General features: G+C 49.5%; 2 protein-coding genes across 3 annotated transcripts; one reads left to right on the top strand and one right to left on the bottom strand.

Moving 5' to 3' along the window:
• Positions 1-18,391: 18,391 nt before the first annotated feature.
• On the bottom strand, positions 18,392-25,441 carry CHCHD7 (coiled-coil-helix-coiled-coil-helix domain containing 7). Of its 2 annotated transcripts, none has more exons than XR_008795374.1 (4): positions 25,343-25,395; positions 22,152-22,233; positions 19,938-20,078; positions 18,392-18,523 (listed from the first exon to the last, which is right to left on the bottom strand). XR_008795374.1 is itself a non-coding variant. In XM_056136451.1 (4 exons), the coding sequence occupies exons 2-4, from the start codon at positions 22,203-22,205 to the stop codon at positions 18,419-18,421; spliced, it is 258 nt and encodes an 85-aa protein (XP_055992426.1). In that variant the 5' UTR covers positions 22,206-22,233; positions 25,343-25,441; the 3' UTR covers positions 18,392-18,418. The 2 variants fall into 2 exon arrangements, 1 of the variants encoding a protein (XP_055992426.1); XM_056136451.1 differs by having other exon boundaries at positions 19,938-20,036; positions 25,343-25,441.
• Positions 25,442-25,889: 448 nt separating this feature from the next.
• Positions 25,890-65,594, top strand: PLAG1 (PLAG1 zinc finger). Its single transcript, XM_056136332.1, has 5 exons — positions 25,890-26,085; positions 50,826-50,931; positions 59,734-59,832; positions 63,359-63,717; positions 64,267-65,594. The coding sequence occupies exons 4-5, from the start codon at positions 63,476-63,478 to the stop codon at positions 65,591-65,593; spliced, it is 1,569 nt and encodes a 522-aa protein (XP_055992307.1). The 5' UTR covers positions 25,890-26,085; positions 50,826-50,931; positions 59,734-59,832; positions 63,359-63,475; the 3' UTR covers position 65,594.
• The last annotated feature ends 4,860 nt before the right edge of the window (positions 65,595-70,454 follow it).

Genomic DNA, 70,454 nt, shown 5'->3' with positions numbered 1-70,454 from the left:
GAAATATGGTCTCTAAACAGATGCAAACTCTGAAAACAAATCAGTCTTGCTTAGGGTCAAAATTCACTGAAACCTGAAAAAGTTCCCCTAATGAGTATTTGTGTTGTGCTACACCCAACCTACCACAGCAGTTACACGTTCGTTAGGTATTCGTTAGGTATTCTAAAATTCAGGATGGGTTAAATGTAAACCCACAGTTGTTTTAAAAAATATTTCCCCAAACAGTCCAAGAGTTCACACATTAGTCTGAAAACAACATTCACTATTTGGATATGTAGTCTTGTCAGCAAATTAATGCTACCAATTATTCACTTTATCAGCAATATTAGCAAGCCACATCCTCCTGATTTTAGGCAGTGAGCAGACCAAAATGACTCTCAGGGACTCCTTCCACCATAGACCCGAAACCCCACCCCTGAATCCATTCGTCAGGAAATCCTACATAGTCAATATTAAGGAACATTCAACATTCTGCAAGTAAATGGCTGTACACTTCAGAAATCAAAGAGAAACAAACAGGAGCTGGAGCACAGCGGGTAGGGCGTTTGCCTTCCACGAGGCCAACCCGGGTTCAATCCCCAGCATCCCATACGGTTCCCCGAGTACCACCAGGAGTGATTTCTGAGTGCAGAGCCAAGAGCAACCTCTGTGCATCGCCAGGTGTGACCCAAAAAGAAAAAGAGAGAGAGAGAGAGACAAAAAATATTAAAAGATAAAAGACAGAAACTGTATACAGTGAGCCATCTAGGGATGAAATTGCTACACACAATATAACTAGGACAATTGGTGACATTTGCATGAGGAATGTAAAGTGGATAATAACAATGGGTCAAGATCATGTCCTGATTTTAATACTTGTGTGTGGCCATATCAGCAGATAGTTTTGTCTTGGGAAATATAATTCAAGTATCTAGGTAAGGAACCGTGCTCTAGAGTGATTTGGAAAGAGCATAGCATCTTTTTTTTTTTCAGTAATTATTGAATTTATTATTAGAAGCACTCACCACTAGTATCAATGATATTATGTGTCTACACATTTTGTTGTTTTTGTTACAAATTCCCTTCATGCCAGAAACTATATTTGTGTCTGGTAATATTAGGTAAGTCATTCCTACTCTATTTTTTTTAGAGGTGAAACTGTTTATTTATTTATTTATTTTAAAATTTTTATTAGTGAAATACCATGAGGTACAGTTGTAAACTTACAAATTTTTGTGCTTGGGTTTAAGTTATACAATGATCGAGTACCCATCCCTCCACCAGTGCCCATTTTCCACCACCACGGGTCCCAGTATCCCTCCCACCCCCATCCCCCCATCCCACCCTGCCTCTGTGGCAAGGCATTCCCCCTTGTTCTCTCTCTCCTTTTGGGTGTTGTCATGTTAAGCGAAATGAGTCAGAAAGAGAGGGATAGAGATAGAAAGATTGCATTCATCTGGGCAACATAAAGTAACAAAATAGGAGACTAACACCCAAGAGTGGCTGAGATTAGTACCAGGAGTTTTGCTCCATGGCTTGGAGACCAGCCACACATGCTAGGGGAAAAGGGAGCTCAGACAGAGAAGGGACCACCAAATAAAGGGTGTTGGGAGGGTCCTCCCAGGACGGGAGAAGCATGCTGAAAGTAGACTAGAGACTGAACATGATTGCCACTCAATGCCTCTTTTTTTTTTTTAAGAAAAGAAAATAATTCACTGCCCACCTCCCTAGCCCCCTGGGACTCTGAATTTCAGGCATCTTCTGTTCCTTCTGTGCAACTAAAGTCAGTCTCGATCCCAAGATACCTTTCGATTACAAACTGGGGCTCTCCATCCGTATCTGTCTTTCTTCACCTTCATATTTTTTCCTCACCAGAGTTTTGTGTCTGGTATAATCAATCAAGTTTTATGTATACGTGTGCATGCAGACACAGACACACACACACACACACACACACACACACACCCCAGACATATACAAGACCACATGTACCTCACATACACATACCTTACACATATACAACACACACACACACACACACACACACACACACACACACACTGTACTCCCTCACTGCAGGAGAGATTTCACTGCAGGAGAGATTTGGGAAAAATACACAATGAAGTGTCCGTTAAATACTTTTGCGTTTGAAGACTTTCCAAGCTATTTAATCCAAACACAGTTCCATCTACTGATGCCCATCCATACAGTTCACCTTCTGCTAAACTCAAAAGGAAGTAGGTGCCCCCGACCTCTTTATCTCTCCCACCTGGACTCCTGCCTTGGGTCCTGCCCAAGTCCTGACTCTCTGCCTTGGTGGCCAAGTCCAAATCTCTCTAACCCTATCCCCTAGGTCTCCGAGTCGGAATCTCCTGATTGCACAGCATTGATGCATGCCTGCAGGGTGATGCCTGGGACACTTGCACCCTCGGGTACAGGCCTTCAGGAAACTGAGAACAGTCTTGCCCACTCTCAATTTTCTTTAAAGTAAAAAAGAAGCTGGATAAGTTCATTTCTAAAATAGCCTTGAGTTTCAAAAGGTTTTATGAGTGAGTCTCTGTCCAGGAAACAGAAATGATCAGACAGAAAATCAGTAGTAGAAAAATTTTGAAATGAAACAGAACGTAAGATGATCACAAACATCACAGGTTAATTTTAGGACTTAGATGAAGAGGGTGGAAAATTTAGCCTCTCTTCACCCCACATGATAAAATGAAGTGAGGTAGAGTCTGGTCAATGTAAGGTGAGTTGATAACTTGATTTTTTTTAAAAAAAGAAAAAAGTTGTCACGACTCTTCAATTGCCCTGATGCGCTAAGGTTTCCTTTCTGTTTACATACTTTGAATAGTTTGGGAAGGAAAGTGCAGAAATTGCTTCTAAGGTTACTGGATCAATGATTGATTCTCCAAGCATGGTCTACAAGTCCAGACTAGAGACAAGAGGGAGAAGAGAAGTATTGATGAGCAATGACTCCAACTTTTTCTTAGGACAGGAGAAAAGACCAGGTGGGCTGACTGACTTCTCAGAGGTCGCACAGAACCCTGACTCATCCTTACTATCTGACCATGAGTCCTCAGCCTTGAGTACTCTGACCTGCCAGCTTGGCTCCTGTCTCTGATCTCTCTTGGAAGTCAGGTTCTGCTTCACCTCTGCGCTGGCACATGCACTCACTTCCGGTACACTCGCCTGGATGCTGTCAACTCAGACTGCTCATGTGCAAAACAGACCACACATGCTAGGGGAAAAGGGAGCTCAGATAGAGAAGGGAGCACCAAATAAAGGGTGTTGGGAGGATCCTCCCAGGATGGGAGAAGCAGGCTGAAAGTAGACTATAGACCAAACATGATTGCCACTCAATGCCTCTCTTGCAAAACACAGTACCCAAAAGAAGAGAGAGAGAGAACAAGGGGGAATGCCCTGCCACAGAGGCAGGGTGGGATGGGGGGGGGGAATGGGGGTTGGGAGGGATACTGGGATCCGTGGTGGTGGGAAATGGGCACTGGTGGAGGGATGGGTACTCGATCATTGTATAATTGAAACCCAAGCACAAAAATTTGTAAGTCTACAACTGTACCTCATGATGTCTCACTAATAAAAATAAAAATTAAAAATTAAAAATTAAAAAAAGACATTTTGCTCACTCCCTTCCCCTTCGTCCCCTTCCCTCCTCTTTCCTTCCTTACTTCCCCTCTCTCCCTTCCTTATCCTTCCCCCCTTCCCTTCCTCCCTTTCCCCTCCTCTCCATTCCCCTTCCCTCCTCCTTCCTTTCCCCTCCTCGTTTTGTTGTTACCGTTGAGATGACCAGGGTTCACCTTTTTGCACCCACATCTTAGCCGAGGTGCTCACACACATTTTGGGTGCAGTGCTCACCTGGGGTCATGCACTTTCAAGCTTCTCAATCAAAGCGACTTTGATGGTTTGGGAGTCATCAGGTCCATTCACGGGGTTCAGATGCAAACCACCTGCCTCCCCAAGATGACTCCATCTCTCTGGATCCAGTGAATATGGCCAGAGGCAGCTCTTCAGACACATTCAGACGCTTTCTCTGATGCAGCGGGAGTAGGAGTCCCTGGCTACTAATTCCCCCAGGATCTCATCTCCATCAACCTGTCCTCCAGAGGTCCCGGAAGTTAGAAAGCCATTGCATGATAGCACTCTGGACACACCCTGAATTCAAACTGACACACCAAAGTAAAAGCCAAACCCATACAGGAATAATAGCATGATAGGGATAATAGGATCAATGGAATAAGAGGAATAATGTCTCCTCTCTGGATTTGCCCGGGAGGAGGTGATGGAGTAAAGGAGAACTATGTGAAAGAAGATGATTCCCTTCCCTGTAGTTTTGGACAACAATAAAGATAACCTCTGTCACCCACCACCCACCATGGAAGTGGTGGTTTCCACTCTTTCTCTGAGCTATGACAAAAAGCATCATGCCTTGTGTTGGCTCTCTGTGAACTATCTCCAGGAACCCCTGGGTTAGTCCCATGGTTTGATGAGAGTTAGACGCTGTAGCTGACTCTGTGTGCAAAAAAACCTTGGGATCCAAAGATACATAAAAACATTCTCACACACACCCTTGCCCTATTTTTCATTAATCAGATAAAACTCCTTGTTTCATTCATCATGTAGGAAGCATGTTCAAGACAAACAAAAATATAATGCCTTGAAACTCAAGTTCTTCAACTTCCACACTATCAATGAAAACCTTCCTGATTGTGTACCACTGTAGCACTGTCCTCCCGTTGTTCATCCATTTGCTCGAGTGGGCACCAGTAACGTCTCTATTGTGAGACTTGTTGTTACTGTTTTTGGCATATTGAATATGCCATGGGGAGCTTGCCAGGCTCTGCCATGCGGGCGGGATACTCTTGATAGCTTGCTGGGCTCTCCGAGAGGGATGGAGGAATTGAACCCAGGTCGGTCATGTGCAAGGCAAACGCCCTATCCTGATCATGTAGGGAAAAAATTAACCTGCAAAATTAGGGCTGGGCTCAGCATTAGGGCATATGCCTAGTATATTTTCATCCCCAACAATGGAGGAGGATGCAGAAAGCAACACCATTCCAGGTGACTCGTGTCTTTTCAAAAATCGTATTGATTTGCACTTACGTCTCTGCTATCTGTACTATTTCAGATAAATAAAAGAAATTCCTCAGAAGTCTGAGATTTCCTAATCTGGATTTTTGAAATTTTGTTTGTTCTTTTATGCCAGCCCCAGGGACGCTCAGAACTTACTCCTAACTCTGCTCAGGGGCCACTCCTGGTGGTGCAGGGAACCGTCTGTGGTACCCAGGATGAAGGCCAGGTTGGCTATGCATGAGGCAAGTGCCTTTCCAGCGTCCTCGCTCTCTAGCCCCTGGAAATTTGGATTTAGGAGGACATAGGCCCAAAGCCCATCTTCTAGAAGACCAAGAACTAGGAATTAATTTGTGGGATCATTTCTAGGAAGGGAGAGTGGTAGAACCTTGAGATCCAATTTCCTGTTTTGGAAACTATACTGTCTGAGATCATCTCTTTTCTTTAACTTACTAGTTCTGGGAACTTAAATGAATCACATCACTTCCTCAAGCCTCCTTTCTATCATCTGAAAAGCAAGTTTAATAATGAACCATATGTTTCAGCTATTATGATTATTATTATTTTCTGCACTTCTGAGAAGCCAATATCACATAACATTTAAGCTTGTGGCTTCTGAAATTATGTCGTTTAAAATTATGGCTCTGTCCCATGCAAATCATATGACTATGGGCAAAGTATTTAACCTCAAACTACAGGGGTTTTTTTTTTCTCCCCTTCTGTAATTTGAGGATGAAAGTTGTCATGAGGAATAAAGAAAAAAAAAAGTATCCCCAGAATTGCCAAGCACAATACCTGGCACACAATAAGCTTTTTAAAAGCATGAGTCATTGTTATTAAGAATGGAAGTGGAGAGGCAGAAGCAGCTACAGGAATGACGCTCTATTTCGGAGACAAAGCATTATTAAATGCTGGAATATATTTGGAATATCTCTGAAAGAAGTTATGGGAGAAATTAATATTTCCATCTTTGGCCGGAGCTCATGGCAATCTGGAGCTCATTACAAATACCCATCTCTCTGGACAGCCTAAGGACCTCTGATGGAATGTTCTGGATTGCATGGAAAGTGCACACATCCAGTGACATTCTAGATGAGGAACATTTTTCCCTCCTGAGCTGTTCTGTTTGACCTGCTGAAAATTCTCCTGTGCCACACTTTTATAGTTGGCATCCAGAGAAAACAAACAATTCCCATCAATATATCTACCCTGAAAAATTCCCAATAACTTACTGATCTGATGTCAATGTCTTCTTGAGGCACTATTACATAATAGAAGTGGACTAGATTTGAAGTTGAACCACCACTATGCAGAGCACATATTAAATGTTCTCTATTTGAAGGGAGCACCAAATAAAGGGTGTTGGGAGGATCCTCCCAGCATGGGAGATGCATGCTGAAAGTAGACTATAGACCGAACATGATTACCACTCAATGCCTCTCTTGTAAACCACAGCACCCAAAAGGAGAGAGAGAACAAAAGGGAATGCCCTGCCACAGAGGCAGGGTGCGATGCGGGGATGGGGGGTGGGAGGGATACTGGGATCCGTGGCGGTGGAAAATGGGCACTGGTGGAGGGATGGGTATTTGATCATTGTATAATCAAAAGCCAAGCACAAAAATTTGTAAGCCTACAACTGTACCTCATGGTGTTTCACTAATAAAAATTTAAAAATAAAAAATAAAAACAATGAAAACTAAAATAAATAAACAAATGTTCTCTGTTTTGGTGTTGCTGTTGTTTTATTTCTGTTTTTTTTTTTTTTTTGCTTTTTTGGGTCACACCCAGCAATGCACAGGGGTTACTCCTGGCTTGGTACTCAGGAATTACTCCTGGCGGTACTCAGGGGACCATATGGGATGTTGGGAATCGAACCCGGGTCGACTGCATGCAAGGCAAACGCCCTAACCGCTGTGCTATCGCTCCAGCCTTCGTTTAGGTTTTTATATTGTGAAGTGCTTTCCTGGGTCCGCTCACTGTATGGGTGGGATATGTGGGGTCCTTCCTTCTCGCAGGCACAGCAAGAAAGAAACTGTCCTTAGGACCCGTGGTGAGGAGGCTCCCACGCCCGACAGACGCCCAAAGTGAACGTGATTCGGGCCCCAAAGTCCCCAGTGCAGGGAGTAGAGAGGCAGGACAGGAGTGAGCGGTCTGCCTTGCGCGCACTCAGCCTCCGCTCCATCCCGGTCCATACAAGACTCCCCCATCCCTCCCCCCCACCATCACCACCACCAGGAGTGACCCCCCCCCCCCAGCACCGAGCCCAGAACAACCCCTCAGAACTCCAAAGCCAAAAAGATGCAACCACAGATCTTAGTTCCATGCTGAGCTTTGCGTGGGGGGACAAGCTGCGGGGTGGGGTGGGGGGATGCTAGGGGACAGTGTCCACACGAGCCCCCCCGCCGGGAGCATTGTGGCCAACTGGGAGCCTCAAGTGACAGGATCAAATGTCAAAGGATCAGGGGTCCAGGCTTGGCTGTGCCTGCAGGGCCACCTTGATACTTGCTGGGGGGGATTCAGAGCCGGGACCCTTCCCCGGGGCTCTGTGTCTCCTGTTGAGTTCTAGCACGCGAGTGGGCACCCACTTCCCAGAGAGCGTTTGCTTCCCTTCACCAATGTGAAGCACAGGCTGGAGACGTGACTCCTGCCCTCTCGGGTGCCCTTCGGGCCCTCCAGGGCCCACCCCCCACCCACACGCCACGTCCAAGAGGCCACATCAGGGAAGCAAGAGGAGAGGGGACACGAGGCACAAAGGCCTGCAGGGAGGGCTCCTGGCGAAACTCAGCCCCACTGGACCTGCCCACCTCTCCTTGCTCCTTCCCCAGCTCGTTGGTTGTGCTTCTCGCGGATTCTTTCTTTCCCCGTGAGGACAGAGGTCACTGTCCATTCCGTCCGGGATTGCCCTGCATTGCCCAGAGACGGTGGAGCTGGAAACAGCAAGTGTCCTCTGTGCAACTGCAAGTGAGTGAATGCGAAAAGGTCGCAAAGCGAAGGCTTCCAACCAACTGCAACATCTTTTCCTTGCTGATGCCCCTTGTCTCTAGGCGCAAAGACGTCACAGTAGCAGAACCTTTTCCCCCACCTTCGTATTGCTCCAAGTTCTGCATCTCGCTTAATCACAGCCCTTGTTTCCATCCGTCTGCCCCAGCTACTTCCAAGCGCCCTGTGTGCTGCTACAATGTTGCTACTTCGGAGGAAATGCACGCGGATGGGGATCGCTTGCTTTCCAGAAGTGTTTGGCACCTCGGAATGGTAACTACTACTACAGGGCACGGGTCTTCATACAAATGAGTGTAACCTAGTAGTCTGAATTTCGGGGGAGGTGGGGGGGTTGGGGGCTTCCCTGCCCAGGTTCAGGGGCGCAGGTAACCCCGGCAATACCTGGACTGGCAGAGCAGGAGCTGGGCTTGAGCACTGCTTGGGCCGGCGCTGCTGGGGTCACGAGCGTCACACCCAGCAGGGTTGGCTGGAGGGACACGCGCGGGACAGGAATCAACTCTGGGACCTCATACAGGCACGTCTTACCCCCCCCCCCATCCCAAGGCCCCATCCAGCCATGAGTTTCTAGAGGCGACTGTGTTGTCAACGGAGCTGCCCAAACTTATTGCCCTACAAACCTGATACTCTCAGCATCACCTAGATAGTAAGATGATGATAATTAGTATTTTAATCACTCGGCACTGAAGAAGAATCCTTACTGAGGACCAGGACGCGGTTCTGAGAGTCTGGGTTCAAGCACATGGAACTAATTAGTATTAGATCTATTATTCCAGCGTAGAAAAAAAAAACACAGCAGCGAATCTCTAATTTTCCAGAATTAAACCTCATTACTTGTATTTTTCTCTCTCATTTTTCCTTGTCCAAAAGGAGGGACAGAGAATAAAAATAGGCAATATTTGTGCTTCCTACAAGCTCGATGACTGTGCTGAAGTGTTTTTACAAACTTACCACCTACCACCCCTCTGAGGTGTGCGACTTTCAGGAACCGATTTTGAGACCTTCACATCTAATTCCCGAAGTCCACAATGAGCAGGAGATAAGTTTGGTCACGAAGTTATCAGAGGTTAAAGCCCACGCCTCAGCCTCTAGCCTCTCATACCATGCGGTCCCCCTGTGTCCTCCGCCTGGAAAAGTTCCCTCCTACCAAACACATTGCAATTTATAGGTCAGGAGTTTATGACTTGGAAGCCAGCCTCCCATGCTGGGGGAAAAGGCAGCTGGGACAGAGAAGGGACCCTGAGTCAATGACGGTTGGAGGGATCACTCGGAATAGGAGATACGTGCTGAAAGTAGACCATAGACCAAACACGAGGGCCACTTAGGACCGGAACTGCAAACCATAACCCCCAAAAGGAGAGAGAATAAAAGGGAATGTGCCTGCCATAGAGGCAGGGGGGATGGGGTGAGGGTGGTGGAAGAGATACTGGGAACATGGGCACTGGTGGATGGATGGGTACTCGAACATTGTATGACTGAAACGTAATCATGAAAGTTTGTTAGTCTGTAACTGCATCTCATGGTGATTCATTTAAAAAAAAGTTTGTAAGTCTGTAACTGTATCTCATGGTGATTCATTATAAAATTTTTATAACACATGTTATATACATAAAAAAATAAGTCAGAACCTTTTCTTTTTCCTTTTTCTTTTTTTTTGGGGGGGGGAGTGCTCCGGGGTTACCCCTGGCTCTGCACTCAGGAACATGCTCCTGGCAGTGCTTGGAGGACCAGATGGGATGCGAGGGACGATGGCCACATGCACGGCCAGTGCCCCACCTGTTGTACTCTCAGCCCAGCCCCAGGTCGGGGGCTTTTCGAAGGAGCTGTAGGCACCATCTGCCATCGCTCTTCTAAGCACTCTTGGGCTGGAAATGAGGGTCGTGGGCAAGGTGGAGGACCACGCTCACCTGGCGATGACCAGGACTGCAGAAGGCGGCACCTGTCCAGGTTTCGCTACCGCTGCTGCTGCTGCTGTTGCCATCATCGAGGTCGGCTGTTCTCGTTCCAAGGGGCAGAGCCACTATACAACCAGCTTGGTGCAAGAAGTTCTTCGAAAATGGGACCGACGTAGCGAAGCTGTCAAAGGTTTGGAATGCTGTCCGACAAGATGACAGCAAAGGAACAGGCCGATTCGGCTGCCAAGCCTAGGGACTAGAAATAGGAAACGCCCCGGTTTTGCCCACGGCTCCCCAAGTCTTGAAAGGGCCCAGTCTGTGTGTCGGAAAACTTCAATACAATAAAGTGGGAAGCCCCAAGCTGTGCTGTGACCGGGGACACTGGCGTCCCGAGCAGGCAACCTCCTGCCCTTTTCCTGCTCACTCTTACGACAGCAGGCAGGCTTGGCAGTCGCTGCCACAGCTCACAACTGCTTTTATTTTTTCTTTATGGGTTACACCCAGCAATGCACAGGGGTTACTCCTGGCTCTGCACTCAGGAGTTACTCCTGGTGGTGCTCAGGGGACCATACGGGATGCTGGGAATCAAACCCGGGGTCGGCCATGTGCAAGACAAATGCCCTACCCGCTGTGCTATGGCTCCAGCTCCTCACAGCTGCTTCAGACACCAACAGGACGGGGCTGCACAGGGTAAGGTGCTTGTCTTCCACGCACCTGACCTGGGTTCAATCTCCGCTGTGTCATACGGTCCCTGAGCAATGCCAAGCCGGGAAGAATTCTTGAGTTCAGAGCCAGGAGAAATCCCTGAGCATCACCAGGTGTCACCCAAAAACTATAATGGGGGGGGGGGAGATCAATAGGACACAGAATCAAGTCACTTGAAAGATGTTTCTTTTTTTTTGTGTTTCCAGTTTGGGGCCATACCTAGTGATGCACAGGGGTTCCTCCTGGCTCTGCACTCGGGAATTACTCCTGGCAGTGGTCCTGGGACCACATGGGATACTGGGAATGGAACCCGGGTCAGCTGCGTGCCAGGCAAGAGTCCTCCGTGCTGAACTATCACACAGCCCCGAGATGTGTTTCTTTTTTTAAGTGTTCTGGTTTGAGGCCACATTGGGTGGTGCTCAGGGGCTACCCCAGGTTCTTTGCTCAGAATTTGCTCCCTGCAGTGCTCAGGGACCATGCAGTGCCAAGGATCAAATCCGGGCTTCCTGCATGCAAAGCTCGTGCCCAGCCGTGGAGCTATCTCTCTGGTCCTGACAGACTTCTTTGAGACAACGCAAAAGTTTGTGGTGAATTAGTTCTACAAAGGGTTTGGTTGATTTGAACATTTTCCCCCACCCCTAGAGTATGAATCTCCTCACTCTCACATCCCTACAGAAGCCTTTTGTGTATAAATTCCATAAATACTAACTGATGAGATGAAGGGTGATTTGAAACGCAGCCAGAGTCAGGGGCCGCACAGGAACTGGAGGAGCAATGGGAAGGGCCCGCGTGGTGGCTTGCAGGGGCTTATCCCAGAGCCAGGCGGGTCAGCAAGACCTTCTCCAGAGCAGCGGGGGGAGTTTTGAACACCATATTGTTTCTGAAAACCCCGTGTGAACTGTAAATTGCTGCAAATCAGTGCAGGGCACAGCGATAAAGCCCGTTGCTATGGGAGAGGGTCAAAATGATAAGCACCAGCGATTCCCGGGCAAAGTCAGTGACCGTCGTCGTGGAGGCGGCTTAGAGGAGGGAGAGAGAAAGCGTGCAAGGCGCAGGAGGAGGATGAGGGACGCAAAGGCTGGGGGCACGAGGAAAGGCCACAAGTGGGTCCCAAAGGGAAAAAGATCTTTGAGAGAGAAGAGACAGGAAGGAATCCTGTGTTGACTGGAGAAATTACTTGCCCAAGTATCACGTGTACTTACGAATACCATGCTTTGAACATTGACGGGGAGTATGAAGTTTCTTCCAAGGGACACTGAAATCTCCTGGTTTTTTTTTTATATATATATAATCTCCCCCTTGCGAACGTTTTTATTTTACAATTACAAAGATTTCATGTTTGAGTGTCAGTCATACAATGATCGAACACCCATCCCTCCACCAGTGTACATTCTCCACCACCAATGGCCCCAGTATCCACTCAATCCCAACCCTCCCTCTGCCTCTATGGCAGAGTTCCCCACCCCCTTCTCTCTCTCTGTCTCTCTCTCGGGCATTATTGTTTGCAATGCAGATAGTGAGCGGCCATCACATTTGGTCCTTTATCTACTTTCAGCACGTATCTCCCATCCATCCCGAGCGATCCCTCCAACCATCCTTGACTTAGTGATCCCTTCTCTATCCCAGCTGCCTTCTCCCCCAGCTCATGAAACAGGCTGCCAACTATGGGGCAATATTCCTGGCCCTTGTGCCTACTGTCCTGGGGTGTCAGCCTCATGTTATTTCATATTCCACAAATGAGCGCATTCCTTCTGTCTATTCTCCTCTTTCTGACTCATTTCTCAAGTGAACTTTTTTGGTGCTAATCCTGTTCATTGGTGACTTGAGGTCAGTGGAGAGAATCATGATAGTGGTAGGAGAAGGAAATTAAACCGAGAGAATATTCTGGGCCAAATCGTTCACTGAAATTGTGAAAGAATAAATTTTAAAAATTAAACAACTTTTTTGTTGTTGTCATTGTTTCTGTTGTTTCAGGAAAGAGCAATTAGGTAGTAGTAGTTAATTATCATAGTTATGCCCAGGCAGACCCAAAACGAGCTGAAGCTTTCACTTACTACAAATAAAGCAGCTACATTTTTACAGATTTCAAATATTATTATCTACTTGCACAACATATGTGAAAAACATTCCTGGGCTTCACAGCAACCTATACGATAGTTTGGACAGCTGTAAAAAACGCACATTTCACATAGGGAACGCCTTTCTCTCAAAGGTAAAGCAATGAACTCAAGGTAGGAATTCAAACCCAGATACTGACTCCAAACACAGTGCTCTTTCCACATGATACTGTGGATCTTCAGAATAGGATCATTGTGAGGGCAAGGGGAGGCAGTGTGTGTGTGAGTGTGTGTGTGTGTGTGTGTGTGTGTGTGTGTGTGTGTGGAGGCGGGGGGAGGCTTAGCTTCTAGATAGATCCTCCATTCCAATTTGCAAACACTCTTCTACTCTCAGACACAGTAACAACAAAGTCTCCAATGGAGACGTTACTGGGCCCGCTCGAGCAAATCGACGATCAACGGGAGGGCCTTTACCTTTTACCTTTACCTTCTACTCTTCACTCCCCTTGCAACCTGGGGTCAGCGCCTTGCACATTCTTCTCACTGTCCCAACTGAGATCCGGTTCTCCCTTCTTGCTAAACACCCCTGCCCTCGATTCCTCTACCTTGTTCTGCTGATATTCACACAGGATGCATTGGAACTCACATACGGTGCGCAGCATGATCTAAATATGACTGTTTCTTCATTATTCTTTTGGAGGATTACCAGGATTGGTGACAGAAATGGAACTGACCCCGTTATGTGTGGTATCTAAAACCCAGCAACCATAAATTGAATGCATCGACCAAGCTGGGTGTCCTGGTCTGGTGTTTTAGATCGACCTTTATTTATTTATTTATTTATTTATTGGGTCACACCTGGCAATGCTCAAGGGTTCCTCCTGGCTCTGCACTCAGGAATTACCCCTGGCAGTGCTCAGGGGACCATATGGGATGCCGGGAATCGAACCCGGGTCGGCTGCGTGCACGGCAAATGCCCTACCCGCTGAGCTATTGCTCCAGCCCTAGATGGACCTTTAAATGATGCTGACAGCAGCAGCCAGGCTCAGCTCTCTCACTGTTCTACTGTCCCCAGGGTGTCGAGTGCTATCTGACAGTGACAAATACCCAGAAGCCCTTGTACGTGTGAAAGAAACCCCATCACTGACTATATTGCAAATCGTGGTGCCTCAAATAAAATTTCGTTAAAAATTGAGACTTGTCCTTGAAGTGTTCCCATACTTACAACTCAAAACAAGTCTACCTCTTTGAATCTCCCTTTTGGAGGAACACGTAACACATGAGAACTTATCTTTACTCTGAAGAATTAAAGCCACAAGGAGAGTAATTCAGTGTAGGGGACACTATGTGCCAAATTCTACCACATCTGATTAGGAACTCCGCTCCCCAAGAGATGCAAAGCGACACCACTGCATGGATAAAGGATGGAGGAGGAGGAGGCAAGAGAGGTGGGTACCACACCAGCTTCAGGATGGTGACGTGCGCACCGACCTTCACGAGACACGTCCGAGTTGAGGGATGGTCATGCCAGCCGAGACAAATATCATAAGTCACTGAGAGCAGGGCACACACAGCGCCGAAGGAGAGCCACTGACTCCACACCAGTCTCCCACACTGGGATCTTCAGGACTGAGGACTCTGACTCTCACAGGTTCAAAGCCAAGCCCTCCCATTCTCCTCACCTGCCCTCCCAACCTCCTCATCTTTGGGTTGCAAATATCCCCTGGTCCCTGAAGGTGCTTGAAAACCCAGGGAAAGAATTTCATGTTCTCCGGAAGCAGCAGGCAGGCGTAGGGAGCTGGGAAGGGAGGGACGCTTGAATTTGGTAAGGCTCGGCTGGCGGCAACTGAGTGGGAAAGAGCTGAGAGCAGCCAGGAACCAGGTCACTGGGGCCACCGGTTGTTCTTCTCCACACACTGGGCATGACCCGGACCAACTCACAGCCCTTGCCATGGCTTTCCCTAGCACAGCATCCAAGACCCTCCATCCTGCGGCCCTCCTCTACCTGTCTAGATGCTTCCCCTCCTGCGACCTCTCCTCATCGCTCTGTCTCTGTCGTAGCTGACAGCGGAAACGCAGGAAAATGAATGGGAAGGTAGAAGCCACTAGCTCGGTGAGGAAAACAGTAACACAGAGGGCCCGACTCACACAACAGCTCGGTGACTCCTCAGGCCAGGACCTCAGCAACACCATGACAAGATAGAGGTTGTGGCAAGCATCATAAGAGGGAGCAGGCTTGTGGGGTGAGGTGGGAAGTTCGGGACATTGGTGGTGGGGACTGTCATGGGAATACTGAGTGCCTGAAACAGCTGCATTGTGAACGACTTTGTAAATCATGATGTTTAAAAATACTAAGTATTTTTTTAAATTTTTATTAGTGAGACATCATGAGGTACAGTTGTAGACTTACAAATTTTGGTGCTTGGGTTTCAGTTATACAATGATCGAGTACCCATCCCTCCACCAGTGCCCATTTTCCACCACCACGGATCCCAGTATCCCTCCCACCCTCCATCCCCCCATCCCACCTTGCCTCTGTGGCAAGGCATTCCCCTCTGTTCTCCCTCTCCTTTTGGGTCCTGTGGTTTGTAAGAGAGGCATTGAGTGGCTATCATGTTTGGTCTATAGTCTACTTTCAGCATGCTTCTCCCACCCTGGGAGGATCCTCCCAACACCCTTCATTTGGTGCTCCCTTCTCTATCTGAGCTCCCTTTTCCCCTAGCATGTGTGGCTGGCCTCCAAGCCATTTTTAAGTGTTCTATCCATCACGGGAATATTATTCAGCAATAAAAGGAACAAAGGACTGAAAGAAGGAATAACGCTCAGTAGCTAGGCACACACACTTGTAGACATACAGTCCACTATAGGTAAGAAAGCGGAGAAGTGTGGAGGGATTAGGCGGGGAAGTAGCATTAGGAGGAAATGGAGAAGACACATCTTTGAGAACGTTCTAAAATCAGTTGTGGCAGCGGCTACACAACCCACAGTTTTGTCAATAGACTCAAACCACTGTCTCATGCATTTTAGATGATTTAATAACACAGGAATCATCTCAATAAAGTTGGCACTTAAAAAATTTGCTCTGCCATGACAAATAGCTATTGGATGACTACTTATGTTGGTGTGTACATTTATAGAGGTGACATTAAAATCCCACACCCTTTTGCTTGTACACACTTACATGCTTCTCACAAATGATGTCTGAAGTTGTTAGATCCCATTTTAATCAATGGCACTTACAGCAATCAATGCAAATAAAAAGGATTTCTGAAATGATCCTTCTTTTATTCAAATCGAATTAAGTTTGATGATCAAGGTCATATGGCTTAAAAACATTGGAGCTGGGTTTTGGACCAAAACCAATGAGATGGATAGTTTGTTGTCAGCAGTCATTAAAATGGTACTCTTGGTTCAGGACCAGATGAAGAAAGGGACATCATTTGTTTCCATTGATTCTCTACTATATGTTGAATTTTATTAAATGCATGTCTTTTTTAGAAATGATTTTGTACACAAATTGAACTGCATTTACACAGGGTGAATGACAGCTATGATATAATCCTCCACCAATCACCATATTCAGTGTTCTTGTTTTCATAACATAAGATGAAATGACACTCCCATTCCACTATGATGTTCCCATCCCAGTAGTTCTACCATATCCTACCTTGCCCTTCTCATCCCACAAATAGAAATCTTGCTTCCAAGAGATTCACTGTTTTCTTACTACCGTGGTTAAAAAATGACTGAGACGGGGCTGATTTTCTCCCAGGTTCCATCATTTTTTAACCACGATACCAACAGTGAATCTCTTGGAAGCAAGCATGCTGAAAGTAGACTCTAGACCAAACATGATTGCCACTCAATGCCTCTTTTACAAACCACAACACCCAATAAGAGAGAGAGAGAACAAAAGGGAATGCCCTGCCACAGAGGCAGGGTGGGATGGGGGTTGGGGGGAGGGATACTGGGATCCGTGGTGATGGAAAATGGGCACTGGTGGAGGGATGGGTATTTGATCATTGTATAATAGAAACCCAAGCACAAAAATTGTAAGTCTACAACTGTACCTCATGGTGTTTCACTAATAGAATTTTTTTTTTTAAAAAAAAGAATGCTATAATCTGAAAAGAGAGAAAAAAAAAACCATGACGGGGCCAAAACGAAATGCCACAGCCATGCTGCCGGACCCCGCGCCAAGCTGTTTCATTCAGGGCAAACCAGACAGAGGCAGGTGAGGCCCCTCCCCGCCCCACAAGAACCAGCCCTGGCAGCCCAAAACCTCCAGAACTCAACCACTGCCATGCTCACGGCTGCTCTCAAAACACTCTGATGAACCCCATCCATAAGTGAATCTGTTCCTGGACCGTGTAAATGCATCTTGTACCTCACACCACCAATATTCCAGGAGTGGCACATCACATTTGATTGGGATTAAAGTAGAAGGCAACCGATTTTAGGGGGAAATACATTTATACAGATATACGCACGCAAGCCTCCACCTTTAACATGTTAGTGATCTCTTCTATGTGGGCCTAATGGCTCCTGGGTGAAATTCAACAATCTTCACACACTTTCCTCTAAGAAACCTTTCTTGTCTCATTTTCAGTGGATTCTTTATAACAAGCAATATAAACTAAGTTATTTCAGTTCTGCTGTGGGGGTAGGGTTTGGGATGGAAACATGGTGGTGTGAAGGTGTAACGGTGGTGGGATTGGTGTTTGGATATTAAACACAATCAAATATTGTGAACGGTCCCCTGAGCACCGCCAAGAGTGATCCTTGAGTGCAGAGCCAGGAGCCACCCCTGAGCACCCAGGGGAGGCCACCAAACAAACCCCAAAGAAAGGAGTACGATGTCAAAAGGTTACCCTGTGTTTGTAAATCTTAGTGGTAGGATCCTTCTGAAGAAAGTAAACCAGCTCTTCGACCTGCCACTTAAGACAATGTCCCCAGAGCCCTGCTGACCCGCTTTGTGAATCCACTGGTCTTATTTACACAGGGTAAGTGAGTCAAACGCAGCAACCTTAGGAATGGGTCCGGCCGGGGCTTCGGGGCCCGCCACATGGCCCTTCTGAACTCTCCACGTTAAATGCGGGTGGAGGGGTCTATTAACTGTTGTCCGGGTTTGGTCTGAGGTTTCCCTCCATCTCACCATAGCTGGCATCACGTAGCTGGGCTTTTCCTGAAAATACGGCCTTACTCTTATTGCCACTATGGGTTTTGCTTACCCACAATTCACTTTTCTCTTGAGATCAGTGGGGAAAGGTCAAGTCCTTCTGTGGCCTTTCTCACACGCCCTGAGCAGAGTCGGGCAACGGCAGGACGGACTCCAGGGCTCCGAGAGCCAAGGCCGAGACACAGCGCAGACTTCACGGAGTCTCGCTGCCAGGATTCTGGAGGAGCTGTGACTGGGGGGACGGGGAGGCCCCCCAGCTGTGGGAAATACTCACCTGCTCTGGGAGCCACTCAGGGGCTGCAGTGCGGCCTCGGGGACACCAAGCTTCAGGGGCCATTCCTGGCAGCGCCTGTCCCTGCCCCGGCCCACCGGGGCGCCCCCAATGCACAGGGATACCCCACTGGGCTGAGAATCACTGGGAGTGCTCCCTGGAGCCCCCCCGGCACTGGCGGAAGGTCCCCTCACCCCCCACTGCAAAAATGCCACCGGCTTCTAAGTTATATGAACCATTTTAATGCAAGCAATCAATAAGGCATTTTCCCCATGGCTCCCAGAATTTCATCTCTCTCGGCAGCTGTCGGCATATACGGCTTCACTCCACTCTGTCTTCTTTGAACCATGATAGAATTCTGTCCGTAGGGAGAGGGAGAGGGAGGGAGAAAGGGAGAAAGGAAGAGAAGGAGAGAGGGAGAGAGCGAGAGAGGGAGAGAGAGAATCAGTTATATAAACTGGCCATTCCTTAGTAATTCTGTGCTTCACCAAAAAGAAAACTGTAGACACCAAATTCTAAAATATAAATCGATCCTAAGGCTTCCAAAGTTTTCAAACTATTAGTAGTACTAGTTACTCCCATGGACCTATGAATGCATGTTTGATCGGGATGGGGTGACCTATCCCCAATCAACACGAGAACACAAGAGAAATGGCTCTCCTACAGTTCATCTAGCACAGGGGTACAGCCACACACCAGAAAGGCTGTTCTGTCAGGAAGGACACATGGTCCGATGGTGGCCCTCGCCCCCGCCCCCGCCCCCTTCCTACTGCCTGGTCAGATTCCAACTGTAGGGCCACCATTCATGCAGGTGGCCGCAGCCTGGGACCCTCTGCGTGGACGACTATCTCTTAAGAGCAGCACCTTCCCGTGTGCTTGGCTGAACCTCCTGTTTTGTTTTGTTTTTTTTGCATCTAAGTCCCCTGCTCATGTGTTCACCCTGTCACAAAGATGCCTGGTGCAGCAGTTGGCAGAGGTCAGTCCCACTGTTCAGCGAGGCCTGAGTGCAGCCAGATGCCATGCCCGCAGAAGGAGCAATCACGCCCCATGTCTCGGGAAGAGGCAGAACCCAGCAGGCCAGCGTCAACGGCAGCGCCGGGGAGACGGCAGAAATGGAAGCCCGAAGCGAGTTAGCACAGGGATAGTCACACCACATCTCCTCCACCAATAGAATAACTAAGATGGTAACAAGGCTCTGGGAGAGGACGGAACCCCCCATCTGAGGGCGTGTGCTGACCCCCTGGAGGAGGGGAAGGAGCCAATGGAAGATCTACAGCAGAACTTCACAACCAGGACCGCATGGGACCCCGTGGACCCAAATCACATAAACGGGGCCACCGCACGAGCCTCGGGGACCGGCTGGCGGGACAGAGGGGACTCAAGGAACCAGTTCAAAGTGGGCCATGGCTGAAGAAAGGCTGAGGAACGCTGTGGTAACGGCTCTCTTTCAGACTGAAGGAGTGCAGGGGACTGAAGGAGTGCTTCCCTGCGGCCATGACCAAGAAGGTCACGGGGCCAGAGAGACAGCAGAGACAGGTTAAGGCCCTGCCTCTCACACAGCGGGGTCCCAGCTCCACACCGGGGCCCCCAAGTCCCACCCGGAGTGATCCCTGAGTACAGAGCCCGGAGGAAGCCCGGAACACACTGAACGTGGCCCCAACACCACAACGAAACAGAGGACTCCGGAGGATCTAAGGAGGCTGGCTGATGTTAGCGTTCAGTCACAAGTCTCAGAGGCAAGACTCCACACACCACTAACAAGCTGGGCTTACCCAAAATTTCCGGCAGTTTTTGTACCTCATGAAGTAACTGGAGCACCTTTCCTTGTCATAGTTGTTTTCATTCATGCATCTGGTGGAAGCGTCAGATTCCTTAAAGATGTAAGATAGGCATCATTTAAGAGGTGATGGGATCTAAAAAGAGCAAATGAGCGTCACACTGCTGAAACTGCTTCCCCCAAGTAACGAGCATGAAACAGTCCCCTCCTGTTCAAATGAAGCACTGTAGCACTATCCTCCCGTTGTTCATCGATTTGCTCGAACGGGCACCAGTAATGTCCCACAACAAATTGTGAGACTTGTTGTTACTGTGTTTGGCATATCGAATCTGTCACAGGTAGTTTGCCAGGTGTTGCCGTGAGGGCGAGATACTCTCAGTAGCTTCTCGAGCTCCCCGAGAAGGGTGGAGGAATCAAACTTGGGTCGGCCGCGTGCAAGGCAAATGCCCTACCTGCTGTTCTATCATGAGCTCAAATTAATAAAGAAACAACAACAACAAAAAAAGAACCAACCACTCCCCTACCCTCACCCCTCAAAAAAAAAAAATACCTTTCCAATGATCCCAGTTTCCATGTCTGGATTAGCTTTGTGAATCTATGGCCTCAAGACTCTGAGCCAAGCACTGACAGGGCTGGACCCAGGAGCCACTGGCAGGGGATGCAGAGGCACAGTCCACGGGTTCCCAAGCCCAGAGCCCGATGACCAGACTCAGAGCAGCCTGCTTGCCTCTCGGGATGTGTGTCCACGTCCATGCTGGCCTCAAGGGCCCACGCCCACCGGCCAACAACTCCATCAAGGCAACTCAACTCAGCACCATTCATCTCGACCTATGTTTGGCTATCGTTCACGCCACTGTGTGAGCACATACATGACGATGTGAGCAATTTCAACTGATCCCCACTAATATCACTGGAAAACCAAAGAGACCTACACAGGGCCGTGATCCAGAGCAGGATGCTGCTGCCTGGGAACGAAAGTGAAGCTCTGGAAGCTAACAGCAGGCTGGATGACAGCTTCGGAGGGCAAGGTCTGATTCTCAAAAGGCATCAAAAGGAAAGTTAATTTAAATAAAGCTGTAATTTGCTTCATAGACTTGAGAAGGGCTGGAGTGATAGCACAGCAGTAGGACGTTTGCCTTGCACGCAGCCAGCCCGGCCGAGCCGGGTTCGATTCCTCTGCCCCTCTCGGAGAGCCTGGCTAGCTACCAAGAGTATTCAGTATGCCAAACACAGTAACAAGAAGTCTCACAATGGAGACGTTACTGGGTCCGCTCAAGCAAATCGATGAACAACGGGAGGGTAGACTTGAGAAACACGAGAAAAATCTAAATAGATTTGGTACTGTTTCTGCTAACAGATCTAAAATTCAGAAGAGACCTAAATTTCTTGGACAGATACTTCACAAATATGTCTAGTTGCAAAAGATATAGATTAGGTATAATAATTCTTTTTATCTTTTTTTGGCTTTGGAGGGGTCACACGCCCGGTGATGCTCAGAAGTTACTCCTGGCTCTGCACTCAGGAATTACTCCTGGCGGTGCTTGGGGGACCATATGGGATGCCGGGGATCGATCCTGGGTCGGCCACGTGCAAGGCAAATATTCTACACGCTGTGCTATCGTTACGGTCCCAAGGTGTTATAATTTTTAGATTACCAGTCTGATGTGTGCATTAAAGGATGACAAAGCCATAAGAACTGCTCGCTGTACCAAATCAATGCCAATAAAAGCTTCTCCTAATAAAGTATTTTGTTTATATGATGCCTCCGTGAAAACTGTCTTTAAATGGGCTAACTCTTACCAATTCCTTTATTCTTAGCCACACTGCATTCAAGGGCATGATGAAATCACTGCTAATAAGATACAAATTTCAGTGATTTCAGACAGTTTAAAATCTCAACCCTTCCCACTCTCCATGTCTGCCGGAAGGGTCCTCTCAGCTCTTCATATGCCTGCCTCCTGCTATTTCAGCGACGATGTACCTGATTCTCACACACATGCACAATTCTGAAAAGAAACAAGTCCTTATTAGCTAAACTGCGGAAACCTAAAGCTATTCTAGTGACTAGAAAGAGAGGGGAGGCCAGGAACACTTTCCGTTCTGACTTAACTTCACACAAGCACCGCGCAGAGCGGTCACCCACCCAGTGAGAAGCACCCTGCTTTGCTGACTTCACTCCTGTGAAAAACCGAATTGCGAAGGAACTCACCGACAAGCAAGGGTTTATGTCAGGGTCTCTCAGTCTCCGCGCCGCCAGGGGCATCCCGCCCGTCTTCTCACCGCAGGGAGGGCTGGGGAAGACACAGGGGACAGCAGGAAGCCAGTCAACCTCAGCAGCCCATCAACACTGGGAAAGGTCTCTGTGGCTCGATAATTTCCCAGTAAGAAATGTGTGTGGCTCTGTTTGCAGGATGGGTCACACCCAGTGGTGCAGGGAGCTACTCGGACCCTGACCCTCCCACTTACAAAACCTGCACCCCAGCCCCTCGGGGCATCTCCTGGTCCCAGAATGGAAGTTTCTGCATCTTCTGCATCCTGAGAATAAAAGGTTTGGGGGAGTTTCTCCTTCATTATGACGCCTCCGTGCGATGGCCATATTGAACTGAGTTGGGCTCAGATATCTAGAAAAACAGCCCACCAAATAGTCAATCTTTGTTTATTCTTATTCCAATTTTGTAGGCAATGAAATGTAGTGACAAAGCCCAAGCACCCCAACAGCTTCTTCATTACCTTGATCAGCATACCAAGCAAGGATGGGATCACTTGGTACAACTCAAGGGCAACAAAAACACTTAGTGATGCGAGTCCCTGAATGCCTGCCCTGTGGACCACACGGCAGTGGCCAACGTCGGACAACACCTGTCCTGATGACACTGCAGAGCCTTTAAAGGAAGGAAAGGAGCTGAGACTTGGCTTCCAGGGACTTCTAGTCAACTGGCACTTAATGGCTGAAGAGAGCCAGGGGGCACTCCTGGTGTTCGTTCATCTTCTAATTTAAGTCTTGCAGATACAGCTCTGCGATTTTGAGCGACTTAAGATGATCAGAGTTCCCTAAAGGTCAATTCCAAAGGATGTGCGTACTCAAAATGGGTAGATTGACTCTATCCCGGGACAGCTGAAACCTACAGTAGGGACGCCTGCTTCCTTCTCTTAAGATGGGACAGAAAGAAACTAGATGAGAAAAAAAAAAAATAACACAAGAGTCCACCAACACTCATTTCAGAACAGTGTTTGTTTTCTCTAGCAGACTCTTTTAAATGCTCTGCAGGAGACCAGAACAATAGCACAGCAGGTCGGGTACTTGCCTTGCATGCAGCCAACCAGGGCTGGATTCCCCAGCACCCCATATGGTCTCCTGAGCCCTGCGAGAAGTGATCCTTGAGCACAGAGTCAGGAGTCAGCCCTGAGCACTGCTGGCTGTGTCCCCACATGCCCCCACCCCAAGAAAAAGAAGTCAAGGTAGGGGCCTGGGAGCTAGTACAGAGGGTAAGGCGATTGTCCAGCATTCAGTTGACAGAGGTTCAAATCCTGGCATCACCTAGGGTCCCCCAAGCACCACCAGGAGTGTTCCCAGAGTGCAGAGCGAGATATACACCCTGACTATTGCCAGGTATGCCCCAACCACCCCGCGCCCCCCCCCAAAAAAAAGAATAAAATTGGAAAAATCAAGTCAATTCAACATTGATTGAGCTCCCCTTTGAGCTCAATCATCATTCTTCCAAAGACAAGGAGACCCAACAAATGATGTAACATTTGACCTACTCAAAGCTCCAAAGTTAAAAGTGCATCAGTCAGCATAAACAGAGAGGCCACAATTTTCAAATGGAATGGTTTATACTTTGCTTGTCCAGGGCAGAACCACCAACTGAGTATCAATCACGATAAAAAAAAAAAGTCCAGGGGTTGGAGCCACAGCACAGCCGGGAGGGCGTTTGCCTTGCATAAGACTAACCCAGGTTTGATCCCCAGCATCCCATATGGCTCCCTGAGCATGGCCAGGAGTGATTCCTGAGTGCAGAGCCAGAAGTAATCGCTGAGCATTGCCGGGTGTGACCCAAAAAGAAAAAAAAAAAAAACCCACCATAAAAAACGAAAGTCCATTCAGGAAACAAATCTAACGCTAGGGGCTCCTGAAAAGTGGTGGTCCTACACTCAATCCAGGCTTCTCCCAACTCGGTGCAGGAAGGAGGTGGAAGAAGGAGGAGCAGGACGAGAGGAGGAGGAGGAAGACGAGGAAGACGAGGAGGAGGAGGTCGAGGTCTGGGCAGGAGTGTGCAAATTCTGCAAAGAGCTGCAAACAGCCGAGTCTCCGGGAGTTTTGTAACTTCCAGTCTTCCCGACTGCCGGTACACATCTTCATCCCAGCATCTGTCATCGCACACACGAAGCCGGCCAGCTCCAGAAGCACCTTGCACGGATGCCATGCAGGATGCGGTCCGCGAACACGCGGCGGCCGCGTGCTCTGGGGAAGCCAAGGCGTCGGCAGGCCGAGGGACCTTCCTCCGAGGAGCGAGGATGCAGCCGGGAGCCCTGGCCGGGGGCATGCGGGGCCCTGCCCCTTCCTCGGAGGGCTCGGCCGGCACGGGCGCAGCTCGGCAGCCTTCCTGCAAGCGGAGCGTCGCGCAGGGGGGCACGCCCGCAGCATCCCGGCTGGTGCGCGCTTCCCGGGCGGCCTCGGGGCCGGGTGTCCCTGTGCCACCTCCTGGGCTCGCGTCCCGGGGAAGCGCCCGGGGCACCGATGTCACCCCACGGCGAGGCGAGCCGCGGGGCCGAAGTGCAGGCGGCCGGGCACTCCACGGGCGAGGTCCGGAGCCAAATGCCACCACCCGACCACGGAGCCCCTGCAGGCCCGGGCAACGTCGCGGGGGGCGTGTGCGCGGGGCAGCGGGCTTGCACGGCGCTGTCTGCACCGGCCCTTCGCCCACCCGCGACCCCCGCACTCCCCGGGGGCGCCCGCGCTGCATCCACAGCTCGGAGGCTCCCGGCTGGGCACCCCGAGTGCCCACGGCAAGAAAGGCCGGTGCTTCTCGCGACGGGTGCAACGGGTTGCGGAGGGCGAGGTGGGTCCCCCGCACCCGGGGGTCGCGCTGGGGGGCGCCGGTGGCAGCCCTCGCTCGGCCCCCAGCGCGCCCGCAGGGTCCGCGGTGCGAGGCGGCGGCGGTGGCCCCGCGACGCTTGCAGAGCAGGAGCCCGCGCAGGGGTCACCTCCCGCGGCCCCCGGCGCGCAGAGGGGACACCGGGACGGCAGGAAGTGGCCCGCGCCGCGACCAGGCCCCGCAGGAGGCCCCCGGCGCCGCAGAGGTGAGCGCGGGGTCCCCGGGGCGTCCCCGCGCCCCACCCCCGGGCCCCCGGCCGCCGCGCACGGCGGGGCGGGGAGGCGAGCAGCGGGTGACCACTCACCTCGGGCGGCCGCTCTCGCCCGCGCCGGGCGCGTCCAGCTCCAAACACGTCAGTGGCTCACGCAGCGGGCCCTTAAGTAGCGCGCAGCCCAACTTGCTGCCCCCGCTCCCCGGCGGCCGGCCGGCCAATCGGCGCGCGCCGCCGCCTGATTGACAGCCGCGCCGCGCCCTGAGCGCCGGGGGCGGGCGCGCCCGGCCCCGCCCACGGGCGGCGGGAGGCCGGGCCGGGCGGGGGGAGTGGGCGGGGCGAGGCGGCGCGGCCCCGCCCCCGCCCCGCCCCGCCGCGCCCCGCCGCCGCCACCCCCTCGGCCGGCCGCGCCCGCCCCCGCCGCACTCGGGGCTGACGGGCGGCGCCGCCCGCCAATGGCGAGGCGCGGCGGCGGCGGCGGCCGCGCCGATTGGCCGGGCCGGCGGCGGCGCGGCCCCCGGCGGGGCGGGGCGCGGCGGCGGGCGGGGCGCGGGGGGGCGGGCCGGCGGCGGGGCGGGGGGGCGGCGGCGGGCGGGGGGCGGCGGCGGCGGGGCGGGGGGCGCGACGTCGGCCGCGGCGGCGGCGGCGGCGGCGGCGGCTGCAAGTTGGGCTGCAGGGGCAGCGCATACACTACAATGGCTGCTGGAAAGAGGCGTAAGGAAACAATTTCCAGGCCCGCCGCGTCCAGCCCGAAATATGAGAAAAAAATTATTAGAAATTCCGCGGGCGGCGTAGAGGCGGCGGACGGGCCGGAGGGAGGATGGTGAAGCCCCGCGGTGAGTGCTGCCGGGCTCGGGGCGGCGGGGAGGCGGCCGGCGGGGGCACGAGCAGGGTTATTTAAATTATGGGACTGGCCGAGGGGGCGGCGGAGCCGCGGCGGCCGGAGCAGGAAAAGTTGGTGCCGCGCGCAGCCCCTGCCCGGGACCCCGCGGGGGGCGGCTGGGAATAAGCATCGCCCCGAAAATCCAGCCGGGCGCCGCCGGCGGGGCTGCGGGGGGCTCCCCGGGGCGCCCGCGCCCGGGCGGGGGGCTCCGCGGCGCGGGCCGGGGGGGGACCCGCGGGGGAGGCCGGTGGGAAAAAAAAAGCCCGTTCTCGGGGGTCTGGAAAGTTTGAAAAGTTTTCCTCCCTCTCCTCCTCCTCCTCCTCCTCCTCCTCCTCCTCCTCCTCCTCCTCTTCCACCTCCTCCACCTCCTCCTCCTCCTCCTCCTCCTCCTCCTCCTCCTCCTCCTCCTCCTCCTCCTCCTCCTCTTCCACCTCCTCCTCCTCCTCCTCCTCCTCCTCTCCTCCTCCTCCTCCTCCTCCTCCCTGGTGCTGTGAATATTGTGACAGCGGCAGCGGCAGCAGCGAGAGCGGAAGACATTAGAGACCCGAAAAAAAAAAAAAGAGAAAAATCGGGGAAAAATTCCTATAAATTCGGCGTTGGGCGCCAAGCGCCCGCGCTTTCCACCGACACCTCCCGGGGGCCGGGGGCTCCCCGCGGGGCCCGGCGGGGCGCGGCGGCCGGCGCGTCTCGGGGGTCCCGGGCGGGACGCGGGCGGCCCTCGCCCCCCTGCCCGGGAGGGCTTCTTCCTGGCGGACGCGGCCCGGCCGGCGGCCCCGGCTCAGGTGGGCGACGGGCCGGCGGGGGTCGGGGGGCGCGGGGCGGCGGGCGGGGCGCGGGGGGCGCGGGGGAGGGGGCGCTGGCGGGGCGCGGGCGGGCGGGCGGGCGGCGCGGGGACAGCTTGTTGTCAGTACCATAAACAACCAAAATGGAGGGAGAACTCGGGCATCTAACCCGACACAAAAAAAAAAAAATCGCCCGAAAAAATCCCAAAAAAATCCCCCGGCGCCCGGGCCGCCCCCCGCGCGCCCGCCCGCGGGCCCGGCGTTGGCCCCGCGTCGCCCCGGCGCCCCGGCTCCCCCTCGGGCACGCTTTCGCGCGGGGGGTCGCAGCCCGAGCGGAGTTCGAGTCTCGAGTTATTTATTTATTTCTTTATTTATTTATTTCACGCCCTCCTCCTCCCTCCGCTGCAAAAAAAAAAAAGAAAAAAAGAAAAGAAAACTTTGGGGAAGGCAAAAAAAAAAAAAACCTCCAAAAAAAAAAAAAAGAAAAAGAAAAAAAAAGCAAAAAAAAATTTTAAAAAAAGCGTCTGGAGCTCGGCCGACAATGCGCGAGCGTGTGCGAGGAGGCGGCGGCGGCGGCCCGGGGGGCCCGGGCCGGGCGCGGGGGGCACCGCGGCGCGGGGGTGTCGGCTCCGCGCGCGCCCGCCGCCCCCCGCCCCGCGCGCCCCGGCACGTCCGCGCTCACCTGCGCATCCCGCGCGGGGTCCCGGCCGCCAGGTGGGCGCGCGCCGCCGCCGCCCCGCGGGGACGGGCCGCCGCGAGGGGGCCCGCGCCGGCCCGCGGCCCCGTGGGCAGCATCACCTGGGCAGCGCCGGCCCAGGTGCCGGGAGGGCGTGGCGGCGGCGGCGGCGGCGCCCTCCCCGCCCCTGCCCTGCCCTGCCCTGCCCTGCCCTGCCCTGCCCTGCCCCGCCGCGGGCACCCCTGCTCCGGGACGCAGGCTGCAGCCCCGGCCGCGGGAGATGGACTTGGGCGCAGGGGCCAAGGCGGGACCCCACGGTTCTTTTGTGCGCCGAGCCCTCCCCCCACCCCCCAGTCCCCACGCCCCAGGAACTTTGCACGGTCCCCCTGCTTTGCTCGAGAAGCCGATCCGGGAAGGAATTGTGGAAAAAAAAGGAAAAAAAAACCATGGCAAGAGTTGGAAGGTGTGTGCTGGTGGAGTGGTCCAGCATCCTGAGCCGGGGATGGCTTCCTGCAAGGGAGGTCAAATGCCCATCGTGGCATTTTACAGCCATTTTGTACGTGCTGTAAAAGACCTTAAATGCAGTTTGGCTCAAGGTGCATGCAGGCAGCAGTGCTGGTCTGAATGACGCCCCAGGCGTGGTGGTGCAGAGTCTCACCCTGGCAGGCACCGGGCAGGTCTCTAAGGCAGGGGGTGGGTGGGGAGCACTTACCCCAAAGGAGAAGTCTGCATGGACCCATGTTCCGGACCCCAGCACCCACCCACTCGTGTGCGGCGCCGCCCCTCTGACCTGGGAGGGTTTGCAGAACCCTGAGACCTCTCATTGCCCATCTCTCCAGGGGAGTTTGTGGCACTTGACGGAAAAGTTTGCAGATCACGAACTTCCATAAGCCTCTGATCATTGACATTTCCACAAAATTGGAGGGGGGGAGGGAGAGGAAATCTTTTATAAAAAATGTAAGTTTTCTGCTGAGCTCTGTTGGTGGTTAAGGTTGATCGTGAGTATAAACGACTTCGGTTCTGTTTTCCACAGGTGTATGGAGTTTCAGAAGTCCTCATAGCATAGGTTTTTATGATTTCTAGAAGGGAATGAAAATTAGAGTGGGGAGTCTTAGACGTCTTTGTACGGCCACTTTCCTTGCCATGCTGTGCAGATGATTATTTTTGAAGTGCATTGTATGTTAACTCGTAGTCACCACTGAGCTTGTGTGCACCCTTCTGCAAATGCCCTCAGAACAGTATGACATCAGCACCTGATTGACAACACTGTCCTGGGCTTCCTCATTTGGGAAGCAATTACAGCTTTCTAAGAACTCATTAAAAATTTAATCCCAGGAACCACTGTTAAATCAAAAGTGATTGGAAAGTGATTAAACTGTCAATAGGGAGGAGGAAGGAACTTTCCTTCTTTCCAAAACATTGTCTATCCAGAGGTTTCAGAATATCATTGATATTTTCAAAGCCTTTGATATTTTTTTTGCATGTTGTTACTTTCTTCGTGGAGAGTAGGGAAAAGTTACTGTTTCCTTATGTATCTTACACTTCTCTTACATTGTATCTTGGCAGGAGACAATTACATTGTAGATAAGTGGTCAGAATTGTGTCATGTGTTGCAAAGAAATGATCCTTTTAGGTCTGGGACAGGTGTCACCTTGCCGAGCCAAGGTACTAATGTCGATAACTCCAATTTCTGGGAAAGTGGAGAAAAGACACTTCTGGTTAGGTTAGCTATTGAATCATGCTGTTGGGACGCTTGAACCTATGATAAGTTTATTGTCAACTGGAGTTATACACAACATTGCCACTTTTTTTTTTCTTTGTCACAAATTGTGGTATAAACCCTTAATGTTTGGGTTTTACAAAATCATCTACTTGTCTGAATTAGAAAATGCCTAAGTAGAAAGTCTGTAGTTGAATAGAACACAGTATAGTATCTAATTTGAATTTGTTTACTGAGCCTTTTTAATGCTTTAGAAATACCTGCCAGAGCACCCTTTTTAGCAAGCTACTCAAACTAATTTTGAGAAATAATCTCTGGATAGCGTATTATCTATTTCACTTAAAATTTGGGAAACCTCCTAGAAACTCACCCTTATTTGGAATTTATATGCCTAATTTTGCCACTCAAAATTCTGTAAGAAATTTGACTACTGTGGAAGATGATTTCTAAATGAGGATTAATACTAATTAAATTCTATATACATTATAAACAAAATATTTTCATTAACAGGCATATTATAAATAAATAAGTGAATTTGCTGCTATCAATATAGTTTTTTAATATAAGGATCCTCCTTTATGATTTTAATATTATACAAAGTCAGGGGTTTCATCCTTCATTCTAAATATGATCCGGGTCTTTGTTGTATATGTTTTGGTTTGGCATTGAGGAAAATTTCCTTTCTAAGGATTAAATGATTCTTTGCTAAATTAAATGTAATGCTGCTGTCTTTGAGATTGGAAAAGCCACATAACTAAAGCAAGTATCTGTAGTTATCTTTGAAGTTTTGTTTTAGCAATCATTAGTCTCTTGAACTATGTAATAAAAATATTGCTTCCTTCTAGGACTGTTTCAATATTCTTTATTAAGAATCCTATTCTTTGGGGGAAAATATGTAGAAAAATTACCTGTTCACACACATACCCAGGGGAAAAGTACTAAATAACTTTCCCTACACTGCCTGGAATGATTCGATTTTTTTTAAATGTATGTCCAGAATTTCTAAGAAATAAATAAGAATTTTTCCTTTTCATGTTGATAACATCATAGATTCTTTAGTGGAGTCAGTGGGGAGTTTCAGGAGCAGGAGGGAACAACTGAATCTGATACTCAACAAAATCTGTAAATATGTTAAAGGGGAAAGGACTATAAATTGTCCCTTAAGCATTTTTTTCTTCAAATGCTTAGAGAACCTGGTAAAGACCTTCCATCAAGTATTGAATGCTTGGGAAGTACGTCAATCATTGCAGAAAACAAAGTGAACCTTTAATTTCTTTAATTTTAACAGGAATTAATGTAGGCAGCATATTTAACCAATTAGTAAGTGTTTAGGTAACCTTGGAAAAGCACTTACAAATAAGTTCAGTGTGGGGAGCAGGGTACATTGAATCGATGAACTGTAAAGTTACGTATGATTTTAGAATTCCTACATGGGAATTCTTTTTCATTTTATGTCTTGGAGCACTTTGGAGGTAACTGATTTTTCACTTTTGACATTGATTCCAGTGCCTGACTTGGGAGCAGTGCCTGCCCCCCCAGCGTGTGCTATGTCGTTCCTTGTCCTTTGTAACAGGACAGCTTTGCTGTCTTTGGAGGTTTTTATTTAATCAGAGGAATTGAATGAAAATCTTGAGTTGATAATGTTTTAGGAGAGTGCTGGGGAGTGGCTGTTAGCGTGGGCAGCTGTCAGCAGTGTACGTGTTGGGAGCCCAACAGAGGTGGCTGCGCAGAGGCATAATTTGATTTTTGCCTTTAAGTCTCTTGGCCTGCTGCCCAGGGCTCACAGTGACTCCGGGTGCACACCTGTCCCCACGTCCTCATCCCGAGGTGGCACTGACAGGGACAGACATGGTGGCGTGGGGCCACCAAGAGGAGCACCTGGGTAGTTTGGTTTGGGGACATTTCAGCGTGGGTGGCGTTCGTGTTGAAAACGTTGGCTTCCCCTTAACCTGCATAGCAGAAAACACAGCCTTTTTTTTTTTTTTTTTGGCCACAGAAATAAGAACTCATTTTTTAAGAAAGTGAAGTGGTGTGATGCTGCATTAAAGTTGTTAGTGTTTAAAAGTCCCTGGCTGTCTTGTAAACAGAGTTACTGCAGGATGGTGGTGTGAGAGCTAAGCACAGGGCATGTTGGGAATTTGAGATGACTCCCTGGGAAAAGTGTGTGGGGAAGAGCCCAGAGAGCTCCTGCAGCCCCCACCCAGGTTCAGGGGGAAGTAATCTGTTTGAAATGTCTCTTTGGCTCTCTCTCTTTTTTTTTTTTTAAAGTGGAAGTCTTTTATAATCTAAATGCAAAGAAAACCGAGAAAGATGTAAAGGTGTCTGGAAGAAAAAAAAAGTTACTTCCTGATGCCCTTCTTAAAATAAGAATTTTAAACGATGACCATCTGTAATAAGGTTAGTTTGGACCAAGAGGTCCAAACTTGATGTGGGAAACCAAGGTAGATAAGAATATCAAAAGAAAAGAATAATCATGGCGAAGGTAAATTTTGACATACTTGAATAAAAGAAGAGCTAATTGCAAGACAAAAATCATTCATTTTTTTCCTAAAAGGAAAGTGAGTACTGGGGCATTCTCTAAGAATGTTTTTAATGCAAATTAAGGATTTTTATCATAGCCTTTTAAAAGCTAAGTTCCCTTAGTGCCATCTTCATATTTTTGTAGATTTAAATTAAAAAACTAAAATAAATTACATATTTTATTTATAACGGTTATTTGGAATTATTTATGTATAAGTAAGAAAGAAATTTTTTGCAATTTTTTAAAAATTAAAAATAATTGTTTCAAATGTGAACCCCAGTAAAATTACCTGAAAAATCATAAATTACTGAATATTTATTTCAAGTTAATGAAATAAATGTCAAAACCTTAACCCTAATAACTGTGATGTTAAGGACAACTTACAGATTTAATAATGTTAAAAAGTTTTTCACAGGATAAAAAATAAGAACATTAACAAAGTTCTTCACTTGGGAAATGTTTTTAGGCATATGCTGACTAGGAAAGGAATTTTCTTCACTATTTACTAATTCTCAATTTTTCGTCTAAGAGACAGTCTAGACCTATCAGAGTGCTATATTCTGGAGAAGAATTTTGAAAAAAAATACTAGGAAATATTATGAGGATACAATAATTCTGGAAAAAATATTTGGAAATATTTTGAAGGTGCAGGAGCTTTTAAAAGAGAACCAAATCCTTTATAGATTGTGAACTATTTAATGGTATGCCATTGCATAACCATAGTCTGCTTTATTTGAGGGTGAGACCCGTTTTAGATTTGGAGTGCTTTCTCATACCAGGACTGAACTTAAACATGTTCATGTTATATTTTAATTCTTAGTTTAAATGAATGTTAATTTTCAAATAAAATCTAAAATTCAAAAAAAAATTTTTTTTAATTTCTCATTTCATTTTTTGAAAGTTCATGTCTAAAATTTTGATCAGTGGACAGTAGAGACTTTAATTTTGATATACAGTATTTGAGATTGTTAAACCAGAGATCAAATAGACAATGAGGAATTTAGCCCCGGTGACTGATGGGCAAAATCAGAAAATGTTTTTATCAATTTTGTGCACTTGAACATATGTTTAATAGAAAAGGTCTATTGAATTGTTCTTGATCAGGAGAATTTTCAGAAATTATACTCCATAAGCTTATGGTAGTTAAAATGTACAAATTTAAAATAATACCTGTTGAATTTTGATCTGTTAGATTTCTCATTAACTTTCTTTTATTGTCTTAACGCTTCCATTACATAGAGCCCTCATCACTTTTCATAATATCCGAAAGGAACTGTAATCATAGAATTTGGTTTTTTATCACCGTTAGAATTGGACTGAAAATACTGTTTTGCATGAGTATATTCCCTTTCTTATCCTACGTTTTGTATTTCCTAAATATAGTATCTCTTACTATTACACCCCCAAAAAAGAGAACTTAGATTCCTTGCGTTAAAGCTGAGTTTGCCTAACTTTGCAATTACTGCAAGAGTTGTGACCTTAAACATTTGGAAAAGATCTATTAAAAACCATAAAGATTAATATGACTGGCATATTTGACCAAAGGCTAGGTCTTAAGCATGGTTTTGCTTTCCTTGCCTTTCTAAAATTATTTTTTAAATTCATCTGAGAAAATATTTTTGTGTTTCTCAAATTTGTTTCTTGTTTGAGTAATTTAATTAAGTAAAAAAATTAACCTGTTTTGTTTTTTTCTTTGATATTTGTAGCATTTTCTTTGAAAATCATTATTGAAATTATGGAGATTTAGCACGAAAACATTAGACATAGGATAAAACAGATAGTGTGGTTATACCGAGAGCAATGGGCGCAATCCTGATAGTTCTTATTTGGGAAGGTTTGAAATGGTTCAAAGGAAAAGTGTGTCTGTTAGCTCTGGGAGCACTGTCTAACAGTAGTTAGTGACATTTTATGTTTGTCTTTGTCTTGCTTCTTAAACTTGAACATCTGCAGGCGACCTTCCTGCAAACATGTAACCGATTTAACTATGCCCTGTGTATCAGGTTCACCTTTTAATGTAATTTGCTTTGTTTCCTTTACTAAATAACAAGGTATCAAGCAGCTCTTCCTTAGAAATAAGTTGGCACACATCACATTTTAAAAGATTCTGCACTTAAAATATATTGTCATCATTGTTTACCCAAATTAAAACGAAATTAAGCTACCAAATATTAGTTTTAATTAGACACAGAATGAAGACCTTAAATATTGGGCTGGATAACATGATGCCTTTCTGAAATGTCGGGAATTTTAATTCAGAATTGTTTTTGTGCCTGAATCCATTTTTATATGCCCAGGAGTCTGTAAACAAAGTGACTTAATATGTAAGTCCGGCAGTTTGCAGAAGTTTCTAAACATCTGTCCTTTCACGATTAATGGAAAAAAGTATTTTTAGTCGATGTGCAAAATTCCTTCGGAAATCATAAGATTTTCAATTATTTTAGTTATTTTTCCAGGAAAATCAGTGCCAAATGGCTTATTGCTGTTTTTTTGACTACATCAGTTGGGTAGCTGTAGCTGCTATGTTAAAATGTTTTGAACATCAGTGATACAATACAGGAATATCTTTATTTAAGTCATGCTAAGATGTTTTCCTTAAAAGATTTTTTTTTGGGGGGGGGGGCATTGTAACCCTTAGATTCAGAGTATTTTCAACCTTTATTTTGTAAAGGCATTCTTCCTCTCCAGAGTAGGTTATCCTTCCGAGAAATTCCCCTCCGAAGCCCACAGAGTCAGAACGTGGGTTTCCTTGTTGAAGTACAAGTCGGAAAGGTGCAGCTGTTTTTGCCTGCAGTCATCAGGTCTGCGGGGTTGATTGCATTTTGACCCTCTCCTCCATCAGAAAGGGGGCGAGAAAGCAGCTTGCTTGAGAAGACTTGCAGCTGACCTCCTCGAAGGCTTTTCTGGAACTAGGGGCCCCCGCTGCACCCGTGTGCCTGGGGGCTGTCTCTGCACAGCCAGGCTCCCTGCCTGCTTGGCCACTGCTGCAAGTGCTCCTGCCTGCCTGCCTGCCTGCCTGCCTGCCCGGTGCAGCGCTCACTGCTGCCCCCCGGCGGCTGCAGAGCCCGCGGCTCCGTGCACGCCTTTTTCTGTGCTTTTCCATCTGGCCGCGAGGTCCAAAAGCACTTCTGGGAAATAAGCCGCGGGCGGGCGGGCGGGCGTGCAGCTCCTGGGAAGGGACGCCGGGGCTGTGCACGTGATGCCGGCGAGGTCCAGGTCTGTGCTCTGAGAGCTGCTCGCTTCACACGGGTGGTCTTCAGCTGCCACCTGCCAGAGGTGGGCATTTTTCTAGGTGAAGGCTTGGAGGCGGTTCTTTCTTGTGCCTTGACCAGGCTCAGGTGGAATGGGACTCCTCTCTTAAGTACAGCCCGCGGGCTGGCAAGTAAGAAAGCAGTGTTGCTGCTGACTTTAAAACTGAGATATGGAAGACTTTTTCTTTACCATAAGGGCTCTAAAAAAAAAATCTTCCTAGGAAAAGCAAAACCAAAATTGAGCATTTTTTTAAAAAGGGGTGGGGAGTGGGGGGGGGGAACGAGTGTTTCTGTTTAAGAGAAAAAGAAAGTTAATTTGATTGGTTAAATTTTTTCCCCCTGAATCATTAGCCAATATAATTGTAAAATAACATCACCCAAAGTATTTTGAGCTTTATATATATATGTGTACACACACATAGTGTGTATGTAGTATATAGTTATATATTCTAAGTACATATAACATACTTTTATGTGTCATATATTATGTATACACATATAATGTCTGGTATATATACTGTGCTTCAGCAGCAAAATATTTCAACCTGGATTGCAATCTTTGCTTTCCCTGTATTTTCCCATTTAACTATCACAGCACAGTTCTGAGATTGGAATTATAGGCATGATGTCATCCCTTGAGCAATAATGATTTCAGAAATTGGAATTCTTTTCACTTTCCCTGAGCCTTTCGAATGGACGGGGGCACAGAAGCTAATTATGTATTCATTTACTAGGATAGCTTAAGTGAAATCCATATATGTTTTTTTTTAAAAAATCAGTTTGTTTTAAAGATTAAAATTCGAGACACGGGGTTGACATTGGATAATCCAAGGTTAGCATGTGTTGCCTAGTTTTTGGGCTCGAAGGGAGTGATTGGGGAGAGATGGATAAATTGGCCAGGTTAAAGGAGGCTGTTGTTGTTTTTTTTCCTCAGATATCAGCCTAAATTTTGCTTTAGAACAGTGTCCTATTTTTGCGCGAAGGCAAACGTTTCGGAGGGTTTGGGTTGAATTCCTGTGACAACTGAAACGTTGGTTCGTTGCCTTTGTTTTTCTCTGTGTATTTTGCGGTGTCGGGGCTTGACCCAGGTCTTCTGCGTGCGGGACAACGGCTTTTCTGCCGAGCCAGTCCCCAGCCCCCAGCTGGCTCGAGGTTAGACATTTCGGCTTCCAAGATGGAAATGATGATCTTAACACTCAGGAGAGTTGAAAACACTTAAGACAGTATATCATACCATTGACTCGACCGTTCCAAGTTCAGTCCAGAAGCCCTCGTTTGCGCTCCACCTTGCTCTCTGCAGAGGATTTAAAGACACAACCCTGCCCTGCCTGTGACCGTGCCCTGGGTCTGGTGTGGGCTCCCTTAAGTGTTTGTTTTTGTCCTTCAAGCCCCATCTCCAGCTGCCTCATTTCTCTCCCCCCACCACCACCACTTTATTTAAACATCGTGGATTACAAAGTTATTCATGATGCTTGTGTTACAGGCATTCAGTGTTCCAGCACCCGTCCCGTCACCATTGTGACCTTCCCTCCACCGGTGTCCTGATTCTCTCAACGCCCACGACCCCCCTCCCGAACCTTAGCAGGCAAAAAAAAATTATTTTATATTGCAGCAAATCGATGCACGACGGGAGGACAGTGCTACAGTGGTTGTTACAACGAAATGACTAATGCAACTATCAAAAAAAGACTTCAGGAAAAGAACATTATCTGTTCTGTCTAACCCCAGGGACGTTAAGTTCTTGTGTGAGGGTTTACTAAGCTGTTGTTGCGAGTTGAGCCTTGTTAATGTTTTGTTACTTGAGTGTAGCAGGCTCCCGTGTCACTTCCCATCTGATGCGGTGCGCTCCACCTGGGAGGTCAGGATTGCGGAGTTTGGAGTTGTTTGCGGATGTGGCCGCGCGCTCCAGAAACTCTATAGACAGTTGAACTGGGTGAGAGTTTCCATGGCAGCAATTGTGGGTGTGGCTGACAGCTTCTAGAAATATGGGGTGGGGAGGTGCTGTCCTCCCCCACTCAAGAAGACCCGTCATTCTCAGTCTCAAAACAGGCGTACCAGGAGTTCTTGGATTTTTGTCGTCTCCGCAGAGCTCAGTCTTGAGTCGGGGGAAGTGGAGCCGTTGGCATGTTGGCGGCTTTGGCAGGGCAGGGACCTGGCCGCTCCCCCAAGGCCACCAGCTCCTTTACCCCGGGTCTCCCGCTCTCACTCCAGTGAGGGCTGCGGGGAGGAGGGTGCTTCCTGCCCGTCCAGCTGGCCGGCTGCGCTGCCTTGTCTGTCTTTGATTCCGCCATCGGGGCTGGTTGATGCCTGAAGGAGACCCCAGAGCCGGCCTCTTCCCGGTTCCACGTGGGTGGTGGAGAGACTGAAGGGGTTTCAGGGAGAGGAGGGGCCCAGGTGTGCCTGGAAGGGGGTGGGAGTTACGGCACCAGAGAAAAGGATGGGAAGGCAGTTGTGCAGAGCAAAGGTTTGGGCAGAGCTTACAGAGGCAAAAAAAGATGTTCTCTGCCCTTGACTAAGAGAGATGGGTGTGCGGCTGGAGGGGGGGTTTTGTGAGGAGGCCACGCTGGGCTGGGGGCCGGGTGGGACCTAGCTGCAAACACCCTGTTGCTTGCGTGCTGCTCTCTGCCATGGAAGACTAGAGCTCTCTGCTTTCCTTTCTTTCCTCCTCCTCCTCTTCTCCTCCTCCTCCTCCCTCTTCCTCCTCCTTCTTCCTTCTTCTCCTTTCTCCTTCCTTTTTCCACCTCCTCCTCCTTCCTCCTTCTTCCTTCTCCCTTCTTCCATGTCCTGCTTCTTTCTTCTCTGTCCTCCTTCTTCCTTCTCCCTTCTTCCACCTCCTTCCTTCTCCCTTCTTTCTTCTTCCACCTCCTTTCTTCTCCTTCCTCCTTCCTCCTTCCTCGGTCTTCTTCCTTCTTCCTTCTTCTTCCTCCTCCCCCTGTGCTCAGTGCCTAACCCCTGACTCTTAGCACTCTGGGGTCACTCTGGGAGTTGCTGAGCTCCCGTGCAAGGCCAGTGCCCTACTGGCTGTTACTGTCCCCCGGCCCCGGGCACTGCATCTTTTTGAGGAGCAGGGAGGGATGTCCGGGACTGTGGGAGGGACCTGGGGTGTGTGGTTGTGCTCGAGGAAATGGTACTCGCGCCGTTGGTGGTGGTGGCCCTCACGGTGCCTGGACACGTCTCCATGGTAAGCCCACATGCCAGTCTGGGACACGCTGTCGGGGCACAGAGGCGCCCGGATGCCCTGGGGCCAGCAGTCCTCTTGCCGGCCTTCTCTGCTGCCTCCAGGAACTTGTGTCACAGGTGTGGAAGTGTCAAAACGCAGAAAAGTGTACAAGTGCCAAGTGTAGGCATGTGAAGCATGGAAGTGGCTGCTTCAGCTGGGTGGGCTCTGGGGAAAGGCGCGTTCAGGGCCTCCTGGTGAGCTGACCTCGCAGAGGGGTGGGTGGCCGCGTGTCAGTGTCCAGGGCCTCGGGCCGAGGATGATGGGGGCCTGCATCAGCCCTCAAGGAGCATGGCAGAAGGTTCTGTTCTGTGGAGACCCACTCCCTGGCGTCAGAAGCTACATCCCGGGCCAAGCCCCTTCCCCGAGCCTCCCTCCCCCCACCCCTTCTCTGTTGGCCCCATCCATCCCAGAGGTGGCCTGGGGCTGGGCCGAGCCCAGTGGGGCCCCCGTGCTGCTGTCTTATCTCGGGCTGTCCACCTGCGAAGTTAGTCGCTTGGGTCTCTGTCCTGTGGGGAACTGCCCCTCCGTGCCCTGCCTGAGAGTTCTGTTTCCTGCCTCCTCCGTTTCCCTCAATTCCCCCACTACCAGCTTTTTTTTTTTTCTTTCTGGGTCACACTGGGCGATGCTCCGGGGTTCCTCCTGGCTCTGCACTCAGGAATCACTCCTGGCAGTGCTCGGGGGACCCTAGGGGATGCTGGGGATCGAACCTCAGTGGTAGTATCACAGGCAAGGCCAGCGCCCTCCCCGCTGCTGTGCTATCGCTCCAGCCCCTTCCCCAGCCTGTCAGGAGACCGCGTCATCGCCTGTCCCCCTGGGCGCACATTGGGTGGCGTCCCCTCATCCCACCCCTGCCTGGTCTCTCGATCTCTGTGGTTCCCGCCTCCGGGAGCCCTGTTGGGTGGGCGGCAGCTCTGGAGGAAGAAGGGGTCCCCAGGTGCCTGCCCGGGAGCTGCTGGCCTGTCCAGGAGTGCCCCGGCCACACTCTGTGCAGGTGGCCATCACCGCAGGCCAGTGTGACAGGTTGTTTGGCTCCTTCGAACATCACCCCCCACCCCCTGCCTGGGGGCGGCCCGAGGACTGTGACGGCCAGAGCCTGCTGGGTCAGGGGCTCCTCGGTGCTGGGTGCCTGTCCACTCAGTGCCCTGTGGCTCCAGCCCCCCGCCCACCCCACCCCCAGCTTCCGCCAGGCCGGCCCTGGGCGCCGCCCTCTGTCTATCTCTCCGGCCAGATGCCGCGCGCCCAGGGCCTGGCCTTCTCGGGCAAGTTCAGAGGCCAGGCTGTGTGGTGGGGCCCCCCCGCACTCAGCAGGCCGCTGAAGGGGGCCTGCGCCCCCGCCCTTCCACCCCGGGGTGCGCCCCCAGCACCTTAGGGCCCTCCTGCACCATCCCGGGAAGGCGCCCGCAGAGCCAAGAGCAAAGCCCAGAGAGACGCAGGCTTTATAGCAGGTCCCTGCTCCGTTTCACAGCAGGGAGGGGGCAGGGGAGAGACGGAGAGACGGAGAGACGTAGGAGACAGGCACAGGCTCTGTCCTTCTCCCTGCTGAGGGGTGCTGGCCGCCACACTGCACACACCTCAGGGCTTGCCTTCTCCAGACCTTGTTCCCGCCTCTCCCCCGCCCTGCACACGCAGCCCACTTGCCCACTAGGGGATTCGGGCGCAGGGTCCACTGCAAAGAAAGGGCAGGGGGCGCAGGGAGGTGACTCTGGGGTCCTGGACATGGTGTGGTCAGTGAAGGACCCGCCGTGCAATGCTACTGAGGACTGGGGTCACTGTGGCGCGCTTGGCCCTCAGCCCCAGTGGGGTCCCTGCTCTCGCCCCTGGGGTCCCTGCTCTCGGCCCTCAGCCCCGAGTGGGGTCACTGCTTGCTTGCTTGCTTGCTTGCTTGCTTTTTTTTTTATTAGTGAAAAACCATGAGATACAGTTGTAGACTTACAAATTTTTGTGCTTGGGTTTCAGTTATACAATGATCGAGTACCCATCCCTCCACCAGCGCCCATCCTCCACCACCACGGGTCCCAGCATCCCTCCCACCCCTGTCCCCCCATCCCACCCTGACTCGTGGCAGGGCATTCCCTTTTGTTCTCTCCCTCTTTCCTTTTGGGTCCTGTGGTTTGCAAAAGAGGCAATGGGTGACAATCATGTTTAGTCTGTAGTCTACTTTCAGCATGCTTCTCCCATCCTGGGAGGATCCTCCCAACACCCTTTATTTGGTGCTCCCTTCTCTGTCTGAGCTCCCTTTTCCCCTAGCATGTGTGGCTGGCCTCCAAGCCATGGAGCAAAACTCCTGGTACTAATCTCGGCCACTCTTGGGTATTAAATCTCCTATTTTGTTACTTTTTTAAGTCGCCTTTCACTCCACAGCAAGTGAAGGGTTTTCAGAAGACAACACTGTAGTATTGTAGCATTTCGCAGTATCATGGTGTTTTCGTTGTCTCTTAGGTCTTTCATACCTTGCGATAAATAACAGACCACTGTGACGATGCTGGCTGTACTACTGTGTAGTAGCATCACCGTAGCGTTACTGTCGTACTGTATGATAGTATCACAGTGGTAGTGGTATAGTTCTTGTGGTAGTATCACAGTAGGAGTACTGTAGTGCTCTGTGGTATCACAGTCGGAGTACTATAGCACTATGTGGTAGCATCACAGTAGGAGTCCTATAGCACTGTGTGGTTATGTCACAGTGATAATACTATAGTACTACGTGGTAGTATCACAGCAGGAGTGCTGTAGTTCTGTGTGGTAGTATCAAGTATCACAGAAGTGCTGTCATGCTGTGTGGTAGTATCACTGCAGTGCACAGTAGTGCACAGTTCCATGTGGGGCTTCTCCTTCGTTGTTTAGATCTTACTCCGCAGTAAATGAAGGGCTGCATGACTGCACAGTGTATGCAGTACTGTGTAGTGGTATCACTGAGTGCCGTAGTACTCCCCAGTACCGTGTGGTACTCCTCCTGTCTTTTAGCGCTCTTACACTAAGCATTCAGTGAGGGAACCTCCACTGTGATGCGGTACTGCATGGTGGTGTTAACTGCCAGTCCACGTATCGACAGTTGCAGGTTAAGGTGAGGGGTGAAAACCTGCCTGGTGGATTCTGGACGAATCAGCATTGGCAAAGCAAATGAGGAGTAAATTCTCAGCTGCCGGGATGAATCCTTTCTTAAAAGACGAGGGCAGGGGGGCTGGAGAGATAGCACAGCGGGTCGGGCGTTTGCCTTGCACGCGGCCGACCCGGGTTCGATTCCCAGAGTCCCATATGGTCCCCTGAGCACCGCCAGGAGTAACTCCTGAGTGAAGAGCCAGGAGTAGCCCCTGGGCATCGCCAGGTGTGATCCAAAAAGAAAAAAAAAAAAAAAAGACGAGGGCAGGCCGCCTCTCATGGTTCCTTGAACTGTCGCCCCCTGTCAGACGAGACTCCAGAGTATTAGGAGTACTCGGATGTCCCCGAGGGCTAGGACTCCTGGAGTTTGTGAAAGGGAGAACCCGGGTCCTTCCCCGTTGGTCCTCTCCGACTCTCCCCAGCGCTGTGCTGCGTGCCCTGGAGCCCCGAGCACTTTCAGGCCGGGAGTACCTCAAGGAGGGGCCTGGGACCCCCCCGCACCGTGTGTGACCCAGAGCCCAGGCGGGTGTAGGTTAGGCTGGCCCCTCCGCCCTGTTCCTCTCCTCTCTCCTCCTCTCCAGGCCCCGCATGCGGCGCCCACCAGCCTGCCGTGCTCCTTCTAGAGTCCTCCGCCCACACAGGGCCCGTGGGCCACCCCTCTCCTGTCCCCTCACCCCTCTCCGTTCTTTCCTCTCCCGGGCTTTGGGAGTCCTGAGACGCCCGAGTCGCTCTGCCCTGCTCCCGAGTGCTCTGTCCTCTCGCTGGATTCAAGACCCCAGCCTGCCCCTCCCCCCCGCTCCGGCCGTCTTCTGCGCCGGGCACCCTTGCTTGGCATGCGCCTGGGTGCTGCTGCATCCTTGTCTACACCAGGGGGTCCTCCTGGGCCCAGCGCCAGGTGTTGTCCCTCTCCTGAGAAACCCAGACTCCGGGGCCGGAGACGCAGCCACGGCTTCCGGGCAGAGCTGCTCCCAGTGCCACCAAGCACCCTCCTGCCCCAGGTACACCCCTCCCTCCCTGGTGGCAGTGTAGTCTCCTCATTTTCCCGGGGCCCCATGGCAGTGCCCCCTGGACTGGCCTGCGCCCCGTCGCCCAAGCCCCCGTCCAGTGTCCAGCTTGCTGGCCACGGCCTCCTCCCCGCAGCCCCGTGTCACCCGCCTGCTGGGTGGCCTCAGTGCCCCGGGATCACCAGCATTTGGGGGACATTCATAGGGGGGTGTCACGGGCCCCTTACGATGGCCTTTTGGGGATGGGCGCTGTCACGCAGAGAGGGAACCACAAGTCATGTGCCCGTGACCCCGGGCTGCGCACTTGACCCCTGCCCTCCGGATGATTCCCACAGATGGCCACGTCTGATGGAGGCTGGATGTGGCCTCTCCCACCTGGTGCTGGGCTTCTATCGCCTCCCGCCCCCTGCTCTCAGCGGGACCCCTGCTCTGTCTGGCCCCACCCTACCCCTGGCCTCAGCTCTTCCTGCAGACGCCGCTGCTGGGAACCCGCGGCCTTTCCCACCTGTTACTATGAAACGATGCCTCCCCTGACTCGGTGCCAGGCTGACGGACGGCACCAGCAGCCCGAGGGGGAGAGGAACTTTCTAGACCCGACCACAAGATGGCACAGTGGCTGCAGATTCCTGGTTCCTGCTGAGGGTGGGTGAGCCCAGACCGGCGCCCATCTGGGATGGACACACTTGGGAGCACCAGGAGGATCCTGGGATCCCGGTGGGTTCCCGCCCGCCCCCCCCCCCCCCCCCGAGGCAGCTTCTCCCCTTCCACCCCCACTCCCCAGGGTGAGCGTGGGAGCCTCCCACTTGTTCCCTCACTCCTGTCCATCCTCCTGTCAGGCTCACGTGCCGGAGAGGCCCTGTGGGCCGAGGAAAGGCCAGTCTCTGGAGCTCTGCAGACCCGAACCCTTTGTGGCTGCTCCATGGCTGAGATCTCCAAGCTCCTTCTCCTCCTCCTCCTCCTCGGTACCCAGCCTGGGTCTCTCCAGCTTCTGAGATCCCAGAGCAAACAGGCTGGAGTTTGCAGAGCAAAAGGACCAGCAGATGGCGTGATGGTTTGGTTTCAGCCGAGCCCTCGCCCGCTGCCGTCGGATGCTGGACCGGCCCGGGATGCGGTCAGGGCCTCACCCAGATGGGGAAGGAGAATTCAGATCACCAAAAAAGCAAGTGTTGTGGCTGGACCCTGCAGTGAGTTTGACTTAACACTGAGCCGTGGCTGAGATAAAGCGGAACAGTAGGACGAGGTGAACGTACTATAAATGTACGTAGTCCCCACAAACGGCCACGTGTGATGGAGGCTGGAATGTACTATAAATGTACGTAGTTCCACCTGGGGGGCTGGGGCAGTAGTAGGGCTGGTTGGGCATCGACCTTGCGGGGGTGACTGGTCTCCCCGTGATCTCCTGAGCAGTGCCGGGAGTGACTTTCCCCTGAGCTCTGCGGGGCATGGCCCCATATCAGAAACAAAACAAATTCCATCCTGCGTTTACAAGCATTTCTTCTGCGACAAGTGTCCAGATCGTACCGAGAGGGTCCTGAGGTCCTGAGGTATAGCACAACAGGTAGGGCACTTGCCTTGCAAACAGCTGACCCGGGTTCCATCACCGGCACTCCGTATGGTCCCCTGAGCCCCTCACGAGTGACCCCTGAGCAAAGAGCACTGAGCAGTGCTAGGTATGCCTCCCTTTCCCCCCAACAACAACAAAAAAGTCCTGGTTGTTTTATAAATGATCTAAGCCCAAGGTTGGGGAGGGATGGGGGTCGCCCGGGCAGTCCAGCCGGGCGTAATGGTTTGAAGGGCCACAAGCCCTTCGCAGCGTCATCTGTAAATCACCAGACCAGCTTTTCAGTGCCCGCCCTTGGCAGGGTGGCTCGTGCCAGCCACCCTACCCCCGCCTCGCTGCTCTTGGTCTCTCTCTCTCTCTCTCTGGGTGCTGCCGCTTGCCTCAAGATACCTAGGTCCTCTGTCCCTGCACCCACAGGGCTGTCAACCCGCAGCCACCCGTTCTTTTCTGCTCCGGGTCCCAGGGCTGCTGGTCTACGTTACCGACTCCTCAAGGGCGGCTTCCCAATTAGTGGGGCCGATTAGCGTACTTAAACAGGCCCCCGACGGCTGAATGGGGCTCCAGTGTGCCCGGCCCGGGGTCTGGGCAGTGGGACTCTCGGCCCAGTGGGAATGAGGCATGTTCCATGGCTTCCTCAGGCCCACAGCTGAGTGTGTGGCCTGCGTCCACGGTGGTCTTCCCCAGACAGCCTGTCACCACTTAGAAGCAGGTGCTCTCCGAGTGGGAAGGAAAGATTTCATCATTATGGCTTACTGCCCTTTATATGTGTGGGTATACGTGTGTGTGTGTGTATGTATGTATGTATATATATACATATATATATATATACACCGATTAGCATACTTGAATAGGCCCCAACGGCTGAATGGGGCTCCAGTGTGCCTGGCCCGGGGTCTGGGCAGTGGGACTCTCAGCCCAGTGGGAATGAGGCATGTGTGTGTATACACACATATATATATATCGGTCATGGTCCTCCCGTTTATTCATCGATTTTGCTCGAGCGGGCCAGTAATGTCTCCATCGTGAGATTTGTTGTTACTGTGTTTGGCATATTGAATACATCACGGGTAGCTTGCCAGGCTTTATCGTGCAGGCTAGACACTCGGTAGCTTGTCGGGCTCTCCAAGAGGGGCGGAGGAATCGAACCCGGCTCCGCCAGGCTGACTGTGCACAAGGCAAACACCCTACCACTGTGCTATCACTCCAGCCCGATATATACATATATACATATACACACATAAATATATATACATATATTTTGCTTTTTTTTTTTTGGTGATGCACAAGGGTTACTCTTGACTCTGTGCTCAGTGGTCACTCCTGGTGGTGCTTAGGGGACCATCTGGGAGCCACAGATCCACCTGGGTCAGCCACGTGCCAGGCGAGCGCCTTAGCTGTGTCCTGTTGCCCCGGCCACTTCCTGCCTCTTTAGAGGATGTGAGCTGCTGTCAGTGCAGAGACAGTGAGGGTGGCGGCAGTTCTTCGTTCTGTGTTTGGAGCTCACCCCGGGGTGCTGGGGTGGCCAGGTGGGGAGTGCGCCCCGAGCAACTTGGTGCTTGGGGTTGGCTCCGCAGGACTGGGGGTTGGGAGTTGGGGCCGAGCCTGGGTGCCTGGGTGCACACCGGCCTCCAGAGCAGTGTCCTGGCCTCTTGTGTTTTGCCTTTTTCTTCTCTAAGTAACCTTAAGTAAACTGATACTAAAATGCGTTTCTTACCCACATTAGGTTTTTCTCACTATGAGAACCTGACCTTTTTCTAGCTGTATGGATGTAGAATCGAAATTTGATAATAATAATATATTTCCAAGTGCACAACTTGCCAAGTTTGACATTAGCCTGTACCCCTCCCCATCCCCACAGCCCCTATCCCCCAGATCTGCACCCGTGCTTTGGGAGGTGACCTTCTTTGGTCCTCTATCCAGCCCTCAGATCACTGTCATTGTCACTGTCCTCCCGTTGTTCATCAGTTTGCTCGAGTGGTCCCAGTAACGTCTCCATCATGAGATTTGTTGGTACTGTGTTTGGCATATCAGATACGTCATGGGGAGCTTGCTAGGCTTTGCCGTGCAGGCAAGATACTCTCGGTAGCTTGCCAGGCTCTCCCAGAGGGGCAGAGGAATCAAACCCGGGTTGGTCTGGTCAGCTGCACACAAGGCAAACGCCCTACCCACTGTACTATCGCTCCAGCCCTCAGATACACTGAGCTATGTCACTGTTGATGAGTGTGCCTTGTCTAGAGTTTTCTGTGACTGGAATCAGACATGTACTCTATTTTTATTGGTCTGACTTCTTCTATAATTCAGCACATTTCTGTTCCGGGGTAACCCAGGTATGTATCTAGTTCATTTCTTCTTATTGCTGATTACTGGGCGTTAAATCCACAATTGGTCTTTTCAGCCACACGCTAACGGACATTTGCGTTGCGTATAGTTTGACTATTACAAATAAGGCTGCTGTAAATATTTGTGGACACGTGTTTTCATAACTCTTGGGTAAATGCTCATGTGTGAAATGGCTGTGTCGTAAGCCAGACACATGGTTTACTCTTTTTAAGAAGCTGCCAAGCTTTTTAAAAGTTACTATACTATTTCTGTTCCTTCTCACCAGTGGTCAATGGCTTCTGTCCTTTCCAGGCCTGAATAACAGATGGTCAGCATTTCACATGCTGGTTCATTTTCAGTGGGTAGATCACTTCTCTGACCTTACCTTGTATTTCCCCAGTGGTTGGTGATGTTAATCACCTTTTCGTATAATTATCAGCTGTATTTCTTTGATGAAGTGTCAATAAGTTTGATGTCCATTTTCTAATTGGGTCGTTTTCAGACTTGTGCTTTGACAATTCTTTGTATGTTACGGATATAGTTCCTTATTAGCTGTCTGATCTGGAAAGATGTTTCTTCTAGTCTAACCATCCTTTTTTTTTTTTTGAGGCACAGTTCATAAGTTTTGATTGAATCCAGTTTATCGGGGTTTTTTTTTATGGTTTGTGGCTTTTGCATTTATAATCAAGGAGTTTTTGACTAAATATTAAATTCACATTTATATTGACTATCCATTTAGAACTAAATTTGTTTCTGTCAGATATGGACGTGAACTACCACGTGATGTTTCCATGTGATGTGACATTCCTTAAAACCTGATTTTTAAGACTGCAGGGTCATCCGAATACATGAATAATATCACACCTTACCACTTCCATGACACTTGATCAGTTTTTATTCTTCACAAATACTTTGGGGACTGGGGAGACATGGTCCAGAGGGTGAGGGGCTTGCCATGCTTGCAGCTGACCTGGGACCGGTCCCTGTACCACATACGGTCCCCCCACAGCGCCAGGAGGATGCCCTGAGCCTACTCTCAGGTGTGTCCCCAAACCAGAACTACATACATATTGTGTATAGACACACACACATCCAAGTGCATGTACTCTGTATATGCACTTCAAACATGCACACTCAAATCTTCCTCTTTGTTTTTTTTTCTTCTGTTTTGGCCCAAGGTTCTTCTAAATGAGTCACCGAATTAACATGCATGCACATGGAGAGGGCTTTGATGACATTCTTTCATAATGGGTTCCAGACAGGTCTCGGCAATTCATAATCGCACCAGCACCAACAGTGCTTTCCTTCCGTCTGGCATGTTCCGTCTGTGTGAGGGACTGGGGGTGCCCGAGTGCCCGCTGCCCGGTGGTGGCCGCCTTCACCTCCTCTTCCTCCTCCTCCTCCCCCTCCCCTTCACCTCCTCCTCCCCCTCCCCTTCCCCCCCCTCCTCCTCCTCCTCTTCTCCCACACACTGCCGACAGAGCAGCCCCTGCCAGCCCTCCACTTCCACCGAGTCCAGGACTGAGCCAGGGAAGCAGACGCACCCCCCCCATGCTGGGGGCCCGCGTGAGGACCCGGCCGGTCCCTCCCGGCTCCTCATCCCCTGGCATCGTCCTTCCCCTCCCACCCGGCGCTGCCCTGGACCCGTGCTCTGAGAGGAACCAGCTGAAGGCAGTGCTGTCGCCCCCCCCCCCCCCGGCCTCGAGCCCACCTTGGAGCCTCCCCCTCTCTCTCACCCCTCTTGCCTGCAGACTTCTCCCAGGGTGGGTGGCAGGGGCTTGCTTGGCAGCCCGGCAGAGCTGCCACCTACTCTGCCCTTGCTGGCCAGAGCACCCGCTCCCTGACCCCCTGCCTCTGGCCAGGGCGCGCGCAAGGGTGGCTGTCGCCGGTTTGCTTTCTGCTCGAGGCCCCAGCGGGCATCTGCTCCGGCTCCCTTATCCCCTCTCCCCTCCTCCTCCCCCCCCCACACCTGCTCACCGGCACCTCAGACCCCTCTGTGCTCCCCCTCCCCCACCCCGGGGGTCCGGGTCCCAGCCCTGGTTTCTCACCGGCTGACCCTGCACACTGCAGCCCGCGGGTCACCCCAGCGCCTCTCGCCATCCACGCTTGTCACCCGTGTGCTCTGCTTCCTCCGCAGCGAGTCTTCTCCTCCCTCCCTTTATTTGCTTTCTTCAAAGCAGAAAAAAATAAATTAAAACCCACCCCAGTTCCATAGGATTCATCCCCCTTTATGCCCTTCGGTGTTTCCGCTGCTTGTCTCTCCAGGCTGGAGGAATAGCACAGCAGGTAGGGCGTTTGCCTTGCACGGGGCCGACCCGAGTTCGATTCCTCCGCCCCTCTCAGAGAGCCTGGCAAGCTACCAAGAGAATCTCGCCCGCACGGCAGCGCCTGGCAATCTCCCCGTGGTGTATTTGATATGCCAGACACAGTACCAACAAATCTCACAATGGAGACATTACTGGGCCCGCTCGAGCAAATCAATGAACAACGGGAGGACCGTGACAGTGACAGTCTCTCCGGTAGATGTTATTTTACTCAGCGGCATGATCCTCCAGCTGACAAAGTGAGCTGCGCCCCACAGACCCCCTCCTAGAGCACCAGGCTGTGCCTGGCCTGCGTCCCGGGGCTGCAGATCTGTAGAGTGCTGAAATTCTCTTCCCAGACACCCCCACTCTGGGGCCCATGCGATGACGGGCGATTTGGTTTGCAGGGGACGGCATTTCTGCTCACTCGGGCCCTCCCCACAGGGCGAGGTCTTTGTCACCTGCCACAAAGATGGGCTGTTACGAAGCCTCAGCCACCTGTAACTTCCCTTTCAAATGAGTGAGTCCTTCGTTGTGAAGACTCTCAGAGACTCTCAGTCTTGAGGCCGTTGAGGCTTGAGACCGCTCCTTACTCTGCCTCCAATGAGGACACTGAGGTCTGGGTTCTGCAGTACTGTTAACGATGGTTTCTCATACACATAATCCTAGCACCACACCCATCACCAGGGCCCCCAGTCCCTCTCCAAGGACCCCAGTGTCCCTCCACTTCAAATCCCCTCCCCAGCACAGTGGTGTGGATCAGACCTCCCTGCTTGTGCTGCCCTCGGCTCATTGTTCCTCCCTCGCTGTGTGTCTTTAAGTCCCATACCTGAGGGATCGTTCTGTGTCCATCCCTTTCTTCCTAACTGACTTCACTCAGTTAAATATCCTCTACTTTCATCCATGTTGCAGCAGATTGCATGGTTTTGGTCATTTTTAGAGCTGCATAGTATTCCATTCTGTATCTATATCGTAACTTTCTTGATCTCTTCGTCCATAGTTGGGCATTTGGGTTGTTTCCATATCTTGACTTTCACATGAACCTAGGTGTGCATACAGCCTTTCAGATAAACGTCTTTGTGTTTGGGGGATTGAACCAACAAGTAGTATTGCTGGGTCATCTGCGCATTCCTGTCCTGCTTTATTGGAGAGATTTCCATATTGCTCTCCATAGAGGCTGAGCCAGAAGACATTCCCACCAACATGGGTGGGTTTCCTTTCTCACCCCAAACATTGCAGTTTCCAGACTTTGGGATACAGGGTGCTCACAGTTTGTTCCTTCCCCATGACTGAATGCCTCTGGGAGCACCAAGCAGAAGGGCTCCATCCCTCAGCTGCTGTTCTGAACAATGTAGTCGCATGGGAAGCCTGTCTGAAAACTGTTCCAAAGGAGAGAATGATGTGTTTAGGACACATATGAAGGAAATGAGCGGCCGCGTGACATCTTATTATCTCATTCTTACTTTGGACAAACTTGCAGGCTATCGAATGTAGCCTGCCCACAGGGCAGAGTCTGGCAAACTCCCCGTGGCCTACCAAATATGCCAAATATCAGTAACAATGATGGGTCTCATTCTCCTAAAGAGCCGTGAATATAATCTCAGGGCTAGGATGAAAGAGACGTTACTGGGGCCTGCTCGAGGCAATCGACGATTAACAGGATGATGAAATGAAATGAAAAAAAAAAATGAAAAAAACTCAGAATAATGTTTTTTAAGTAGGAATAGGAACAGTGTAAATTACTTAATTAGGCTTCATGAGGAAAATATCTAAATCTGAGGGTAATGATTTGTTTTCATTTCTCAGTGTACTATATTTGGTCTCACACATTTGCTTCTAAAGGGCTGGAGCGATAGCACAGCGGTAGGGCGTTTGCCTTGCACGCAGCCAGCCCGGCTAAGCTGGGTTCGATTCCTCCGCCCCTCTCAGAGAGCCCGGCAAGCTACCGAGAGTATCTCACCCGCACGGCAAGGCCTGACAAGCTCCTCGTGACGTATTTGATATGCCAAACACAGTAACAGTGAGTCTCAAAAAATGGAGACATTACTGGGCCTGTTCGAGCAAATCGATGAACAATGGGAGGACAGTGTTTGTTTGTTTGTTTGCGTGCTTCTAAAAGGATTTAAGGTTAATTTTATAGTTAAAAAAAAAAGCACAACCACAACTCATTTGAGTCGTACGCCCCTGCCCCATTGGGTGTGACTTTGGGAATTTCCAACTAATTCTTCTTTTCTTTCTAGGTTGCCGCTTGGTGCTGCATTGGCCGTACTTGGCACCCGGAATGCTTCACTCTCTGATGATGTATTGATAAGGTTCCCTTGCTAGAGTCTGAAGCAGGGTCTCCAGGTACGTGGCTTTTACCATTATATGGCATGGTTTTCAACGTCACCAGTTATTCCAGCTACCGAATCACACAAGATCCGATACGGAAAGCTTTGGAAAGCATGCCACATAATAAGCATGCCACTTTGCCGGCTCTGTATTGTGATCGGCCGGACTTCTATCCACACGGCCTAATGGAAGGATTGGAATGCTGGCCAGGAGCGGTCCCTCGTACCCCGTGGGCAGAACGCGTCGCGGATGGAAAAGCTTATTAGTTCATATTCCCCCAAAATAGCCCACGGATGAACTCTTAAGCTCTCCCATCTCTGCATCTCGTGGCCCTGGTTCCACGTTACCACCAGTCCCGCTTCTATGGCTGGGAGGAATCTGATGGACTCAGGGAAGGTGGGGGGGTGGGGGGCAGCTGCCCCCACCCCAGAGCTCGCTGCGGCTGGGCTGAGACTGGAGTCAGGATCTCAGCGGACAGCCCTGGCTTGCTCGCCTTGGTAGGAAGTGGACACACGCAGGCTTCTGGGGTGTCTCGGCGTGTGCAGATGTGCGCCTCAGGCACAGAGTGGAGGTGTAGGGAGTCTGGGCATATGCGGACTTGGTACCAGGTAAGTTCATCACCAGGGCCGCAGAGGCAGGCTGGCCAGGGCCTGACACCTGACGGTGGGAAGACTGGTCACCTCAAAGGCGCTGTGCCAAACACCAGCGGGTGGGGGCTCAGACTCCTACTCCAGAGGCAGCAAGAGGGAGGGAGAGGAAGCAGAGGGCCAGGCCAGGCCTCACCTCAGGGCTCTGCAGTGAGAGAAAAGGTCTTTAAATTCACTTGTCAGGGGCTGGGGTGATAGCATAGCGGGTAGGGCGTTTGCCTTGCACGCAGCCAACCCAGGTTCGATTCCCAGCATCCCATCTGGCCCCTTGAGCACCGCCAGGAGTAATTCCTGAGTTCAGAGCTAGGAGTAACCCCTGAGCATCGCTGGGTGTGACCGCCCCCCCCCCCCAAAAAAAAAAGCAAAAAAAAAATTTTTTTTTTGAAATTTTTTTTTTTTCAAATTTTTATTAGTGAAACCCTATGAGGTACAGTTGTAGATTTACAAATTTTTGTGCTTGGGTTTCAATTGTACAATGATCAAATACCCATCCCTCCACCAGTGCCCATTTTCCACCATTATGGATCCCAGTATCCCTCCCACCCCCTATCTCCCCCCCCCCCCACCATCCCACCCTGCCTCTGTGGAAGGGCATTCCCTTTTGTTCTCTCTCTCCTTTTGGGTGTTGTGGTCTGCAAAAGAGGCATTGAGTGGCAATCATGTTCAGTCCATAGCCTACTTTCAACATGCATCTCCCCTCCTGGGAGGATTCTCCGCAAAAAAATTTTTAAATAAAATAAATCCACCTGTCAGATTCTCTAGCGAGCATCAGGTTCTATGAAACAAGACAATAACTTTGAGTCCACGTGAAGTTGAAGCTCTTTATTGAACTACAAATGTTCTTGAAGTATATTCCTGAAAGTGTGTGGCTTTTTCAGCGGTATGCATTACTGATTACTTGTATTACAGACGTTCTTGAAGTATATTCCTAGAAGTTTGTGACTTTTTAGTGGGATGCATTATTGATTACTTTTTGTACGTCATGGTAATTTTTAAACTTGTTTTTCACGGAAGCGGATTTTTAGCGGTTTGAAAAGGGGGGGATCAACCAACTATAATATTGCACTTTGTCTTCTTTTTGATTTTCTCTTGTATCTCTAAGCAGTTAAAACTGTCCTCTCTGTTCTGCATGAGGCTCTTAGTTGAGTGTCACGTGAAGAATAGCCTTTGAAAGGTATTGGCATTTTGCTCTGTTCTTTTCCCTCACTCTCTGACTTTTACTGTATCCAAACCATAAACTATCATTAACACCTGTCTTACACGCTGAAGGAGTCACGGAACAAAACACTGAAAAGAAGAAATGATCTAAAAACCTGGTCAGTGGGGCTGGAGCAATAGCACAGCGGGTAGGGCATTTGCCTTGCACCCAGCCGAACCACGTTCGATTCCCAGCATCCCATATGGTCCCCTGAGCACCTCCAGGAATAACTCCTGAGTGCAGAGCTAGGAGTAACCCCTGTGCATCACCTGGTGTGACCCATAAAGCGGAAGAAAAAAAAAAAACCTGGTCGGTAGCTTCCTGCCTGCATGGGCCACTGAGTCGAATATTCCCACTGACAGAAACGGGGTAGGCCCCTGGGAGGATATGAGTCTCCTCGAAAGTCCCGCCTCAGAAGGAAAAAACAAAAAGACCAGAGACGTATAGTTTCATTCTAGTGGAACTGATTTTAAATTGGTTGGAGACTGAAGGAACTTGGAAACCTCCACCTGCCTGTCGAGTCCTGAAATCGCTTACGAGTACCGTAGGTGGTAAATCCTGAATGTGGGCCCTGCGACAGGCCCCTGAGCAAGTGCCCGAGATGGGATTGGAACTGACGGTCACTCTGGATGCCCAGCCGCACAAAAAGCTCAGTAGCCAGTCTCAGGGGAAGGGCTCCGAGCGGCACAGAGCTGAAGTTCTTTCTTTCTCAAGCAGTTGGCATCGGCGGGGCAGCCTCAGATGGATGAAAGGTCTTGTCAGAGCGGCCCCGGGCAGAATGTAGACAGTGGAGGTTCTGTGGAAGTGGAGAAAGGGGGTAGCCTCGGTTTGACACTTTCGCCTCGACAGGAGCCCAGTGAACGTCAGCTGTGTGGGGAGAAAGAAGTAAGAGGCGGCCAAGCCCAGCTCTAGTTTGATCCGAGACCGCACGGACGTAACGCTGGGCGGTCGAAGTGATGAGTGACACGGAGTCTGGCGGACACGTGGGCTCCGTCTTCTTGACTCTGCGGGGCGCCCCTCGCAGTTTGGCACCCACACTCGTGTCCCATCGTGTCATCTGCCAGAGCGCAAAGCCGCGTGGCACTTCGAGACGTCTTCGGTTGCGTTCACTTGGCCCAAGCTGTTTTTTGTTTGTTTGTTTTAACTAATTAAAATCATCTTCCCTGTTCCCCCTTGGTCTTCCTGCCTACTGTTCTCGCCTTTCTATTTGGATCTCTTACAGACTCAGTGTGAGTGGTTTGAAGCGTTCGAACATGAAGCCTAGATTAGGCTGTTTGTCGTTTTAGTAGCACGGGGCGTTGCCTCGGAGAAAATGAAGTTGTAGCCCCCGACTATTGAGGTCCGTTCAGATGGAACGTGTTTCTGGTTGGTGTGGGGCATTCTTGTTGTCTCCTCGTCCCCTGTTTTCACGGTTTGGGAGATTGGCAGTTTCCAGATCACACCCCGGAAGCTGCCTCTCCTTTTCACACTACCCAGAACACCAATATTTTAGACATTCTTTACACAAAAAGAAAGCAGATCAAATGTGGAAGGCCTCAAAACGTAACGAAAGCTTTGACGAAACTGTCTTGGTACTCAGATATCATTATTCTTCTTTGTTCTCGAGCACCATTGCTTTTTGTTCTCTGATTTTCCTGTTTGCAAAGATGCTATCCTCCATGGGGGAAAAAAGTGAAACTACCCCCAGTGAACCACTCATCAGCTTGTAAGACTGTCCATTTTTCAGACGGGGCTAGAGAGATGGTGCGGTGGTCAGGGCTCTTGTCTTGCACGTAGCCCACCCAGCTTTGAGCCCCAGCCCCATCTGGTCCTCAGAGACCTCCTCCACCCCCCAAGGAATGACCCTGGTTATGGGGGAAGCCTTCAGCACCACTGGTGGTGGGCCAGTAGCCCCGCCTCAAATGACATCCACCAGGAGGGTACGGATTTTGTCATCTAGTAGTTAAAGTGGTGACTCTAACGTATAGAACATAAAAAAAAAAATAAGAAAAGCCTTTTAACCTAGTACGACATTCTGTGCTCCATAAAACAAGCAAGAAAAATGTTTCTGACCTGGAAACCAAGTTTTATTTGAAAATTCCATCTCGAGCAGATGGTCTATTTGCTCTCTAGGTATACCCGGAAACCAGCAAGCAGACCTCTCCGGCGCAGGGTGGTCCGAAGGGAGACCCTGGCTGTGCCAGAGGCTCGTGTCATCTGTTGGTCAACATAGGGGTTGACTTTTCGCCCTCTGTCGACTCAGAAAAGCCAGTGGGTGTGCTGTTTCCCTTCTCCGTTGGGTTTTTTTTTTCCTGCTATTTGTGTAGTAAAAGTGAGTTTTCTGGGGCCAAAGAATGAGAGTGGGGTTAAAGGTGTTCCAATTGGTCACCCTTAATTTATTTTTAAAATTTTCGTAATTATAGCACGTAGTGTAGTGCAATGAATTTTCTGATATCCGTCGCTTCGGGCATAAAATGAGTTTTTTCCAGCCCCTGCCTCAATCCCAGCTCCTTGCCTCTTCTTCCCCCACCCCCCTCGAAGCCCCTGTTCTCCCTTCTGCTTCCCCATCACAGCCCACCGCTCAGGGGTGCTGGTGCAGGCTTTTTCCGTTCTTGGATTTCTTATTAGGAGCAGGAGCTGCATTGTAGCACCCACGTTATACTGCGCGATTTCTTTACTTTAATTTTTTTTTTGCTTTTTTGGGGGGAGGGGTGTCACACCCAGCGATGCACAGGGGTTACTCCTGGCTCTGCACTCAGGAATGATTCCTGGCGGTGCTCGGGGGACCCTATGGAATCCTGGGAATCGAACCTAGGTCTGCCGTGTGCAAGACAAATGCCCTACCCGCTGTGCTATCGCTCCAGCCCCAACTGCGTGATTTACTTAGCAGTAGGGTTCACCCGACAATGCTCGTCTCCTGCAACTCTCCAAGTCTCTGCCACTGCTTTGGTCTTATCACTGCTGCCGCCTTTCAAAACTGCCTTTGTAGTGGTCGACGTTTGGGGACCGAATTGTGTCACGCTTTTTTCCTGGGCTCTAGTTGTCTGTTCTGTCCTATGTTTGCTCTAGTGATGGAACAAATGATGAACAGGTTCATTTCACGGCTAGAAAGCACTTGCCCTGCTTTCATTTCCTTCCTTCATTCGGCAAGAGTTTTCCTTCCTTTTCTGGGAACTATTGATGAGGAAAATTAACACAGCACCAGCCCCACTGTTTGTCTACAGTGTTTGTAATTTGTTGGATATTAATAGCTGCCGGATCCCCCCCCCCCTTTTATTTTTTTTCTCTAATAACTGACATCTCATTCCTACTTTGGACAAACTGGCATGCTGCCAAATGTAGCCTGCCCACAGGGCAGAGTCTGGCAAACTCCCCGTGGCGTACCCAATATGCCAAATACCAGTAACAATGATGGGTCTCATTCTCCTAAAGAGCCGTGAATATAATCTCAGGGCTAGGATGAAGGAGATGTTACTGGGGTCTGCTCGAGGCAATCGACAATTAACAGGATGATTTGTGATTTGTGAATAACTGATTTTAAGACCTGTGAAAATTGAGTGCTGTAAAAATTATTCTAAGGAATCCAGAGGTGTTCTAAGTGTGCTATTGCCTTACTTCAGCCATTTCTCTCCGAAATGGTTTATTTCACATTATACAGAGCTCTGATGTGTTTTGTAAACACGAATGAAAGTGTTGACTGCTGGTAAGTTTCCTTTTGCAATTAGGCATAAAACATTGAAAAGTGAAAGTCATGTTTTAGGTAAATGTGGGCATTTTCTAAATTGTTTACTAATGGAAGTTTCCTGATTGACATGGGAAGAATGGCATTTTTGCCTTTGATGTCATTTGTCCTTAATTAGCAAAGTGTGATTTTAACTTGAATATGAAAGATGTATTAATGAAGGTAAGTATTGCAAAGTTTACAGCTATTAAAGAAATTATTATCAGAATTGGATAGTTTCATGAAAACAGTTTCAGTATAGGCAGGCCTGTTCTTTTTGGCCTGTATCCTCAGAGGAATTCATGTTAGTAGACCTTCTGATGTATGATTCACTTTTGCTTGCTATTTTTCTATGTGAGTCACCGTTTCAGAATGTAAAACATAGAAGATAAATCTGTCTGGCACACACACAATCTTCTCTTTAATTATTGTTTTTACATATGCAAAATTGCCCGAGGAAGCAAAGAGACTGTTCCGACACTACAAAATATGCATAAGGTTTTCCGAAGCACCTTCTAGGGATTCGAAACCTGTGGCATATACGTTTTTCCATAAAGCGGATGGTTTATGGTTCTTCAGCCAGACAGAGGCATAGAACTTTTAATTACTTAAAGCCAAATAACCCGTCCTTGGAACATAGAAAGGAAAAACAGAGATACAAACTGTGCCTTGTAGACTTTTCAAAATAGCAGTCACAGTGCTGTTTAAGCGTGCCTCAGAGAGTCAGGAGAGAGCTCAGAGGCAGACGCCTTGCCTCCCCTCAGCGTTGAGCATCCCAGCACCGCCGGGTGCCACCCAGACCAGGGCACCCCCAAAGATCACAGATGGAAAGCAGGCTTTATTTTTCACATTGATTACATCGAGCTAAGTAATAATGAACTCTGTCCTGCCCCTGATTTCCTTTGTTTGGAGAAGTAATTAGCAGTGCTCTGAAATTTCTTGGCCACATGTGAGAACTCAGAGCAATTCGGGTGAGTTTAGGGAAATTCACCATGACTTGGAAACTGTGTTTTGTGTTAAAAATTAATGAAAATTATGGCTTTATGTATTATTGAATTTCGGACTGTAAAATGTGTAACGGGTAATTTGTAGGCTTGTCATATTTCAGATCAAGAGAGTATTGTTTTACACAACAGTGAAATACTGAGGTTCTAAAGGATTTTGATTGTTAACGACCGTGTGCCGTGGGCATCATGTTTTCGTCTTTGAGCTCTGTAGTAAAATTTACACTGGACCAGAAAAGAAGAAAAATGTGTTGGTTGGTGGTGATCAGTCGACTCTGGCTTTAGATCTTTGCCAACCCGAATCATTTTCCCACTCAAATGTGATAGTTCCTCTTTTGAACTCTGATTGAAACGATGTCGAATTTGCTCTGCAAAATGTATCGATTAAAAGACGCTTTTAAGTCTTAAAATGTGTTTCCTTGGGGGGCCTTACTTGGCAGCTCTGACAGAGAAGTAAGTACCAACTACGCCCTCCTTGTCTTTGTGCCCTGCACCTTGGTTTGCCGGCCTGCCCTCCTGGCCCGTGCTGGTCAGAGGGACACGGGAGTCTGCGGCAGAGTTTCCCTGTGCCTCTGTGTTGGCGTCCGCGCCTCTCCACTCTGAATAGCAAAGCGGATGCGCGGACGCTCAGGTCCGTTGAATTTCAGGCAGATGGTAGAGATGAAAACACTCCCCTCGCAGGTGCTAGAGTCACTAAATACACACACGCGGGCTTCCATCCTCTTAGTAACCCTACCCAAAACTCAGTATGGGCCCGGGCAAGTAAGTATCTACAAAATTAATTTCATCGTTTTTGCAATTTTTTATGTGCAGAATTCAGTTCTTCCATTTATGCATGCCCTGTGCTTTCCCAAAGAACGGAGCTCTCGCTTTTAACTTTTTAAATATCTTTTGTTGGCCTACATTTTAATTTTTCTTGTCTTTGAAGCTGTGAGAATAATGCTGCTTTCAATTATACTCAGTATTTTTGCGTTGATGCTTGAATGCCACCTGTTAACGATTTTATTTACACGTCGTCAAATTCTGTAAAGTTCAGCTGGGGAGTTTAATCAAATTTATGCTTAGGACAGCACCTAAAATCATTTTCAATAAAATATTATTGGTGAAGATGGCATTTGAATCATTTGATTAGGATTATCCCTCTCACATTCTTAATGACTATTTTTCAATATTCATCTTTAAAAGAATTCAGAATTTACTAAGCTCTTGGTTCACTGTATGCTCAATCACAGAAAATACTAGTTCTTTCTTCCTTTGGACTATTAGTCTTTCACTTCTTCTTGTACAGCCAAGAACGATCAACTATTTTATTTTTTATTTCTTTTTTCATGCATGTTCTTGGTCTACAGAAGATCATGCAACTGATAGGCAGTTTTAAGTTATTGATTATTTTTTATCGTGATCTCCTGAAGCCAGAAGCTGCTTTCTGTCTCTCAGTCCTGTCTTCTGTAATAAGCCTGTCTTTAACTTCCCCGGTTTGCTCTTGAACTCTTAAGAGCAAGGGTTTCTGCTGCACCTCAGCAGTCCTTGCAGATTCTGAGGGGTGAATTGGCAGGTGTTACAGGGGAACAGATGTCCAGTGCAGAGGTGCTTGTGGGCCATGCGTGCAGTGTGGGTGTGTGAGTGCTTACTTTAGGAGCTACTATTCTTGGATGACGTGCCTCACACACACACTTTCCGAGAGAGAACTGAGTTGGGGGTGGATAGTCCAGCAGGTAGGGCAGTTGCCTTGCATGCAGCTGACCTGGGTTCGATCCCTGGCATTCCCTCTGGTCCCCCGAACCCACCAGGAGTGATCCCTGAGCTCAGAGCTAGGAATGAGGCCTGAGCACCACTAGGTATGGCCCCAAACCAAAAAAAAACAAAAAAATAAAAAACCTGAATTTATCTCTTCAGCAGTATCATTAAGTGGAATGAGGTTTTGACAAGTCACTTTACAGCTGGTTACCCTAATGCCCATTTACCTCAGTAGGCAAGTTTATTGAAAAACTAAATTGAATTTTGGAATAAAAAAGGGAAGTCATTCAGCATCACAAAATGCCGTTTGTGTGGGTTTTGCTATTTCACTTTATTTCTGCATTTATTTGGTTATGTCAGTGTGCTTAGAACTAATCATTAGCAATTGGTGAAAATTAATGCATGACTCAGCAGCAGGACATGGACCGAAGCATGCGCCATTACATTGCGATTCTTTGTTCCTTTGTTTTCCATCCTTTCTGTGCCAGTTTCTATTAGAGTGTAGTCCATTCTTATTTTTTTCTTCCATAGATTGGCCAAAATGGGAAGGACTGGATTCCACTCTCTTCCACAAAGAGTCAATGGAACGGGCTAAGATCAAGGTCTGAGGCCTTTCCCATCTGCCATCAGGTAGGCATTCAGCAGAAATCACGGCCGCTTTGTGCATGCGCTTCACAGTCCTGTATTTAATGAAGATGCTATTATGAATGCGAGCTTCCATTTGATTTGGAACTCAGAGATGTATGTTTAAACTTATCATGCACCTGTAACTTGATTAAGTTTCGTAAGATGTAAGATTAAAAGATATTATTAGCCTCTAAGAAAGTTCAGCTGGTCTCAGAAAAGTGTAATATTTGAAATCTGCTCTTCTCCATTGCTCAGTATGTACATGAAAGATAACAGAATTTATTTTCCATATTGAGTATGACTCAGTATCATTCACTGTTTACATATCGTTTCATGGTGCACTTTTAATACACTTTTTTGGGGGGGCCGGAAAGATCGTGGCGAGGAGTTGTGTAGGGCGCTTGGCTTGAATTCAGCCGACCTGTGTTCAGTTCCGGCCTCACTGTGTCCCTGCACACGCTGTCGTAGGGCTCCAGCTCCTCCAACTGTTCTAAAACATAAAATACACCTTTTTCCCCAATAATTTAGAAGTAATTTTTCTCAGATGGCATCCTCTACCCATTACGATTGTATTCCGTAACACACTAATGAGAGATCTGACCAGTCCTTGAAATATTTCTGGGTATTATCAACAGGGAATTAGTTATTTTGCATTCCCTGTTGATTTTACCCTGGGAAAAGTGATCAGCTTTCACAGAAGCGTTGTTAGGAAGTCACTTAGTCATAAACGTTTTCCCCCCTGTCTTGGCAGAATGCGTTAAACCAACTCCCAGGTCGTAGATTGACCACAGCAGAATAGCTCTGTACACGTTCCTGAGTGGCCGAGGGGCTGTCTCCAGAATGAGATCATTTTTTAAAACCCATGTCCCTAAGATCCAGAATTCCAAGCAAGAAGAAACATGGAATGTCGGCATCAGTAACGTTCAGCAGTCGTGGTTGTATCATTGTCACTGCAGGAGAGGCTTGAGGCAGTTTGAACAGCACAACCCCAGGTCTTGCCTGTATCCACCTCCTGATGCAGGAAGGGCACCCCGCCCCACCCTGTGGCTACCTGTGCCCTTGAACAGGTTGGATTGAATACTCGCTGTTGAAATTGGCGCTTTTGTCAACAGCCTCCTACATTACAATGCAATGGGGCGTATTGCCAAATGTACCCAGTGTCACTAAAGAAGGAAAAAGTTGGGGGCTGGAGTGATAGCACAGCACGTAGGGTGTTTGCCTTGCATGCAGCCGACCCAGGTTCGATTCCCAGCATCCCATATGGTCCCCTGAGCACCGCCAGGAGTAATTCCTGAGTGCAGAGCCAGGAGGAACCCCTGAGCATCGCTGGGTGTTACCCAAAAAGCAAAAAAAAAAAAGAAGAAGAAGAAGAAAGTTAGGAATGTAGAGCCCCTTCAAAAATATAGCTCGAGTCTGCAAAAACCATCAATCAGTGTCTTGTCAATCTGATACCAAAAGACACTGCTGGGGCCAGCGAGATAATACAGTGGCTAGGACATTTGCCAGGGGCATTCTGACCCATGTTCAATCCTCAGTGCCTTGTGGGGTCTCGTGAGCACTGCCAGTGTGGCCCAAAAACAAAACAAATGGGCTGGAGTGATAGTACAGCAGGGAGGGCATTTGCCTTGCAGATGGCCAGCCTGGGTTCAATTCCCAGCACCCTTTTTGGTCCCCCAAGCCCACCAGGAGTGATGAGCACAGAGTCAATATAAGCCCTGAATATAGCCAGGTGTGGCCCCAAAACCAGAAACAAAACAATAAGCAAAACTAAAAAAATACCAAAAAATTTTAAGAAAACACACATGATGTTTTCTTATAACTAGGTTGAAAAACCCATCTCACCAGTGTTTAATTACATTCATTTAGTCACCATAAAAGTAGTGTCACCGTTAAAACCTGGTCCCCGTTTTAGAGTCATCTCTTTAACGTTGTGAAAAAAGGCCACAGACACTCGTCATCTCTGTGTCCCTTAAAGGACCTTGTTACACTAGCTTCATGCACCTGGAGGGACTTAGCTCTTTCAGATAAATCTCGCATCTTTGGGGAGTTGATTTTTTTTTACCCTGGAGAAGTAGAGTTGCTAATATCTGCTGTCTCTTATCTATGACTTTCCAAAGGTTTCGATCAACTTAAAGTTGGGGGGTATACAAAACTGCCGTCCAATCTGTGCGGGTCACTCCTCCTCCCCCCGAAGAACTCAGACTCTGTGGCACAGCGTTTCCCATCCTCAGACTCCTCCTTCGTGCTGTTCCCTGGCACGGGTGCTGTGTCATGGACGGGAAATCCCTGTGTGTGGTGCCCACAGGTTTCTGGGGGATCGCAGAGACCCCCACCCCCACCCCCGGCCCTGGCTCAGGCTCAGTCAGTCCCTGACCTGGAGTACTCAGTGCCCAGAATTTCTTTCCTATGATGTGAGAAACAGGAAATTTATTCAGACAAATCTATCCTTGGAGATGAAGAGAGCCAGGGTGTTCACCTGATTCAACAGCAGAAGCTTGAGGCTGGAACTCTATAGTTCAGTGGGGAGGACATTGGCCTTGCATGCAGCTGACCCGGGTCCGATTCCCAGCATCGCATAAGATCCCCCCGAAGCACCGGTGATCTCTGAGCACAGAGCCGGGGGTAAGTCGTGAGCATCGCCAGCCTGGCTCAAAAAGTTAAAAAAAAAAAAAAAGAAAGAAAACACAAAAAATAAAAGCTTTATCATTCGAAGGCTAGAGCATCAGTACAGTGGGTAGGGCGTCCGCCTTGCACATGGCTGACCGACATCCAACCCCCGGCACCCCATAGGGTCCCCTGGGCCCGCCAATGGGGGGTACTACCTGAGTGCAGAGCCAGGAGTAAATCCCGAGCAGTCATGGGTGCCCAAAACACAAAACAAAACAAAGTTGACCCATTGCACATCCCATTAGAAAGATAATTTTTCTCTCTACTAGACTCAGGAACAGGAGAACACGGGTAGAAACCGGGAGTTTTCACTCTGGGGCGGTTGCATTCCGCCCCCTCAGAATCCCCCTCGTCTACACAGTGCTGCCTCCATGGACTGACAGTTCCTGAGGTGCCTTCCGGAGTTTTCTCTCGGTTGTGTGTACCTGTGTTCCTTTAATACAGAGTATGACTTGAACCAGCACACACAAATCAATGTTCTTTTTGAACCTTGCAAGATTTGCAGAAACGTTTTTGTTTTCAGTCCGATTTCCATGATCCAGCCTCTTGCGCCAAGTGAAGCCCATTTTCAGGACCACGATTCGATGCGCCCCCAAGCGTTCGCGGAATCTCTACTGGCTTTTCCCAAGTACAATCTCATCAGGGGGAGTCAAGAGTCTGTGTCAACTGTCCATCCTGAGCAATGCATTAATATGTTTCTTGGCAAGTGGAAAGAAACCCACAGATATTACATTAGACCAGCTGAATCCGTTTATGATTTCTTTTTAAACTCGAAAGCATCACATAGCAAGTTAAAAAAAAAAACATTTTTTTTTAATTAAGTTTACTTACAAACTAGTTGTTTCTTTATTTTTTTTTCCAGTCCCTTTTTGCTTTCTTTTCCGACCACATGAAACTTGAGACGTCACCTAACGCTAAATCACTTAGTGGAGTTGGGCGGTCCCCAAGTGTCCAACAAGAAGGCCTGCTTTAGGCCGCGATGGCCACTGTCATTCCTGGTGACTTGTCAGAAGTGAGAGATACCCAGAAAGTCCCTGCAGGGAAACGTAAGCGCGGTGAAACCAAACCCAGGAAAAACTTTCCTTGCCGGCTGTGCGACAAGGCCTTTAACAGTGTTGAGAAATTAAAGGTACACTCGTACTCCCACACGGGGGAGAGGCCCTACCAGTGCACGCACCGGGACTGCAGCAAGGCCTTTGTCTCTAAGTACAAATTGCAAAGGTACTCGCCTCTCCTTGTCTTTCGGCTTCTGCTTTCTGTCATGTTTGGCCGTGTGGGGCCGTCGTGAATGTCTGTGTTTGTCTACACACTCCTCTGCCGGACGCGCAGAGAGGAGGATGTTTGCGTAGCTTAGACTCGAATCTGGGGGACCTCAGCCGCAGGCTTTTCACTGTCTTTTGGTTGTCTTTGGAATTTTTGTTTATTTTTTTTAAATTTTTAATGATCGCTAAGCTATGCCTAGTGAGAGTTTAGCGTCCTCCTGGGCCCGGATCAAGGGCGTGGCCCTGTGCACGGGCATCATCGCTGCCGTCTTGCCTGTCTTCGCTTTCCTAGACCGAGGCGGGCGGCCCCTGGCAGCGCGGTGGCCGCGGCTCGGCCCGCAGGGTAGGCCTGTCCCCTCGCTCTGCTTGCCGTCCGTGTCTCGTGTCCTCTCGACGCGCGCGGTGTCCGAGCGGCTCGCTCCGAGCCATCGTAGCGTAGCAGCTGTTGGCGACGGGGGCTCCCGGCGGCCGCGGGCGGGGCACTGACCACCTCTGTCTGTGTTTCAAGGCACATGGCCACCCACTCTCCCGAGAAAACCCACAAGTGTAACTATTGCGAGAAAATGTTCCACCGCAAGGACCACCTGAAGAACCACCTGCACACGCACGACCCCAACAAGGAGACGTTCAAGTGCGAAGAGTGCGGGAAGAGCTACAACACCAAGCTGGGCTTCAAGCGCCACCTGGCCCTGCACGCGGCCACCAGCGGCGACCTCACCTGCAAGGTGTGCCTGCAGGCCTTCGAGAGCACGGGCGTGCTGCTGGAGCACCTGAAGGCCCACGCCGGCAAGGCGTCGGGTGGCGTCAAGGAGAAGAAGCACCAGTGCGAGCACTGTGAGCGGCGCTTCTACACGCGCAAGGACGTGCGGCGCCACATGGTGGTCCACACGGGCCGCAAGGACTTCCTGTGCCAGTACTGCGCCCAGCGCTTCGGCCGCAAGGACCACCTCACGCGCCACATGAAGAAGAGCCACAGCCAGGAGCTGCTCAAGGTCAAGACGGAGCCCGTGGACTTCCTGGACCCGTTCACGTGCAACGCCGTGTCGGTGCCCATCAAGGACGAGCTGCTGCCCGTCATGGCCCTGCCGTCCAGCGAGCTGCTGGCCAAGCCCTTCCCCAACACGCTGCAGCTGAACCTCTACAACAGCGCCTTCCCGTCCGTGCCCGGCTCGGGCGCCGCCCACCAGATGATCACCACGCTGCCCCTGGGGGTCACCTGCCCCCTGGACATGGACGCCGTGCACCCGCCCCACCACCTGGCCTTCAAGTACCCCTTCGGTTCTACCTCATACGCCATCTCCCTCCCGGACAAGGAGCAGCCGCTGAAGGGCGAGCTGGACAGCTACCTGATGGAGCTGCCGGCCGCCGCACCCTCCTCCTCCTCCACCTCCTCTTCCTCCTCCTCCTCCTCCTCCTCCTCTTCCTCCTCCTCCTCTTCCTCCTCCCAGGACGCGCAGGCCTCGGTCCCCGCCAAGGCGGGCCCCGAGCCCCCGGGCGCATCCTCCGAGGAGGCCGCCGGGGAGCTGGCCCTGTCCAAGAGCTCTCTCTCCATCGGCGACCCCCTGGGAACGCCGGCGCTGGACTTCTCGCAGCTGTTCAACTTCATCCCGCTCAACGGCCCCCCCTACAACCCGCTGTCCGTGGGCAGCCTGGGCGTGGGCTACTCCCAGGAGGAGGCGGCCTCGCCCGGGACCCCGCTGCCCGCGGCCAGCCAGGAGCTGCCGGAGGCGGCCAGCACACTGGGCCTTGGGCCCCTGCACTCGCTGTCGGCGGCCTTCGGCAGCAGCCTGGGCACCAGCACCACGCTGCCCCGCTTCCACCAGGCCTTCCAGTGACCCCCCCCCCCCCCGCCCCCGGGGGGAGCAGCCGGGTTTTATTTTTTGGCTTTTTATTTCCCCGGTTTCCTTAAGAGGTACCGCGTAGACCTGCCTTAGAGGAATGTTTTTTTTATTTTAGTGCCTACGTAAAAGACATTTATGGAAATCTCCGCTTTTGTATAGTCCCCGTTTTCGTCAAGCCAGTACAAAAGAGAAACTAGCTTTTCCAAAAGCGCTTTGGAGCCATTTTGTGTTCAGTCATGTTTACTTGGGTATTTTTTGGTCCTGACTCACTCACTGCCAATGGCCATCCTTTCCAATCCTTCTCAGTACCGGAGTTTTGTCGTTCTCCATCACGTCTTACCAGTGCACCAGTTCCTCTCAGATCGTCAGATTCTCGATTTTTTTGGTCCCGCACCGAAGAGTGGCTCTGCTTTTTGACGTCTGGCTACTTAGTAAGTTTGCAACCGAGTGTAAATTTTCTATATGTATCAATAATCCGAGAGTTTTTAGAAATTTGTACATGCCTCTAAATGGATTCGTAATCAGAGATCACAGTTGAATGAATGAAGAATCCACTTTGGAGAGCTAACCACCATTTCTTTTTTTTTATTTTTTTATTTTATTTTTTTTTTTTGGTATACCATAATTTCGGGTCAGTATATTTTTGAAGGCTTGCTGTTTGGCTCAAATCTTTTTTGTCTTTACTATGTGCATATAAAGAAAACGAGACCTAAACACGAAGCATTAGTCTTGATAGCAGAGAGAGAAAGGCTCTCGTGCAGTACCACGGCACCGTGGCTTTGTATGTTAGCGTCAGAGCCGGCCTTAGATTAGTCCACGGATTCTTCTGCCATGGTGCAGACTTTCTGCTCCCTTTCCACCCAGCAGTACTAATAATCTCCAGCATCGGAGTCTCCAGAATGATGGCACAGCTCTAGTTTTAGTCTTCTCCACCTTCCGTGGCCAAAGGGTGGGTCAAGTACGACCAGCAGTTTTCTCTTGACCGTCTACTCCGGAATCTCGAGCCGCCGTGGGAGACAGAGCCAGCGTGCACTGTCTCGGCTGCGTAGGGCAGGAGAGATGTCAAAGCAGGAAGATGCATGAAGCACACAGGTCCACTCCGGGGCTCCACTAGGCTTCGTGTCCCCGGTTGCTGAGGGTGGAAACTGGACTCTTGAGGAGTGAAGCAAAAGAAAAGTCTGTCGTTTTCATCACTCAGTGAGATTTTCTTTCCCTGCAGAGTCAGCAGCAGAGAACTAGTCTTGCCCCCGTGTTACCTTTCTTGTTCATGTTCGTTTGTCTTTTCCTTGGCCGTTTTCAGATGAAGAATTTTGCAAGTTTAGATGCCTTAGAAAAAAAAAAAAACTCTTTGAGGAATGACCACAAAGTTTTTTAAGCAGCTGAAAAATATATACAGTCAAACCCCACTTTTACACGCCTCAGAGACATGGAGCAAATGCTGCAAAGAAGAAATGATAGAGGGAAGAGAAAGTCAAACACGCACTGTCTTAGCTCACATCAAAGTCACAATCAGGATACTCAAGTTCACTGAAGAAAATCGTGATTGCAGGCTTCCTTCTTGGCAGACAAAGCCAGAATCTCAAAGATCGCGTGCCGATCATCTTCCTAAGTCTTGGTCGGCACATCAGCCCAAGAAGCATGGTCTGTTAAGCACTTGCTAACACCTTATTGGGAACCCTGTCGGTGGGGGTGGGGGGCGGGGCGCGGCTCTATAGAAAACTATATGTCTCTTTTAAGAAGAAAAAAAGGAAAAATATTTTTGAGCACTCGTTAGTCCTATGCGGAGGTGTTTTCCCCCGCTGTATAGGACCAATTATTACTGCAGATTGCAGTGCTTACCAAGAATTTCTAAAAATGAGTGCAGATCACTGAATATAATACATTATTTAAAATATTGGGGGTGTGGTATGATTTGTGGAGAAATGTACATTGTAATGATGTAAATGGGGGTTTCACTCTATATATTATAAATATATATATATATATACACACACACTATATCGCACTTCATAGAGTCAAAAGTTCCTCTCAAGGAGCTTTGGCTCCTGATATTTTTATCATGCTCCGATTTTTTTTTAATCCTAGGAGCAGTAGTTTTTATACTTATGTATTTAAATTTTATTATTAAAAATTACATTTTATTAAAGAAAAAAGTGTGTTCCAAAGGCATTAAAATTATATATGTTAAGGAAATGCATTTAAAAAAATTTTTTTTTCAAACTGCTCCTAAGCTTTTGATTAGGAGGATATTTGCTCTGAAAGTAGGCTCTGAGCGCGGCTTCGGTCCTGCTTCCGTTGGTTTCTGTGAAACAGATTGCTTACCTAAATCACTAGTTGAATGATTAGTGTTCAATATTGCTTTAATCACCATTTTAAAACAAGGAAAAAGAAATTTGGTGACAGAGCACATATAACTAGAAAACCTATTTTTAAAATAGTAAACTCAAAAAGAAGAAAAGCACTCATGTCTACAATTTGCTTAGAAAGAAGTCAACTCGAGGAACAGAGACGTTGGCCTTAGTAGGCTGTATTTCACTACTGGTGAAAGATTAAAAGGGAGTACCAGAAATGATGAGATAAAGCATTGTGGAAATGGGAGCAAGCGCCTTAAAGGTAAATCTATATTTTTCGCCTAATTCCCACCCTGCATAGAATTTAATTCCATGGAGGCACATCTTTTAGGGCACCAGTGTCCAATCTGGTGTCTCCATTTTCTTAAGGACACCCTTGGCCGAGAGCTGCCCCACTGACTTAAAAATCACACTTCCAAGAAAGAGGGAATTCGGCTGATTTGTTTTTAAAACTGACCGTCGAGGTCACTAAACCCTTTTTTGAGAGAACTTTAATAAAGATGAGGCAAACTCATTAGTTTTAATTGCACATGGTCTAACGAGGATGCAATGCAGAATTGGCTCTGTTTTTTTATTTTTATTTTTGCCTAGAAAAAAGGAGATGACATTTGTTTCATGTCAACTCAATGTGATTAAAAATTACTGCCGTCCTGTTTTTATTTTCTGGTCGTCACCCTTGATTTCTGGTAGTGCCTTTGCTTCGCAAAAATAAATAAAAGGGATTATTCTTAAGCAAAAATTAGGGTCTCAGACAAGATATTGAACCTCATTCAGTTTGAACTTCCACGTGCGTGTCTGGCTTCGGTCCCCAGACCTGGAGGCGCGAATGTGGAAGGATCTCGACACTGTAGGCAATACTCTTCCTTGATGTAAGCAAGTATCTCTTACAGATCTGCCTTCTAGAACTCGATCCCCGAGTTCAGGGTTTCAGAACTTAGCTGGGCCTTAGCTGGTCCAACACCACCTTTCACAGCTTTCCGTTCCATTTCCTGTTTCCTTCAGGTGACAGGTTTTTGCCTGTTTGTTGCTTGTCCTTCGTAATTCCCAGTCATGTATGGAATATAGTGATATATTGCGTTAATTTGGACAGTCGCGGTTTTTAAAAACCTTATGCTGACTGAAACATGAGCCAGAGCTGTTTGCTTTATTAAGCTAATAAATGAATGTTAGAGAGCACATATTTTCGGGATGTTCATCTAGTAAGCAATATGCATATTTAGGCCAATATTTTTTTAAAAGAGCTTGGTCAACCTCTATACTACACATATTACAAGATATAGCACTTTCAAAACGAATCTAAATCTTTACAGAAACTTTCTTATAGGTGATGCCTTTTGTTTTAAGACTTACTATAATTTGTTTCAAGTGCCATTAGATGATATATATATGTGTATATATATATGTAGGCCTTTGATATATAATGCTTTGTGTTCAGAAACGGTAGGTGGTATTTTAAACAGGTACATTTTTACAGTGTTTTCTTACCAATTTGCTCTATTGCACAGAATCAGTGTGTGTCTTTTCATAAGGTTTTACAATGGTTTATTTTTTTACAAGGTTTACGTGTCTCAAAAACACACTGTCTTCCCAGTATGTAAGTTAAGAAAAAAAAATACCAGTTTCCCCAAGTTGCTTCTAGCCTACTGAGATCCACGTGGCGTTGGGGGAGGTCTTTTCAATGTCGAGTATTCTTCATTAGCAACTGCAGACTGTTACCTCTCACACTCGAATCCCGGCTGTCTTATCTGTACAACACTGTGTCGGACACACATCGCATCTGGTGGTTCCACAACTCCACCCAAGTGGTACGGTGCAGTTTTGTGCTGATAATCCATACAGAACTCCTTTGCGATCACACACACACACACACACACACACACACACACACACACACACACACGCAAATGATGCTGCCAGCAGTGGAAGGGCATGTTTGGGTCGCCTTGCAGTCCTGACACGGCGTCATCCAGCACCGGAGGTTGGCAGGCAGTGTCTTTTGATAGTGATCTGGCTCTGGAAATGACAGGACGTTGCTGATGGGTAAGGCTTCCTTGTGTAATCTTCAGTGGTACAGACGAACCCGAATGAATGTCCTCTCCTCAGAAACTCTCCTTCGATGTTACGTTGGGTCATGCTGCTAATGCAACTTGGGCTACAACTCTCCATGGTGCTACAAACTCCTCTGTCTCGTTCAGTTGTGTTTTGTTTTTAAATCCATAGACAAAAAGGACTTCATTTAGTGTAAAGGTGTACATTATATTTTTATACTGTGACTTCATTTGTCAGTAACAGACCTTGACACCACCCACCACAATGTATTCGTGTGCACTTACGGAAGGAATTCTCGGTGCAAATGTTACCAGAACAAACCCAGCTTTTGTCCATAAGGTGACTGTAATTCAGTATGGTAAATGGGCTTTGTGATATGGTGTGGAGTGAGGAACAAGCCTTGTGTTACTAACAGCCCTTTGAATTGAACAGAAACTTGGAATCCATTCGGAAAT

Source organism: Sorex fumeus, unplaced genomic scaffold (assembly GCF_029834395.1).
Source record: "Sorex fumeus unplaced genomic scaffold, SorFum_2.1 ptg000002l, whole genome shotgun sequence".
Classification (NCBI taxonomy): Eukaryota; Metazoa; Chordata; class Mammalia; order Eulipotyphla; family Soricidae; genus Sorex; species Sorex fumeus.
The sequence above is the reverse complement of the archived record's forward strand: the minus strand, read 5'-3'. Positions and strand labels throughout refer to the sequence as shown.

What these genes read in the sequence shown, in the direction of transcription:
- PLAG1 (XM_056136332.1), top strand. Translation starts at nt 63,476, where the DNA reads ATGGCCACTGTCATTCCTGGTGACTTGTCAGAAGTGAGAGATACCCAG. An exon ending in TCTAAGTACAAATTGCAAAG is followed by an intron (nt 63,718 to 64,266) that starts GTACTCGCCTCT and finishes CTGTGTTTCAAG; the next exon opens with GCACATGGCCACCCACTCTC.
- CHCHD7 (XM_056136451.1), bottom strand. Translation starts at nt 22,205, where the DNA reads ATGCCCCTGGCGGCGCGGAGACTGAGAGACCCTGACATAAACCCTTGC. An exon ending in ACATAAACCCTTGCTTGTCG is followed by an intron (nt 20,037 to 22,151) that starts GTGAGTTCCTTC and finishes TACATCTTTAAG; the next exon opens with GAATCTGACGCTTCCACCAG. An exon ending in AAAACTGCCGGAAATTTTGG is followed by an intron (nt 18,524 to 19,937) that starts GTAAGCCCAGCT and finishes CCCTACGGACAG; the next exon opens with AATTCTATCATGGTTCAAAG.